This window comes from Macaca thibetana, chromosome 12, assembly GCF_024542745.1.
Source record: "Macaca thibetana thibetana isolate TM-01 chromosome 12, ASM2454274v1, whole genome shotgun sequence".
In the NCBI taxonomy this organism is placed as follows: Eukaryota; Metazoa; Chordata; class Mammalia; order Primates; family Cercopithecidae; genus Macaca; species Macaca thibetana.
The window spans coordinates 71,644,214-71,699,728 of NC_065589.1; the positions used below are offsets into that span (position 1 = coordinate 71,644,214).

At 40.4% G+C, this 55,515-nt stretch overlaps 1 long non-coding RNA gene across 1 annotated transcript; it reads left to right on the plus strand.

Moving 5' to 3' along the window:
- Positions 1-273: 273 nt before the first annotated feature.
- LOC126932503 (uncharacterized) lies at positions 274-31,834 on the plus strand. Its single transcript, XR_007718216.1, has 3 exons — positions 274-4,669; positions 12,911-13,056; positions 28,036-31,834. It is a non-coding gene; the product is annotated as an uncharacterized LOC126932503 (long non-coding RNA).
- The last annotated feature ends 23,681 nt before the right edge of the window (positions 31,835-55,515 follow it).

Consider the following 55,515-nt stretch of genomic DNA (forward strand, 5'->3'; position numbering starts at 1 on the left):
CGCTCCTATCTGTGACCCCTTATCCATTCTATAGCCTATTTCCATGAACTTAGTTTTCTCAAACTTCGCGAAATTTGCTTCTGCTAGCCAACTCTGAGGCTCACTTCTGACTCCCAGCTAAGTCACAACCCTTTTCCCATAAATCCCAACTCGGGGCACAACTCAGAATTGAAGCTATAAGAGAAAAATAAGCCACACAGCAATGTTGACCTCTACCATACTTGGTGAAATTAGCAAATAGCTTGTTTTTTAGGTAGGACATCAGTAGCCCAAATTATTAGAATGGAATGTATTTTTATATGTACTCTTAAAGTTAGTTATTCTTTCAGATTTTGGAAATGTTGGTTCTTCTTCTTATCAGAAGTGTTCCCTAAACAGTTTGTGCAGGCATTCTCCTGATGGTGCCTGTGAGTGCCAATGACATTTTTAAAAGCTTCTTTTCACTTTTTAATTTGATGAATGTAGAACTTAAGCCCTGATCTGAAGATGAGAAAGGCCTTTTCAAATCAAAGTTTCTAAAGAATGCCCCCAAATGATCAAGATGCTCGTCAGGGTATTGAGGCAAAGTGACTTGCGGGATGATGGAGTTGGGGGGGTGGATATTCAAAATGAAGGCAGCAGGGAGGTTGGAGGCCTCCTTATTACCCAGTGGATTTGCCAGCCCTCTCTGCTTTTAGGCAGCAAGGAGAGACTATGAGGTATGTGCTGCAAAGGTTATTTTCAGAGCTGTAAAGATTTAATCATTTCACTGTTTTTAACCAGAGGAACCTTTTATTTCTTCTACTACATTGGAACAAATTTTAAAAGGAAAGCACACAGTCCCTGACTTAGAGTAATGGACTCAAAGCACTTACTCACTCCTTCCCTGCGCATGCTATCATTATTGCTCTTCGACAGGCTGCACGCAGATGAACTCTCATTCGTGCACTCTACAAACACTTGTAAAGTACCTATTTTGTGACTACTACCGTGTGAGGCAGGCAGGAATCTGACATGAAGCCAGTAAATCTCTAGCTTCAAAGACCCTCAGTGTCATGTGCCTCTTCCAAGAGGGCACCTAGCAATATATTTATGTGGTCATATGTTTTTGCAAAATTTGCAGAGGTAAGATACTCTAACCACAATTGATTAAGATTATTATCTCTTTCCACTTTGACATCCCCTTTACTACAGTTCTCCCTTGTGTCTAGTGGCATTGGAGATTCACAGTCATTTTGAGATTCCTCTAAGGTAATTTGGACTAGGAATACATTTAGTTCAGCTTTAGTGGGATACGTTTATGTGTTTGGCAGCCATTTCTGTAAATAGTTAAGCTATGCTGGCCATCCCAGCTTAGGAATGGCTGATAGGAATACTTCTACTCTTCAATATGACAAGTCATCTGATGTTGTGACCTGATGGTGCAAGGCATTGATGATACACTGGTTAATAGGAGTATAGTCAATACAAAGAACAGTTAAGTTTAGTCACTGTCTATCATAATTTGAAATGCTCTGAAATGTTATAACCCATATATGTAAGACACTTGGTAGAGGCTTCCAAAATTTGATAGCATTGTGAAAATTTACATGACTTAGCAGTAATGAATTGGGGAACTGAAATAAGCTTTTCTAGGAAATATTAGAAAACATGTTGATCAACCATGCTAGAGAAAAGCATGAACGACCTTTCTAATCAGTACAGGAAATGATCTTATTATTGTCATATAAAAGAGGAAATCGAAGGCTGGAGCCAGTGGCTCATGCCTGTACTCCCAGGACTTTGGGAGGCTGAGACAGGTGGATCACCTGAGGTCAGGAGTTTGAGACCAGCATGACCAACATGGTGAAACCCCATCTGTATTTAAAATACAAAATTAGCCAGGTGTGGTGGTGCACGCCTGTAATCCCAGCTACTTGGGAGGCTGAGGCAGGAGAATCACTTGAACTCAGGAAGCGGAGATTGCAGTGACCTGAGACCAAGCCATTGCACTCCAGCCTGGGCAACAAGAGTGAAACTCTGTCTAAAAAAAAAAAAAAGAAGAAGAAGAAGAAAAGAAAAAGAAAGAGGTAACCGAAGAGTACAAGTCGAAAAAGCAGGAAAAAAAGATAGAGATGTGTCAGGCAGTTAATAAAGAAAAATATTTCATTTTCAGAGATGTCATAGTGTTTATTAGCTTTTTATACTTGTAATTTGTGATTTCTTCATACCTAATTTTGTATTCTTTTGAAAAATCCTTCCTTCCCCAAACTATGTAAGCTTCAGGCCCACAGACCTGGATTTCCCCCTGGTAAGTGAATGAAGATGCATTAAGGCCCATCTTAGTCTTGCAAGTGCTCACAGTCTAATAGAACAGACAGACAAGGAAACAAGCAGTTCCACATAGTGTGAGAAGTGCTACAATATGACATCATCTAACCAACTGGGGGAAAATTGATCCTAACCTTGCATATATCCATGTGTGAGTTTTTTCTGACACCAAATGTGTGGTGTTGAAACCGCCTTTGCAAAATTATGACTGAGATAGCAAAAGAGATCTAACTTAATTGACTCCATCTTCCTTCTAACCTCTGAGCAGTCCTTGTTCATTCCTGGACGTGGACTGACCTAACTTTGGGAGGAACTTAATTTATAGTTAAAAACAAAGATGATAACATCCCTTTCCCAAAAGAAACCTCCTTCTTTTCTGGGGACTAGACTGCCTTTGTAGGACTAAGAAATTAGCCACAAGATTAGAAATTATGGTTTAGGAGTCATGCATCTGGAGGCTACAAGATTCTGACCCTCTCTAAACTGCTCCTAAGATCAGCGCCTGAGATATTTTGCACATTCTGCACTTGATGGATCAGCTGGCACCACCCAGTTCAATAAACTGGCTCATTTGATCTTGTGCCCCCTCCCCACCAGGAACTGACTCAGCACAAGAAGACAGCTTCAACTCCCTATGATTTCATCTCTGACCTGACCAATCAGCACTCCCAGCTCACTGGCTTCCCCCCATCCACAAGTTGTCCTTAAAAACTCTGATCCCCGAATACCCAAATGCTCAGAAAGATTGATTTGAGTAATAATAAAACTCTGGTCTCCTGCACAGCTGGCTCTGTGTGAATTACACTTTCTCTATTGCAATTCCCCTGTCTTTAGAAATTGGCTCTGTCTAGGCAGTGGCCAAAGCGAAACCATTGGGTGGTTACAGTGTCTTTTCCAACACATTGTTCCAACACCCATTCACCAATTACCTCTCACCAAGTGGGTGTTATTCAATTCCATTCAACTCTGATGCTAACTACCCAGAGTTAGTGCAAACCCCACACGTTAAAGTCATGGTCCCACAAGACTGCCCTCACTTCAGATGCTAGGTAGAAGTCTTGTGTTTCCAGGCTACTCACACTTCTATCCTATTTGGCTGCAAATTTGGGGTTTCCCATGACCCTCCCTCATGTTTGATAATTTGTTAGAACAAATTGCAGAACTCAGGGAAGCACCTTGCTTATGATTACTGTTTTATTATAAAGGATGCAATTCAGGAACAGCCATATGTAAGAGATGCATAGGGCAAGGCTGTGGGTGAATGGAAGTGGAGGACTTCTGAAACTGTCCTTGTACCATCACCCAATGGGTGCTTCCAGCTTGCTGCACAGACAAAACAATTCACTGAGACCATGGTATTGCAGTAAAGAAAGAGCTTAATTAACCCAAGACAGCCAAGCAGAAGGACTGATGTTATCATTCAAATCACTCTCTCCAAGAACTCAGGCTCGGGTGTTTATGGATAGTTTGGCAGGCAGGGGGCTAAGGAATGGGTGCTGCTGATTGGTTGGGGATAAAAGCTAAGAGTGTGGAAAACAGTCCCCATGTGCTGAGTCTGCCTCTGGGTGGGGCTACAGGACCAGTTGAGTCATAAGTCACTAGTCCAGTTGGAATTAATCAGTTGCCTGAATACAAAAGTTTGAAAAACATCTCAAAACACCAATCTTAGGTTCCACAACAGGAATGTTTCCTACAGGAGCATTTGGGGAAGTCACAAGACTTGTGACCTCTGGCCACATGACTCCTGAGCAGTAAGAGATTAAAGAAATTATGCCTACATTTTAGCAGAATTCAGGCCCCTTCCATTACAAAGGCAGTTTCAGTCTCTGAACAAAGAAGGGATCAGTTTCAGGGAGGGACTCTTCTCATTCTTGCTTTAAACTATGAACTATATTCCTCCCACAGTTACCTTGCCCTAGGCTGTGAGACTAGAAGCAAGGTGGAGTGAGCCATGTTAGATTTCTCTCATTGTCATAATCTTTGCAAAGGTGGTTTCAATCACAGAGTTAACAAGAATTACATGCCAGGTTCTGGACAGAAATATAGTTATAATTAAGCATGAGTCAGGCTGCATTTTGGCCTACTTACTTGTAACTGAAAGTCACATAGCACTGGATACTGACCATTTGCATCCCCATTGTTTCTATAGGTGGGATTTTGGATGTTAGAATCATGAGGCTTTTGTTTAAGAGATGGTTAAGATGTTCTTCAGATCCTGAATTCCAGCAGAACAGCTGACATCCACAATCAGTTTGAGGATCCCCGCAGAAGAGCTGAATCAACATGAGAATGCAGTTTCTTCATCTCTCCAGTCCATGACTTCTCCCTTCAATCCCCACACCTCAGCCCACTCCAAACCCCTTACAAACTCCTCAGGGAGGTAAGTTTGAGGTTTCCTTCCATCTCCTTGTTCAGATGCCCTATGATTATTAAACTCTTTCTCTGCTGCAATCCTTGAGGTCAGTGTGTCGACTTGCCATGCTTTGGGTAAGGAACCTGTTACAGTCACACTTCCATGTCCTCTTCGGCGGTGCCACTCTCCCACCATATCAATGTTACCAACCCAGAAGCTCTCGAAATCTCATTGTTGAAGACTTTTTATCAAAGCTTTGTTATGTAGGTGTGATTGATCAAATCATTGGCCATTGGTGATTGAGCTCAATCTCCAACCTTTCTCCCCTCCCCGGAGGTTGGAGGGTAGGGCTAAATGTTCAACCCTCTGATCCCATGTTTGGTCTTTCTGGGGACCAGTCCCCAACCTGAATCTGTCTAAGGTCACCCTGAGTCACTTCGTTAACATAAACTCTAGTATGGTCAAAAGAGGCTCATTATGAATAACAAAAGATACGCCTATCACTCAAGAAATTCCCAGAATTTAGGAGCTCTGTGCCGGGAACCGGAGGCAAATAAAGACCAACTATACTTTATTATACCACAACTCAACACCATTAATTTGATTTATAAAGCTATGAAGTTAGACGATGAGACAAACTTTTCTGAACCATGTACCCAAAGACTACCCCCAAAATTTCCCCTGAAGTTACTTCCCCAAGAAGCTTTGTCAAAATTTCCATTAGAATTTATTTTCGGCCGGGTGTGGTGGCTCATGCCTATAATCCCAGTTCTTTGGGAGGCTGAGGCAGGCAGATCACAAGGGCAGGACTTTGAGACGAGCGTGATCAACATGGTGAAAGCCTGTCTCTACTAAAAATACAAAATTAGCCGGGCGTGGTGGCATGCACCTGTAATCCCAGCTACTAGGGAGGCTGAGGCAGGAGAATCACTTGAACCTGGGAGGCAGAGGTTGCAGTGAGCTGAGATTGCGCCATTGCACTCCAGCCTGGGCAACAGAGCGAGACTCCATCTCAAAAAAAGAAAAAAGAAGAAAAGAGAAGTTATTTTCAGTTCCTTGGCCCAAAGTTCCTTGCAACAATCCTTTCATTTTTGCTTTGCTACAATCAAAACAAGGAACAAATTATGAAGAATATTAAAATAGACTTTCTATAGTGTATGCATAAGTTATGAAATTTGAAGTTGTGTGTGATGAATTACTATTTAGAGTACACTATTCAGCATTAGATATATAATTTATTGACTATAGAGTATGAGGTTGCTATTCCATATTTGTAAAATAGAAGAATTGGAGTCTCTGGATGGTTTTAAAGTTCCTTCCAGTTTTTTGCTTCTTTCATTTTAATAAATACCCAGCATTCATTAAATCATGGGCTTCAGGGCCTTAGATGCTTCATCTCCTTCTTACAGCTTCAAAAGGGAAAACCAAATTCCATTTACATCATTTTAATTAACACCATTTTTGAGAATATAAATCAATTGAATTGTATGGACTTCCTACAGCTATGCCTTTATCATGGTATAACTTATGTTTAAATAGTTCTGAGAAAAGGAAAACAGCTCAAAGAGATCTCAGCTCTGTGAGATTTGCAGGCCCAGAGAGACACAGTGTGGGGCTTGTAGTCATCCCCTACTCATGCCTGGGGGTAATTGTTTAAAGTCATTTTGTTCCTGACTAGCTGCCTCACCTACTGTCTTCATGTTCATGTTTCTGGAATTCCTGATACCAAGGACAGTGTATAGCCAATCAATAGCTTATTTTATTATATTTATCTCTTTTTTTCCTTTTTTTTAAGAGACAGGGTATCACTATGTTGGCCAGGCTGGTCTTGAACTCCTGAGCTAAAGCATCTTCCCACCTTGGCCTCCCAAAGTGCGGGATTACAGGCATAAGCCACCATGCCCATCCTACTTAAGTTATTTGAATAGAAATTCTTTTCCTTTTTGACGAGCAGATTAAAAACAACAACAACAAAAATAATGGAAATTCTTGGTAACCAACTCAGGAAGTGTCTCTTCTTTTCCTTTTAAAATCCTTGGCCAGGCACGGTGGCTCACACCTGTAATCTCAGCACTTTGGGAGGCTGAGGCAGGCAGATCATCAGAGGTCAGGAGTTCAAGACCAGCCTGGCCAACGTGGTAAAACCCTGTCTCTACTAAAAATAAAAAAAAATTAGCTGGGCATGGTGGTGGGCGCCTGTAGTCCCAGCTACTCAGGAGGCTGACCCACTAGAACTGCTTGAACCCAGGAGGCGGGGTTGCAGTGAGCTGAGATTGCACCACTGCACTCTATCTAGCCTGGGCAACAGAGTGAGACTCCGTTTCAAAAAAAAAAAAAAAGTATTTAAGGTGTTTTATTTTCTTTTTGTTTTTTTAATTGGGCAGCCCCAGAACCAGAATAGATCCAGAGAGACCCCCCCTGATTTTTTGTAAGTTTCTCTGAAGATGCAGGTTGGCTACAGCAGATTGTAAAACTGCAGGGTTTAGCAAAGAAATCACTTAAGCTAATTGAGAAGCGATTAAGGAGAAGGTTAACTGAATGAATTAGGAATTTAGTTACTAGAGTAAATTTTTTCTGATTGAAAGGAAATAGTGCCAGACACAGTGGCCCATGCCTGTAATCCCAGCACTTTGGGAGGCTGAGGTGGGAGAATTGCTTGAGGCCAAGAGTTCCAGACCAGCCTGGGCAACACAGTGAGATCTCTGTCTCTGCAAAAACAACTTAAAACATTAGTTGGGCATGGTGGGACATGCCTGTAGTCCTGGCTACTCAGCAGTCTGAGGTGGGAGAATCACTTAAGTCTAGGAGTATGGGGCTGCAGTGAGCTATGATCATACCACTGCACTCCAACCTGGTTGACAGAGCAAGCTTTGTCTCCAAATAAAAGGAAAATAAGTAAACAAGTTTAAAAAAATACATAAATAAATAAGAAAGGAAACAAAGTGGTTAGACAGAGACTTCAGATAGTAGTAGAAGGGAAAAAAGGAGGGTGAGGGGAGAATAATTTTTCCTGAACAGAAAGAAGAAAGAGCAAGGAAAAGAGGTATTAGAGAAAGACTATTGCCTTTAAGGACATAGAAGTCATACTCCACAAGATTCTGAATTAACATACACAGTGGGAGAAACCCTGTAATATCTATTAGGACTTTCGAAGAGTGATTTATTCCTAGCATGTCATAGGCCTGGAAGCTTTAAAACTGAGAGAAAAAGAAGGATTTTTTTGAAAACTAGAAGAGAAAAATCAAGATTTTGTTATGAAGTGTCAACTAAATGACATAGTAACAAAAGTGTGTATCAAGACCTGTTTGACTATTTTAAAAGTTTGTTTGATTTTATATAGTGCCTAAATATGTTGATACATTTGTAATCAGTGTTTCAGTGTCATAAAATGATTAAGAACACAATATTCAAGACAGATAAGACTGGATTCTATTAGAATTAAGACTGGCATCTTAAATTCTCTGAGCCTCAGTTCTTCATTTGTAAAGGTAGAGTAATATTTGATACTAGCCTGCCGAGAGGATTCAATAATGGAAAGAAAGCCTTGACAATGTCTGGTGGGTCGGGATACCCCAGGAAGAACTGATTTCCTCCTGAGTCTTTGGACAAGCAATCAGAATCAAGTAGCTCTCTAGACCACTGATTGTCAGAGCACAGCTCTCCCTTAGTCCCATTGAATGCCATGGGATTGTGGAAAGTCTAGAGGTCACCTAGTCCTTTCTCCCCACCGAGGCAGGAATTCACTCTACAATATTGTTACTTATGCCTAAACATGTCTACTTTGGAGAAATTACTTCTTATTATGGCAGCCTATCTTGTTTTAGAATAACTCTATTAGGAAACTTTACCTTATATTGAACCAACATACACAAATCTGCCTCTCACTTCTATTCCTGGGTCTTTGTTCTGCTACCTGGAGTTCACACAGTCAGTTGTGTCCTTATTTCTTTTTCTTTTTCTTTTTTATTTCTTTTGGGGGGCGGGAGGGGAACGGAGTTTTGCTCTTGTTGCCCAGGCTGTGGTGCAGTGGCGAGATCTCGGCTCACTGCAGCCTCCGCCTCCTGGGTTCAAGTGATTCTCCTGCCTCAGCCTCCCAAGTAGCTGGAGCTGGGATTATAGGCGCCTGCCACCATGCCCAGCTAATTTTTTTAATTTTTAATTTTTATTTTTGTATTTTTAGTAGAGATGGGTTTTCACCATGTTGGCCAAGTTGGTTTTGAACTCCTGACCTCAGGCGATCCACCCACCTCAGCCTCCCAAAGTGCTGGGATTACAGGCATGAGCCACTGCTCCCGACCCGCTTCCTTATTTCAATCAGCAAATGGGCTCCACCTGCACTGCCATGGGCCTTTCCTTTCCCAGGCTCTTTTCTCTCCAGTCCCACTGTTGCGTTTTGTCCAAAATGCAACATGAGGAAAAGCCTCATGGGGAGGCTACCTCTCCTCTGAGCATAGTGATTTGAACAGAGGACCTTTTGCAAGTTTTTGTCTAGGGTCAGGACAGAGGGCATAATTTAAACTGACACAATGACTGTTCACTTTATCGATCATCTGTTACATAATACAATCGAAACAGAGCTTCTCTCTCCTCCGAGAAGGTGCCAGCTGAAGAGCATGTGGACTCCTCTTGCCACTGACCTAGCCCTTCACTATGAAAATCAAATAATGTTAGATTCTTTAGTCAAGTAGAGCCTAATCTGGAGCATGGGAAAATAGAGCAGAAACGGGCCACTTGTTCACCAAAGGACTGAGAAAACACTTGAATGGGGCTCATAGTCTGTCTCTCTTCTCTCTCTCTCTTTTTTTTTTTTCGAAATGGAGTCTCGCTTTGTCACCCAGGCTGGAGTGCAGTGGTACGATCTTGGCTCACTGCAACCTCCACCTCCTGGGTTCAAGCAATTCTCCTGCCTCAGCCTCCTGAGTAGCTGGGACTACAGGCACATGCCACCATGCCTGGCTAATTTTTGTATTTTTAGTAGAGATGGTGTTTCACCACATAGGCCAGGCTGGTCTCGAACTCCTGACCTCGTGATCCACCCACCTTGGCCTCCCAAAGTGCTGGGATTATAGGTGTGAGCCACCGCACCTGGTCTCCTCTCTTCTCTTTTCTTCTCTTCCTTTCTCACTCTTTGTCTCTTCATTTTACTCAGAAGAGATCTTTTGATAGAGAAAAGTGTCAAGAATTAGAGCACATGAATGGCTGGGCACAGTGGCTCACATTTGTAATCCTAGCACTTTGGGAGGCTGAGGCCGGAAGATCACTGGAGCCCAGGAGTTCAAGACCACCCAGGGCAAGATAGAGAGATCTCGTCTCTACAAAAAATAAAATTAAAAAAATTAACTGAGTATGGTGGCATGCTCCTGTAGTCCCAGCCATTTAGGAAGCTAAGGTGGAAGGATCGCTTGAGCCCAGGAGGTCAAGGCTGCAGTGAGCCATGATTGTCCCATTGCACTCCAGCCTGGGTAACCAGAGTGAAAATCTGTTGAAAGCAAAGAAAGTAAGGAAGAGAGGGAGGAAAGAAAGAAAGAAGGAAAGGAAGGCAGGGAGGCAGGCAGGCAGGCAGTCAGGCAGAGAGAGAAAAAGAGAGAGAGAAAGAGCTATCATTGGGAAACAGGCTATTATTATTCTGTTTATAAATGAAAAAAATAGGGAAGGAAATGGTAGATGGCAAGTGGCCAAATGAAACCTCAGACTCAGATTATACGACTCCAGTAGCTACACATTGCCCATCAATATTCTCTTCCCTGTAAAGCAGCTGTACCCAACATTTTGATGCCAGTGACTGGTCTCATGAAAGATAATTTTTCCATGGACAGTGGGGGCGATGGTTTCAGGATGAAATTCTTCCACCTCAGATCATCAGACATTAGATTCTCATAAGGAGTATGCAACCCTCGCACATGTAGTTCACAATAGGGTTTGTGCTCCAGTGCGAATCAAATGCCGCCGTTGATCTGAGGGGGCAGAGCTCAGGTGGTAACACTCGCTCACCCACAGCTCACCTCCTGCCGTGTGGCCCAGTTCCTAACTGGGCCTGCGGGTTGGGGACCCCTGCTGTAAAGGAGAATTTTTTTCTAAGCCCTAGCCTTACAAAGTTACCAAATGATTATGACAAATTGTACATTTCATGGCAAGGGATAGGATATCTACGATATCCAACTTGAGCTTTGCTTTGACAGAATCTTCTACTGGAGTGCAATTTATTTAGGTAACCACCATAAAGTTTGTATAATGACCCTGGTCGAGTATTTTTGTTTGCTGAAAGAAATTGCTCGAGGAACAGTTATCCTGAAATAACATTTCTAAAGTTGTATGTTTCTTTGAGGTCAAGTAAAGCAGATTTTATTTTACCCCAGGCTCAACACATTATGAGGTTCTTAAGACACTCAAATAAGGTGCCTTTGCAAGTTCTCCATTTATTGCCTCGCAGCTCCAAATTCACTCTTCATTGCCTGCTCTGCAAAAATGGAACTGGGCCCTTTAAATATTTTTCCTTCTCCAACTGGTAAATGTTAAGTTTTGTCACTAGGAGTCTTTGGTAAGATATTGCAAGATGAACAGGGTTTCCTTCCTGGTTCCTGTGTGTCTTGTAGCCATCTCCTGCAGTGTAAGTGGCTTCTCTGACAACCGGTAATGGATGTGGCTTCTCCATCCCTGAGCTCCTGCTGTGCACGGGGTGGTCAGCAGTACCAGAAGCCAGCAACTTCCCCTGGCACCCCTCTTATGTGGTTTTGTAGTGGAACATCTCCAGCAAGATACCTCCTCCTTAACAGCTTTCCTTGGCAGGATGAATTTCCAGCAAGTTACACTAACCTGGCACCACACCGACTTCTCCATTCAGGGAGTCACATGCCCATGCCCTCCCTAACAAGGTCTGGCTCTCAAACTAGAGGGGCAGGGAGACTCTTCCTTAGTGATTTTATCTCAGCCCTAGAGGTAGTGGCTGCTACTTTTATCTAATATTCCTATATTGTTTAGAATTTTTTTTTACTTCTTACTAGACTTCTCTAATTATTCCAATCTTCTGTTATGATTACTAGTTCTTTATATTAAACTTCACCCCAGGTGCAATGGCTCACACCTGTAATCCCAGCACTTTAGAAGGCCAAGGCAGGCGGATTACCTGAGGTCAGGAGTTCGAGACCTGCCTGGCCAACCATGACCAACATGGTGAAACCCTGCCTCTACTAAAAACACAAAAATTAGCTAGGCGTGGTGCCAGGCACCTGTAATCCCAGCTACTCAGGAGGCTGAGGCAGGAGAACTGCTTCTTAACCCGGGAGGCAGAGGTTGCAGTGAGCCGAGATCACACCACTGTACTCTAGCCTGGGTGACAGAGTGAGACTCTGTCTCAAAAAAAAAATTAAATAAATAAACTTCACCTGTTTGAATTACTGTGTGGTTTCTGCCCCATGATTGACCTTTGACTTAAATAGTACCTGTATTGTACAATTTAAATGTTGGCCCTCCTCAACTATATAGTTTAGATTATTGAAATACTCTGTTTAGTGAGGACTCTTCCTGCTGCAATTAAGAGTAATCCAGTACATATTAGCTTAAACAAAAAATACTTTATTGGTTAAAAGCACAAAACCTCAGAAAGGACAGGAATGGTGGGTTCAGAGAATCAAACACTATCATATCTATGTCTCTGTCTTTCTTTTCTCTCTCCTTCCTCTGTTATTGCCTCTATTTTTTGCATCTTTTTTTTTTTCTGTGTGTGGCTTCATTGTCTCAGGTCTTCTATAACTGTGCAGCCAGAATTGTGGCCACATTTGTGTCCAGGCTTTATAATTCTGTGCTTGGGAGGAGACCCTCATCCCACTTCAAAAAAAAAAAAAAAAAAAGTATCATTTTCTTTCGTCTCCAGTTAGAAAAGTCTTGAGAAAGACTTGACTTGACCTGAGTCATGTGCTTATCTATAGATTAATCAGTGTGGCCAAAGAGGTAGGAAAAACTGGCCCATCCTGGGCTACATGCTCACCTTTATTCCCAGAGGAGTGGGTACAGTGATTAGCGGCGCCCAAAAGATTCACTTGTGTAGAATGGTGAAACTTCTGATTGTCCAAAATCATGAGGGATGCTGTTCTAGGCAAACAAAGCTATAGTCTTTAAAGATATAGGCTCAAGCTTCGTGTACTGAAAAAGATAAAATTTTTCTGGTAAAAGCAATGGTCATTCATAGCAGTTTGATGGTTAAATAATGGCAGTAGGTCCCCCTTCTTCAACCAATCGATCACGGTAATAATTGTTAGCATATTTCCTCAGTCCAACAGGACTTAAGTGTGGCAGATATTGTTGACCGCCTGTCAGCAGCCAGTTCTTCCCACGTTGTTTATCAACAGAATCCGGATTTGGTGTGCCCTCACCATGGCCACATGCTCAGTGAAGGAGCCCCTCCTCAGCACCAAAGGGTGAGTCTCTGTTAGCAAAGTCTATTGTGGCAATTCCATTTTTATTGCCATTGATTCTTTGTTTTGTTTTTGTGTGTGTGTGTGTGTTTTTTTTTTTTGAGATAGGGTCTTGCTCTGTCATCCAGGCTGGAGTACAGTGACATGACCTCAGCTCACTGCAACCTCTGCCTCCTAAGCTCAAGCCTCCCTCCCACCTCAGCCTCTTAAGTAGCTGGGACTACAGGTGCTCGTCACCACACCTGGCTAATTTTTGTATTTTCAGTAGAGATGGGGTTTCACCATGTTGTCCAGGCTAGTCTCGAACTCCTGACCTGAACTGATCCACTCGCCTCGGCCTCTCAAAGTGCTGGGATTATAGGCATGAGCCACCACGCTCAGCTGCCATTGATTCTTTAGAATGAGCATGTGAGGTAATTCTAGAGAATGAGACTTGAAAGAAATTTTTCTGGGATAAGTAGTAGCTTCTGGAAAGTTTTCCTCCAATTGGGAGGGCAAAGTGCCCTGTTGGGATGTTTCAACATTGCTGTATGAGAAGAAGATCCCTGGAGATGGGCAGCCAGCCTGCAACCATGATGAGATAACCCGGGGACAAAACCTAGCACACTGGGGACAGGAGCAAGAAAACGTGGCGAGAGACAGGATCCCTGATGGCGCTGTCGAGCTTGCTGGGGCTCAGAGCACAATAGCCCAAAGTATGGCACCTTGGCATGCTGAGTACTTTCAACTGAGGGACATTGTAAAGGCCCCAGAAGCAAGGTGTCTCTGACTGTCTCCTGTCCCCCTGTCTCCTGCATAGAAGCCAAATTCCTCTTTCCTAAGGTGAGTCATAGAAACTAGAACCCTTCTCCCTCAAAGCAAGCTATGAAGCCTAGAAAGGTCACTCTCTCCATTTTCCCTTGAAACTCTCATTCCAGAGGGTCCTGCCCCATGCCCGGGAGGAAAGAATACTACACAGAGAGGCCGAGAAGAATCTGAACAGACAGGCTTTGCTGGGTTTCCCCTATCAGTCTGTTACCATTAGATTGTCCAGCCACATTTCTACATTCTGTCTATTCTTCATGGAACCTCAGTGTAAAAACAGACAGTTTCCTCTGCATCTTTGGGTCTTCATTTCTGAAGGTTCCTAACCAAAGTCACATAAATCTTTGGTTAAATAAATTGGCTATGCTTTTTTGTTAACCAGTCTTTTGCTATCACAGTCTCAGCTGTGACCCTCATGGTGGATGAGGAAAAATAGCTCACCTTCCTGCCCCTACAATTTCTTAAATTAACTGATCTGAAAAATCACTCTGTCTCCAGAATTCCTAAGTGGAAAAAAATAAATTCCTTACTGTTTAACCCATTTTTAGCTGGGTTTTCTGTTATAAATGATCAAAAGAGTTAGAATTGAAATCTGGGACTTCATTTATCATCAGATTTACATCAGGAAATAGCATATTTATTTGGAAAATCAGATTTCTTTATCTTAGGAAAAAATGAAGAATGGGAATATTAGGAATTCTAAACTCAGCTAGAGCACCTCTAACTTCAGAATCACCCAGTATTGTTAGGTCAGCTGCCACCCATAATCTGATATTGACATAGATTTAGATCAAATCCAAACAAGGCAGATGTGCATCTCTTTATACATGGATATAGCCTTGAAAATATATTTCTACCTTTTCAAAGCAATGTCACTTGCCAGAGACAGACATAGACATTTGAAATGCATTATAGCCTTCACAGTCCATGTGGGCATCTCTCATTTGGAATGCCATCTGCTGAGCTCTTCCAAAACTGTGCTCGACAGGTAATTCTATCTGTGAGGAATGCATTCAACTGACATGCAGCTATTTGGTTTCCCTCTACGGGAATGAAGATACACACACACACACACACACACACACACACACTCCACATTGATAGTTTCCTTTTATAGTTTTTTCATTTTGGTCCTTAAATATACTCTGATTATTTCATTTTACCTTTTTAAAATGTCTCTTCTTGTTACAATTTCTGACGAGGCCACATAGTAGAGAAAATATGTGCTTTGAGACCTCAGAATCAGCCTAAATTCTTGGTTCTGCCACTTAATGCTTTGCAACTTTGGGCAAGTTCCTTTGCTTCTGAGCCTCAGTTTCTCGTCTATAAAATGTGAATACTAACGTGTCTTCTCACACTGGCATCACTCACTTTTATATAACATTTTAATCTATAAGTTGTCACATTTTAAAAATCACACTGATCTTAAGTCACACAGGGATTTTGGCTGGAAGAGAATGTTATTCCTTGATTCTTAGTGCTAGGGTTCTCGGTGGAAAGCAGTTGGCTCTTCAGTTCTTCTTTATGATCTCACAGAAGAGTAAAGAGGATTCAGGACCTTCTGACTGATCACTATGGAGGACAGAGCTGACAAAGAACCTCTTCCCAATATAAACACATACAAATGCTAGATAAAATATTACTACATCATTTTTTTAAGTGGAAGAAATGAAGAAAGAAAAAGGTAAGAGAAATAAAGCAGTCCATTCTAGAAATGAAGCGAAAACTCACAGCCAAAGTAGTAAGATTCAGGAGTTACCAACAGTTCAGGGGAAGACTAAACCAGGATGTCAGCCCTGTGAGATGGATGCTGAGTGGCAGCCTCCACACAGCCCTGGGACTCTACAAGAATCTCAAGTCCAGGGTCAATAAATACAGTTCTACCCAGAGAATCATAATGAATAACATAACATTAAAGATAAGGGGAAAAAATCTTAAAACAAACAAGGAAAGGCAGATTGTCTACACTGGATCAACAGGCAACAAAATAGAGGTGAGGGACAAAAGCCATGAACATCTTAAAAATACTAGGAAAAAATCACTTCATCCTTCTATATGCCTAATAAGCAAACCTTAAAATATACAAAGCAAAAGCAAATGGGAACATGAGAAAATTTTACAAATCCAGAGTCATAGTAGAAGATTTTAGTGCCTGTATCCAAAACTGATAGATTAAAGGGTCAAAAAATCAGTAAGCTTCTAGAAAATTTGAACCACACAATTATCAATTTCATATATAAATAGTACCCTACCACCAATAATATAATATGCAATATTATGTTCACTTTTTAAGCATGCATGAATTTTTAAAAAAATGAATTACATACTAGGCCATAAAAGAAGAGAAATACCAAACATTGGTGTATTTTCTCTGAACAAAATGTAATATAATTAAAACTGAATGATTAAAAAGATGCTAAATAAAACCTTAATGTTTATAAAAACTAAAAAGTACACTTTTAAATAATTTACTTTTCAAATAAAATATGATAAAAATAAAAACATGTTGAACTAAATGACAGTAAAATGACTACTTATTAAAATTTGGATACAGCTAGGAGAGTTAAAGCCTTAAATGTATGTACATCAGAATTAAAAAATATTAAAAATCGATACGATTAATATTCGGTTAAGGAAGTTAGAAAAAGAGCAACAGAGTACATTCAAAAATGGTAGCAGGAAGAAGAAAGAAAAGCAAAAGTAGAGATTAATAAAATAAAAAATAAACAATAAAGATTAATCTTATGTTTTGAAAGACTAGACAAGTGTCTGGTGACAAACCAAAATATACAGGAGGCACAATTAATCATATTGGGAATGAAAGAGACTCATAATTACAGTTAAAGAAGGAAAATTTAAACCACAGAAATTATTATGTTGAGTAACATTAAATTGCTGATATTCAACCTTTTGACTTTACAAAACTGCAATTTGATGTTAATATGAACAATTATAAGTCCTAACATTTGAAAACATAAAGTGGATAATTTTTCAGATAAATGACAAAAATTTGCTAAAGAGGAAATTTTAAAACTTTAATATACTTATAATCATTAAAGAAATTGAATTATAATAAAAAAAATTTCCCCAAAGAGCATCACTCAGTTTACAACCTAGTGTTAGCAAACCTTCAAGAAATAACAGTTTGTACCTACCTTATTGTCTTCCAAAGAATAGAAAGATAGAGAAAAGAAATTATTGGTTCATTTCAAAGTATCAATCTTAGAGAAATTCTCACACATGTATATAAGGATAGTAAGACAACATCCAAGCATGTTCATAATCACAAAGTTTATAATATCCAAAATCATAAATAACTAAATGTCTTTCAATAAAGAACATATAAGTAAATTAAGGGATATTCATATCATAGTCAAAATAAATAAATCAGAGGTATATGTATTAGCATAGAAAAATCTTTTCTTTTCTTTTTTTTTCTTTTTCTTTTTTTGGAGTCTCGCTCTTGTTGCCCAGGCTGGAGGGCAATGACACCATCTTGGCTCACCGCAACCTCCACCTCCTGGGTTCAAGCGATTCTCCTGCCTCAGCCTCCCAAGTAGCTGGGATTAGAGTTATGTGCCACCATGCCCGGCTAATTTTGTATTTTCACTAGAGACAGGGTTTCTCCATGTTGTCAGGCTGGTCTCAAACTCCTGACCTCAAGTGATCCACTTGCCTTGGCCTCCCAAAGTGCTGGGATTACAGGTGTGAGCCACCATGCCCAGCCTGAAAAATCTTTAACTATTAAAGATCAGTTTAAAAACAAGTGGCAAAAGAAAATGTACAAGGTGATGTCATTTATAAAAATATTTTCATCTTATAAAGGTGGTATTTGTATAAAAATAACTACAAGTTCGTTGTGGATATAGAGATAGTAAAAGTATGAAACATACATGACAGTGACACTGAGGATAGTTGCTATATCTGGGGATGAAGGGAAGTAGATGGGAGGGGCTTGAGGAGGGAATTTCAATATCTGTCACTGTTTATTTGTGAGGGTTAAAGTAAATACTTGTAGTGGGTGGAATGGTGGTCCTCCAAAAGCTATGTCCACCAAAAGCCTGTGAATATGACCCTATTTGGAAAAAGGGTCTTTGCAGATATAATCAAGTTAAGGGTTTTGACATGAGATCATACTGGGTTAGGGCGGGCTCTCAATGCAATGATCAGTGTCCTAGAAGAGAAGAGAGGGAGAAGGCACACTAAGGAATGCCAAGGACTGCCAGCAGCCACCAGAAGCTAGGAGAGAGGCACAGAACAGATAGACTCTCCCTCTGAGCCTCCAGGAAGAACCAACCCCAGTGACATCTTGATTTTGGACTTCTGGCATCAGAACTGTGAGAGAATAAATTTCTGTTATTTTTAAGCCATCCAATTTAGGGTAATTTGCAATATTGTATTTCTTTCCTAGAACTGCTGTAACAAAAGTTATTATATGTCAAACCTGGGAGGTTTATGTGTATTGTTTACTGTATTTCTCTTCATATTTTAAATACCCGAGAAGGACGTTTGCAGGTGTAAACCTGCAGTAAAATGCCCTTTAATGTCTCTCAGCTGCTTTTGCCTCCAGATATACAGGTAGACTTAATAGTGGAAAGTGAAGTCAGTTCTCTGTTCCATTTTCTCCTTTGCCTCACTCTGGCCATTTACCAAAGAGTTGCTAGAGTCTTGGCTTTTGGTGTTCTCTACAGCATGTTTAAAAGTTCTGACATCAAGCCCAGAATCAACATTTTCCAGAATGTATGTAACTGTAGTAGCTCTGTTGCCCAATGAATGGGGCAGGTCAGTATGCCCAGACACCAGGTTGCAGAAGAGAAAGCAGTTTAATCGTACAGCTGCTGAACAAGGAGACGGGAGGAAATCTCAAATCTACCTTCCTGAGGAGTTTGGGGCTAGGGTGTTTAAGGGTTTTAGAGTGGTCCAAAGTGTGGAGATTGTTGATTGGTGGAAGGGTGCAGGGTAGTCTCGGAACAGGGGGATGAAGAAACTGTATTCTCTTGCGGATTCCATTCCTCTATAGGGGCCTTCAAACTGGGTGGTGTCAGCTAGTTCACTGGAATTTGGAATTTGGAAAACATCTTAAGCAAGTCTTAAAAAAGTCTTATGACTCTAATGTCACAGATCTTATCTATGGGGACAGTGGGGATGCAAATGGGCAGTATCTGGAGCTACATAGTTTTTGGTTGCAAGGAAGTGGGTCAAAGTATAGCCTGACTAATGCTTAATTATAACTATATTTCTGCCCAGGATTCTTGTTAACTGTGTGAGGATGGCTTCAATCACAAAGTCTTTTATTGTTTCTTTGTTATTTGTACAAAACAATGAAGTGTCATTTAATGTATTTTGTAGCAGTTAATGGATAAAAAGAGTTAGATGGTGGGCTTCTGGAAATAAGTATTAGTTTTTCAAATGAATAATTATGGAAGTAATCACTTTTTATTAGTCCTTTTTTTACTGTAATTTGCATTTTCCTGGAATATAAATTTGACTTGCAATGGGAACTCCTACTAAACAGAGGTAGTACCTTACTAACATGGGTGTAACCTAAGGAAGGGCAAAAACAGCAAGGCCTTGTGCATGGTAGAACCTGGAGCTTTGTGCAAAGTCAGAAAGCCTTTCTCTCTTTCAGTCAGCTTCCTCTGCTAACTCGCCATGCCAATGACCCAAGATGGCACAGCATGCCTGGTGAGGTACGATTTTTAAAAATTGATTGAGAGGTGTCTGTGTTCTTAGGTGGAGACAATACCTAAGCCAGGAGAAAGGATTTGTTTTTATGAGAGGGCTCTCTTGAATGCTCCTACTTAGTTGTGCAAATGCAAAGTTGGCACCCTATCTCTTGAGGAAAGGACTTCCTAGGACTGAAGAACAGAGACTCTACCAATCTTTCCTTAGAATTGAAGTCCAGTAGTTCATCAGGGTCAACCAAAGTGGTTCTGTCCTCTGGCAGAACAGGATACCACAGCTTCCAAAAGGGATGGCACCCAGAAGGAAGAGTGAGAGTTTAAGCTGGCAGCTTGGACTAAACACAAAATGCCAATAGCTGGATTCTCTGAGGCCCAGCTCTCCTGGCGTTGAGTTGAATATGTGAATGCAAGTCAGAAAAGTTCTGATCTTGGAGGCCACGCATTAGACTCTGGGCTGAGGAAAACAGGCAAATATCCATTAGCCTGCACAAGACTGGCACTGAATGTTGAGGCTGCATGGCAGGGATCAGACTCATACTGCTGTGAGCTCATGAGATTTCCCATTCTTCCTTTTTGAGGTTTGATAGCGCCAATTCTTTTGCACCCAGAAAGACACTCTCTTTTGTCCAAGAAAGTCTTGGACAATTAAGTGGGAGGGCCTCACTGGGCAGATCCTGGAAAATAACATGTGACGACTTGAGTAAAATATTGGAAAACAAAAGATGTAAGACCATATTGTTCCTTAAGGTGGAGAGGTGTGTCTTATAGGTCACGCATGTGCCCTTTCAGTTCAAGAATCTACCACTGAGTGGAAATTCCCAACTGCATAAATCTAATTAGCTTGACCAGGTCAGATGTTCAATTCTGGTCCATGCAGCTGGGACCTCCTGAGCAGGGAGGCCAGTTGGCAGAGGTGAGTAGGCAGGCGTTGACAGAAAGGTTATCCTGCATGCAACACAGAATTTTTTTTGATTGCAGTTAAACCACTAGCTTAGTAAAATATATCTCCAGAGTACAAAATGCTACCTTCACAGATTCAAACAACCATTATCTAATAATATAGGCTAAAAAAGAGACAGTCACTGTTGCTCAGAACAACACAGAAAACTCCAGAAAGACATGAGTTTAAATGTTGTCAGCTGAACTGAATCACTTGGGAAAATTAATCAATCTGAACCTCAACTCTCCCATCTGTAAAGTGACCATAATAATACCTACTTAATAAAAGACTTCTAAATATTATTTATTTTGGGGTTTTTTTTAGAGACAAGGTCTTACTCTGTCATCTAAGCTGGAGTGCAGTGGCACAATCATAGCTCACTGCAGCCTTGAACTCCTGGGCTCAAGCAATCCTCCCACCTCAGCCTCCCAAGTAACTGGGGCTATAGGTGTGCACCATGCTTAGCTAATTTAAAACATTATTTTAGAGATGAGGTCTTTCAGTGTTGCTCAGGCTGGTCTCTAATTCCTAGCCTTAGGTGATCCTCCCACCTCAGACTCCAGAGTAGCTGGGATTACAGGCATGCCTAACAGGTTGTGAATATTAAATATGGTAACATCTACAAAATGCCTTGTCCCTGACCTATAGCCTATGCTCAGGAAAAGGTCAATGTTCTTTTATTGATTGATTGATTGATGGATTGGTTGAGATGGAGTCTTGCTCTGTCACCCAGGCTGGAGTGCAGTGGCACAATCTCAGCTCACTGCAACCTCCGCCTCCTGGGTTCAAGTGATTCTCTTGTCTCAGCCTCCCAAGTAGGTGGGATAACAGGCGTGTGCCACCACACCAGCTAATTTTTTTATTTTTAGTAGGATGGGGTTTCCCCAGGTTGGCCAGGTTGGTCTTGAACTCCTGACCTCAAGTGATCCACCCGCCTCAGCTTCCCAAAGTGCTGGGATTACAGGCGTGAGCCACCGCGCCTGGCCTTCAATGCTATTTTTAACTATACCAACAAGAGTTAGCAGTGTTCTTCCAGTGTCTAATATAGTCCAGGGTATTGTTCTCTGAAATTTTTAAGTGCTTTCAGATTCTTTGGGAAAATGTACTGTACTGGAAAGAAATTTTATTTGTGTTGTGTTTCTGGTTTACTGACTAAGTTGTAGAGGTAAGACCAGGGAGGGCTGTAATATTTTTCTGGCTGTTTGACTGTTCTAAAATGGGGAGTGAATTAGTCACAACTTTTACAGTTGCAAGTGAAAGAAATCCAACTGGCTTAAACCAAAAAAAAAAAAAAAAGGAGATTTACTAACTCATGTAAATGAAAAAGCCCAGGGGTATGGTGACTTCCAGATTATTTGGATTCAAGTACACAAAAGTCAAAGCTAGAAAGCTTTTGGTCCTGCTTTCCCCTGCATGGATGCATTGTTAGACAAGCTCTCCTGCAGTTGTGACAAATATTCCAGAAGCAACTCCAGGCTGTCATTCTATTCACTGAAAAGAGATCATCTCTTTCTTATTAGTTTCAGCAAAAAACTGGAAGAAGTTTCTCATTGGCCCAAGCTGAGTCACACGCCCACCTCTGAACCAATCATGAGGTCAGGAGATATGCTATTCTAATTAGCCAGGGCTGGGTCATGTATTTATCATTAGAACTTGGGGCTGGGGTGAGGGTGAGCTCCACCTCAACTACGTGGAGGGGTGGTAGGAGTCTCAAAGCTTGATTGGGACACTTTTACCAATAGAAAGAGGGTGGGGATGGTATGCCAGAGAGGCATCAAACAAACAAACAGTCCCTGCAGAAGGAACTGCAGCTGTAGGAGAAACGTTAAAACAAAATGACTATTCTCTGATTGTTTTGCTGCTACAAAATGATTTTGTATCTACCTCATGGTGGCCACTGAAATTTATTTTCTAATTCCATTTTAAAAAATTATGTAAATCTGTCTGAGAATGTATTCTAGGATGTCAAAAATGAGGCCAACTACATGAAGATTAACTTATCAGAAGCTGCAAATAAATTGATTATTTTACATAAGAGTAGTTTCATTCTAGCTGGATGATTTTTGTATGCATGACCACTACCCTAACCATCCTATTATAACAAAGGAAATTGCCATCTGTCACTTTGCTTGTATGAAATATTTCTGGAGGTGGCTTGCCAACTTCAGCCAGAATTATAAAACTAATGAGTTTTTAGCTACCATATGCACAGAGTGTAATAATAGCAGGTTCTAGGCAAATGTTGTCTACTTGCTTCTGGAAGTGCTTTCCCTCCATGATAGGAGCAGATGCCCAAGGCTCTATTAAGAATTCTGTTTTCTTCATAAATCTGTACAGTGACATGGAGTCCTCATATTCTCATGAAGTGATTTTTATATGGAAAACATGGCCCTCCTTACCCTGTTTCTCATGGGGTTTTCAGCCTCTGTTTTGTGGAGACTGGCCCTTATTATGTCAGGATTGAGTACCAGATGCCTTTTAGGAAATTTGGCCAGTTTGAAATTTTCAATAGATCTTCTGCTCTTTTGATGCTTTACTGATTTCTGTGAAGGCAAACAAGATTTTAATTTCCTAATACTACTTGCTATTTATATTAAAATGTCTGTTTGTACCTACCCCAGTGCTTTATGCTGTAACAGTCAGAATAGGTTAGATTATGTGGTTGTAACAAAGGCCGCTGAATGTCAGTGGTTTACAATAAAGCCTTATTTCTCATTCTCACTACATGTTTCACCATTTTCCACAGATTAACATGCAATTTGTTTCCTTGGGGTTCTAGTACACGGGACTCACCAAGGAAAATCCGTTAATACTCACAGGAGAATATTAGGGGGGTGGTGAGAGAGTATTATATCAATTTGTAATTTAGGATGCTTAAAATAAACAAACCTAATACCAGAAAATCCAGCTCTGTCTACTGAGAGTTCTTAGAAGCAATTACAGCCCGTAAGAATAAGCACACCTAGACGTTGGTTTCTAAATTCCATTCAGCAACGATGAAAGAAATCAGGGGTCATTGGAAAAATGGCTGATTCTCAGTTTAGGTCAGGGAAAGATTGTTTCAGAAAATAAGGACACATTAAGGAACTGAAAATGATGTGTGTATGCACTCAACAATTGATGGACATTTGGATTGTTTTCACTTTTTTGCTATTATAAGTAATAATGTATGAACATTCATTTGTAAATAATAATGTATAAACATTAGGGGTTTTTTTTGTGGACATACATTTTCAGTTCTCTTGTATGTATAGAGTGGAAAATCTGGGTCGCAGTAACTCTGTGTTTAAGTTTTTAAGGAATTGCAAGACTGTTTTCCAAAGCAGTCATGCCATTGTACCTTCCTACCAGCAGTGTACAAAAGTTCCAACTTCTCCATATCCTTGCTGACACTTGCCTTTTTCCTTTATTTTCCCCTTATAGTCATCCTGGTGGGTGGCTGTCTCATTGTGGTTTTGAGTCCCTAATGACTAATGATGTTAGGCATCTTTAATATGCTTATTGGCCATTTGTATATCTTATTTGGGGAAATGTTTGTGCAGATCCTTTGCCTGTTTTTAAATTGGGTTTTCTTTACACTGTTGAATTGTAAGAGTTATTATATATTCTGCATACAAGACCCTTATTAGACATATGATTTGCAAGTATTTTCTCCCAATTTGTGGGTTGCTTCTCACTTTCTCACTGATGTCCTTTGAAGCAGAAAAGTTTTTAATTGTGATGATATCCAATGTATTTTTTCTCATTACCTGTGCTTTTAGGGTCATATTTAGTGCCTGCCTTTAGATATTTGATTCATTTTGAGTTAATTTTTATATATGATGTGAGGTAGGGGTCTATAATAAATTCATTCCTTTGTATACAAATATCCAATTGTTCCAGAAACTTTTTAAAAAGACTATTCTTTCCTCATTAAATTGTCATGAAACCCTTGTTGAAAAATCAATTAACTGTAAATGTGAGGATTTATTTCTGAATTATCAATTATATTTCATCGATATACACATATGTCTATCACTAAGCCAGTATCACTGTCTTGATTGCCATAGCTTTGTAGTGAGTTTTGAAATTGAGAAATGTGACTTTTCCACAGTTTTGTTCTTTAAGATTTTTCCGGATCTTCTGGGTCTCTTGCATTTCCATATAAATTTTAGGATGAGTTTGTCAAATTTTGCAAAAATTTAAAAAGTAGCTGGGATTTTTATAGGGATTTTGTTGAATCTGTAGATCAAGTTGGGGAATATTGCCATCTTAATGCTATTAAGACTTTAGATGCATCAACATGGAATATCTGTCCATTTATTTAGTAGTTTACTATAATAGAAGGATAAGGTTTAAGAATTAGGACCATACAAAGCAATCTAAAGTTTCAATGCAATCCCTATCAAAATACCAGTGGCATTTTTCTTGGGGAAAAAACAAATTCTAAAATTTAAAGACCCAGAATAATCAAAGCAATCCTGAGCAAAAAGAACAAAATGTTAGGCATCACATTACCTGACTTAAATTATACTACAAAGCTATAGTAACCCAAACAGCACAGGGCTGACATAAAAACATCAACCAATGGAACAGAATACAGAACCCAGAAATAAGTCTACACATGTATAGCCAATTGATTTTTTACATCAGTGCCAAGATCATATATTGAGGAAAAGACAGTCTGTTCAAAAAATGGTGCTAGAAAAACTAGATAGCCATATGTGGAAGAATGAAACCAAGCCCCTATCTCTCACATATACAAAAATCAAAACAAAATGGAGTAAAGACTTAAATCTAAGACCTCCAACTATAAAACTACTAGAAAAAAATGAGGAAATGCTCCATAGCATTGGTCTGGGCAAAAATAGACAGATAGGATCACATCAAACTAAAAAGCTTTTGGACAGCAAAGAAAAAAAGTCAACAAAGTGAAGAGACGACACAGAATGGGAAAAGATATAACTACCCATCTAACAAGTGATGAATAACCAGAATATATAAGGAGCTCAAACAACTCAATAGCAAAAAAAAAAAAAAAAAAAAAATTGATTTAAAAATGTGCACTGCCAGGAGTGGTGGCTCAGGCCTATAATCCCAGCACTTTGGGAGGCTAAGGCAAGTGGATCACCTGAGGGCAGAAGTTCGAGACCACCCTGGCCAACATGGCAAAACCCTGTCTCTACTAAAAATACAAAAATTAGCTGGGTGTGGTGGTGGGTGCCTATAATCCCAGCTACTCAGGAGGCTGAGGCAGGAGAATCGCTTGAACTCAGGAGGTGGAGGTTGCAGCGAGCTGAGATCATGCCACTACACTCCAGTCTGGGCAACAGAGTGAGAGTCCTTCCAAAAAAACAAAATGTGCAAAATATCTGAATAGACATTTATCAAAAGAAGACATAAAATGGCCAACAGGTATGTGAAAGAAAAACGATCAACATCACTAATCATCAGATAAATGCAAATTAAAACTACAATGAGATATCATCTCACTCCAATTAAAATGGCTTTTAGCAAAAAGACAAAAAATAATGGATGCTGGTGAGGATGAAGAGAAAGAGGAATCCTTGTACACTGTTGGTGGAAATGTAAATTAGTACAATCACTATGGCAAACAGTATGGAGGTTCCTCTAAAAACTAAAAATAGAACTACCATATGATCCAGCAATCCCACTTCTGGGTATATATCCAAAAGAAAGGAAATCAGAATATCAAAGAGATATCTTAGGCCGGGCACAGTGGCTCATGCCTGTAATTTCAGCACTTTGGGAGGCCGAGGCAGGCGGATCATTTGAGGTCAGGAGTTCGAAACGAGCCTGGCCAACATGGTAAAACCTTGTCTCTACTAAAAATACAAAAATTAGCCGGGCATGGTGGTGCATGCCTGTGATCCCAGCTACTCAGGAGGCTGAGGCAAGAGAATCACTTGAACCTGGGAAGCAGAAGTTGCAGTGAGCCAAGATTGCACCACTGTACTCCAGCCTGGGTGACAGAGCGAGACTCCATCTCAAAAATAAATAAATAAATAGACTATAGTTAATAATTTCTATTGTATATCTCAAAATAACTAGAAGAGTAGAATTGGAATGTTTCTAACACAAAGAAATGATAAATGCTTGAGGTGATGGATATCCACTTATCTTCATTTGATCATTACACATTATATGGTTGTATCAAAATTTCACATGTCCCCCATAAATATGTAAACTATTATGTAGCCATAAAAATTAAAAAGAGCACTTTGGGAGGCAGAGGCCAGTGGATCACTTGAGCCCAGGAGTTCAAGACTAGCCTGAGCAACATGGCAAAACCCTATCTCTACAAAATACAAAAAAAATTAGACAGGCATGGTGATGTACGCCTTTGGTCCCAGCTACTGGGCAGGCTGAGATGGGAGGATGGCTTGAGCCTGGAGATGTTAAGGCTGCAGAGAGCTGTGATCGTGCCACTGCACTCCAGCCTAGGCAACAGGGCAAGAACCTGTCTCAAAAATAAAGAAAGAAAGAAAAAAGAATTAGGAAATGGCAGGTTTTGCTTAATTACAAATTTGCCCTGAAATCCCAAAGACTTAACACCACAAAGGTTTCTTTCTAATTTGTGATGCATGCCCAGTGCAAGTGGACTGGGGCTGTGTTCCCACATAGCCATTCACGGACCCAGGCTAAGGGAGTCTACAGCATTTTATAGCTGACTTTTAGTTTGCCTTGAGAAAAGAAGGGAGAACTGAAGGATCATGCATCAGGATTTAAAAGCTTCACTCAAAAGGGACATATGTATTTTTTGTCAGCAGCTAATTGGCCAGAACCAGTCACATAATCCTGACTGACTATAAGAGGCCTGGGAAATGTTGAGGAACGCATGGGTATTTGGTGAGCAGTAAATGTGTCCTCCAAAAAATTCATATGCTGACGCCTTAACCCCCATGTGACTGTATTTGGATATGGTGACTTTAAGGAGGTAATAATGGTTAAATAAGGCCCAATAAGGGTAGGGCCCTAACCTGACAGGACTAGTGCTCATATAAAAAGAGACAGAGACCCCAAAAATGTTTTTTCGCATGTGTACAGAGGAAAGGCCATGTGAGGACACAGTGAGAAGGAGGCTGTCTCCAAATCAGGAGGAAAGATCCTAACAAAAACCAACCTTACTGGCACTTTGATCTTGGTTTCCAGCCCCTAGAACTGTGAGAAAATAAATGTCTGTTATTTAAGTTACTCAGTCTGAGGTATCTCGTTAAGGCAGCCCGCGTTGAGTAATACGCGTCAGCCACAAAGAGGAAGGGAAGACTAGAAAAATAGATTGGACCATATTGTAGAATGCTTTAAATTAATCTATGTTTAATTTTTAGGCAATGGAAAGCTTTGGATTTTTAAAAAAAGCTTATAAAGCAATGCATCATCTTCTTCCCTCCAAGGCGTTCATGAAGTTTAGGTGAGGCGCAAGGCGGCGCCACAATAGGCACTCCTTTAAATGTTTGATTCATAAAGGATTATTGAAGTCATATGCCAAGCATCTAGCTCTGACCTCAAATCTAGTTCTTTTTCATTTTTTTGTTCCTTATGCTGTCCTTTCAGGGTAGTTCCCCAGAGGAAAAGTGGGACACTGTTACCAAAAGGAAAGCAAATGGACACTGTCTAAATAATGATAACAGATATTCATTACACTTCCTGGTAAAAGAAAATAAAGGGTAAGTATGACAAAACCAGAAATGTGCTCTCTGATCCCAGAAATGCGGAATGCTGTATGGCACTCAAGTCCATTACTTATTCCTAGAAATTATTAACATATAAGCCCCAATGTTTCTCTGTGGAAATTTGTTTCTTAAATTTTTTGTAGAGTCGGGCACTCACCATCTTGCCCAAGCTGATCTCAAACTCCTGGGCTCAAGCGATCCTCCCACCTTGGCTTCCGAAAGTGCTGGGATTACAGACATGAGCCTGGCCTCTCTGTGAACATTTTAAAAATATATAATTTTATTTAAATGCGTGAGTAGGATGAGGAGATTTTGTTTGTTTGTTTAGGGTAGGGTTTTTGGGAGATGAGGGGGCAATGAAGGAGGCTTGGTTTCTCCTTCTCCCACATCGCTACCTATATTACAAAACACCTTCCCAACTTAATGACTCAAAACCAAACAAAACACTATCTTCATAGTTGTATGGGTGAGGGGAAGCTTGGCTGGCTAGTTGAGCCGTTCTAAGTCTGCAGTCATCTAAAGGCTTGCTTGAGGATCAAGGATCTACTTCCAAGGTGCCACACTGACATAATTGACAAGTTGGTGCTGGTTGTTGGTGGGAGGTGATAGTCCTCCCCATGTGAGTCTCTCCATGAGGCTGCCTGAGTGTCCCCACATGATGGCTTACCCTCAGAGCAAGCTACCAAAGACGGCAAGGCAGAAACCATAACATCCTTTATGACTTTGTCTGGAAATCATACACTGTCACTTCTGCCGTGTTACGTTGGTCACACAGACAGCTCTCATTCATTGTGGGAGCTGACTACAAAAAGGCATGAATATCAAGAGGCAAATCACCAGGGCTCATCTTGAAGGCTGGCTGCCATGCTACTCTCTTCATATTGATGATGTAGTACATATCTTTTGGAGGCTGAAGAATGGTCCCCAAAAGATAGCAGGTCCTAATTCCCAGAACCTGTAAATGTTATCTTATATGGAAATGTTACCTTGTTTTTTTTTGAGACGGAGTCTCGCCCTGTCGCCCGGGCTGGAGTGCAGTGGCGCGATCTCGGCTCACTGCAAGCTCCGCCTGCCGGGTTTACGCCATTCTCCTGCCTCAGCCTCCCGAGAAGCTGGGACTACAGGCGCCCGCCACCACGCCCGGCTAGTTTTTTTTGTATTTTTAGTAGAGACAAGGTTTCACCGTGTTCGCCAGGATGGTCTCCATCTCCTGACCTCGTGATCCGCCCGCCTCGGCCTCCCAAAGTGCTGGGATTACAGGCCTGAGCTACCGCGCCTGGCTGGAAATGTTATCTTAAATGGAAAAAGGGTCTTTGCAGATTCAACTAAATTAAGGATGTTGACATGGAAATATTATTCTGAGTTGTCCAGGTATGCCCTAAATGCAATCAGAGTCTTTCAAAAAGAGTACAATGGACAGAATGTTTGTGTCCTCCCAAAATTCCTATGTTGAAATCCTAGCTCCCAAAGTGATAATGTTGGGAGGTAGAGACTTTGGGAAGTAATTAGGTCATGAGGTTACAGCACTCATGAATTAAATTAGTGCCCTTAAAAAAAAGACCCCAGAGGCCGGGTGTGGTGGCTCACACCCATAATCCCAGCACTTAGGGAAGGCAAGGTGGGCAGATCACTTGAGGTCAGGAGTTTGAGACCAGCCTGGTCAACACGGCAAAACCGTATTTCTACAAAAATATAGAAATTAACCAGGTGTGGTGGCACATGCTTGTAATTCCAGCTACTCAGGAGGCTGAGGCACGAGAATTGCTTGAACCCAGGAGATGGAGGTTGCCGGAAGCCAAGATGGCACCACTGTACTCCAGCCTGGGCGATAAAACAAGACCCTGTCTCAAAAAAAAAAAAAAAAAAAAAAAAAAGGAGGTGGGGAGGGACCCCAGAAAACTCTCTTGACTCTTTCTGCCATGTGAAAATACAACAAGACGTTGGCAATCTGCAACCCAAAAGAGGGCCCTCACCAGAATGTGACCATGCTATCACCCTAATGCTGGACTCCCAGCCTCCAGAAGTATGAGAAATACATTTCTATTGCTTATAAGCCACCCAGCCTATGGTATTTTGTCATAGCAGCCTGAACTAAGACAGAGAGAGACAGAGGGAGACTTGATTCACACAGAAGAGAAGGCAGTGTGACCATGGAGGCAGAGATTGGAGCAATGCAGCCACAGGCCAAAGAATGCCAGCAGCCTCCATAATTTGAAAGAGGCAAGGAATGAACTCTCCTGGAGACTACAGAGGGAGTGCAGCCCTGCCAACACCTTGCTTTTGGCCTAGTGAAGCTGATTTCAAACTTCTGGTCTCCAGAACTGAAAGAAAATAATTTTATGGGTTTTTTTTATTGTTTTGTTTTAAAATTGGAGACTGTTTATTTTTCTTTTGGTATGATTAGGAGGAAGGCCTTTAGAGTCCAATCTTCCTGGATTTGAATCTATCATTGTGATCTTGGGCATATTCTTGCACCTTATTTATCTTCAAAATGGGGCTAGAAAACAGTACCTACCTCAAAGGTAAAGCTTTGAAAAACTGTGTTTTTTTTGGTAAAATACACAAAATATAAAATTTACCATGTGTTATGATTTGAATGTTTGAATTCCCTCTAAAATTTATGTTGAAACTTAATTTTTAATGCAAGGGTATTAAGAGGTAGGGCCTTTAGGAGATGATTAGGTAACAAGGACTCCTCTGTCATGAATGGGATTAAGGCTCTTACAAAAGAACTTCACACAGTATTTGCCCCTTTTTTGCCCTTCTGCCTCTCCACATGAGGACACTAACATGAGGGTTAGTCCCCTCCAGAGGATGCAGCAACAAGGTGCCATCTTGGAAGCAGAGAGCAGCCCTCACCAGACATGAAACCTGCTGACACCTTGGTCTTGGACTTCCCAGCCCCGAGAACTGCAAGAAATACATTTCCATTGTTTATAAATTACCCAGTCTCAGGTATTTTGTTATAGCAGCATAAATGAACTAAGACACCACCTTTTTAAGTGTATAGTACAGTAGTGTTAAGTACATTTTCATTGTTGTACTACCAGTCTCTTCCAGAACTCTTTTCATCTGGCAAAACTGAAACTTTATACCCATTAAACGACATTCCATTCCCCTCTGTCTTTAGCCCATGGGCAATCACCATTCTACTTTCCATCTCTATGAATTTGACTACTCTGTTTTTGTTTTTGTTGTTGTTGTTGTTTGTTTGTTTTGAGATGGAGTCTTGCTCTGTCACCAGGCTGGAGTGCAGTGGCACAATCTCAACTCACTGCAACCTCTGCCTCCCGGGTTTAAATGATCCTCCTGCCTCAGCCTCCCAAGTAGCTGGAACTACAGACATGTGCCACCACACCCGGCTAATTTTTTTGTATTTTTAGTAGAGACAGGGTTTCACTATGTTGGCCAGGATGGTCTTGATCTCCTGACATTGTGATCTGCCTGCCTCTGCCTCCCAAAGTGCCGGGATTACAGGTGTGAACCACCGTGCCTGGCCTTACTCTATTGTTTTAATACACCAGGTTTGTACCGATACAAACGTGGTGTATTAAACTTGGTATTTCAATACACCAAGTATGTAGTAATTTGTTATAGCAGCCATAGGAAACTAATACGGTATTCTTCCCCAACTTTCTCCATGTTCATACAACTTTAAATATTTATAGATGTACACAATTTTACTCACACATATATATGCAGGAATTTTTGTTATTGCTCTATAAAAATAAGACCATATTACATGTACTCTTCTTTGTTCTCTCTTTTCACTCAACATGTTTATTGAATTTGTGTTCAGAATAATCATTTCACTCTTTGACTTTGGGCTAACATGTTTCAAAGTACCTTTATAGGCTTTCATTAGATGTTAATGTCTGAAGCATGTTCAGAGTACTTTCTCTGCCATCTGACAGTGCTGTCCTCTCAATTATCCAAGCCCTCATGATCAGCTTTAGGAGTGTGCTCCTCCCTCCTGCTGTCTGCTTTTCATACCCTTCTCCATTCATCAGGGCCTCCACCAGACGGGGGGCAAGGAAATGGAAAAGAGGTGAAATACGACTCCAAAACTGACAAAGAGATCAATGGAACAGGAGGGTCCAGAAACCAGTTCTTAAAATGGTCATTTTTCCTTATGTTAGGGATGCTGGAAGAAACTTCAGTAATAATACTTACCAGGTTATCTGTGGATTTGAGAGGGAGAATGGTATCTACTGTCTACTCTTGATTTGTAAGTTGGTTTGTCCCATGTTTATATAATCATGGCAAAAAGCAATCCCTTCATAAATGTTGGAAGAATTCATTCAATCAACAAACACTTATTAAGTATCTATAATGTGGCAGGAATTATGCCAGGCTCTGAATGAATGAACAACTCAGGTTTTTGTTTCTTTCCCTAACAAGTGGGACTCCTGTTCTGTAGCACTGTTGTTGGAAGGTAGGAGGTAACAGTGAAAAAGTAGGGAGGATAAATGCATCAGTTCGGTATCAGTTTCCTAGGGCTGCCATAAAAACATACTACACACTGAGTGGCTTAAAATAACAGAAATGTGTTGCCTTATACTTCTGTGGGTTAGTAGTCTGAAATCAAGGCAGGGCCGCATTCCCTCTGAATCCTATAAGAAAATTCTTCCTTGGCTGTTCCAGCTTCTGGTGGTTTGCTGGCCGTCTTTGGCATTTCTTGTCTTGCAACTGCATAACTCCAATCTCTGTCTTTGCTGTCACATGACGTTTTCCCTGTGTATCTTTGTCTTTACATGGCTGTCTTTTAAGAACATCAGTTATATTGTATTGGGGGCCCATAGTACTCCAGTATGAGCTCATCTTAACTGATTACATCTGTAATGACCCTACTTCTAAATAAGGTCCTATTCTGAGGTACTAGGGGTTAGGACTTCAACATGTGTTTTAGGGGGTGAGGAGGGACACAATTCAACCCATAACAGTTTCTACTTGTCAAACAGACAAGTCAAATAAGACCTTGGAATTCTGGAGTTCGTTAATCTAGGAAGTTGTTGTTCTCTGGTTTTGTTTTGTTTTTTAAGGCAGCATAGTGGTTAGTGTGCAACTCTGGAGCCAGAATTAGTTTGAATAATATCTCTACCTCTTACTAACAGGTATGACCTTGGGCAAGTTAACTAATTCCTGGTGCCTCAGTTTGCTGTCTGTAAAATGGAGATAATAACAGAACTTATGGAATTGTTACAAGGATTAAATGAATCAATGCCAGGAAAGTCCTTAGAACAAGGCCTGGCACAAAGAGAATCTTGATATGTGTTAGCTAATTTTATTAAAAATGAGTAACCATGAGTTGATTATTCTTGTAATCAATTCCCACTAAAAGGGGGTGTTGGTGAGCATATTGTTAAAGGGAATAAAGTGTTCCAGTGTGTGCATGTACCCGCTGGGGCCTCCTTCTAAGATGAACCGGACTTCCAAGGAGTGGACAGCTGCTCACTGCACATGCTACTAAAGTGCCTTTCTTAGCCTGTGACAGACTATAAAGTCAAGAGACTTCCAAAGCCCCCAGAGAAATATTTCTTCTTTTGGACAACCAACCTCTGAAAAACAATTGATTGAAATGTTTTCACGGAAAATATATCACTATTAGGGAAGCCTATATATATAATTTAAATTTCCTTTGGTTCCTTTTGGATTTCAACTTAAAATGACCTGTAGGCTCTATCGGAGTAAGAGCAATACATCACCGTGCCTGTCTTAGACATTCTTAGAGCAGATTTGCTCTGCCTGGTGTGACCTTCCTCCAGTCACAGCAGAGCCTGAATGTAGACTTGATTCCCTCAGATCCCTGAGGAAAAAAGAAAATTCTCATCACAACTGACAAGATTTGGAGAAGAGCACTGTGTTCTGTATTTGTGTTGGAAACTAAACACAATAAGCCATCCTCGTTTCCTATGAAAATGAATGTTAGCATCTTTATGTAGGTGGAGTGGAAGGTGAGGTGGAGGGGATACTGAAAGAGTTGAGAGAGAGAGTGGGTGCAGTGGCTCACGCCTGTAATCCCAGCATTTTGGGAGGCTGAGGTGGGCAGATCACTTGAGCCCAGGCGTTTGAGACTAGCCTGGGCAACACAGCAAGTGGCCGCCTCTACAAAAAATACAAAAATTAGCCAGGCATGGTGTTGCCAACCTGTAGTCCCAGCTACTCGGGAGACTAAGGTGGGAGAATTGCTTGAACCCAGGAGTTAGAGGTTACAATGGGCCATGATCATATAACTGCACACCAGCCTGGGAGACAGAGCAAAGCCCTGTCTCAAAAAAAAAAAAAAAAAAAAAGTTGAAAGAGAACCTGATTGCAGACGGAGTCAGGCTTCAATTGCTGAATCAAGACCCATTGTCTTGACTCACTTAAACATCACAGAATTCTTCAGCTGGAAGACCTTGAGGGGTTACTAATTCAGGAGTTGAAACAAAGTGTAGAAAGTAATTTGTTAGAAATAATAAAAGTGCAGTTTATGACTGTTGATTAGTTACTAAATTCCGGGGGATTCTAAGTTCTTGTCATACAGTGGTCCTCAAAGTATGGTTCTTCCAAGACCAGCAACTTCGCATCACCTGGGAAACCTGGGAACTTAATAGAAATGCAAAATTTTCAGCCTCACTGAAGACTTAACTGAATCAGAAATTGTAGGGTGGGGCCTGGCAACCAATGATTAACAAGCCCTCAAGGCAATTCTGATGCCCACTCCAGTTTGAGAACCACTGTTAAAATCGTATCAATTTAATGCACCTGGCATTCAGGTGTGCTTTATCAAGGGAGTATGAATGGGTGAAGTTGTATACAACTAGCGCCTGGGGACTGGGGCACAGAGAGCCATGCATGTGCACATGTTATTCTCTGAAGTCCCATTAGGATAAAGATAGACAATTCGTGACCTTATCTAGACCCCATTGTACAGATTAAGAAGCTGAGGTGTAGAAGGGTTATGTGACTTACCCAAGCCACATGGATACTAAGAGGCAGAGAAGACACTAGGTCCCACCTTGCCCAGAGACCACCAGCTCAGAATTTTCTTCTGTCTTTTTTCTTGAGACAGGGTCTCACTCTGTTGCCCAGGCTGGAGTGCACTGGCTTGATAAAGCTCACTGCAGCCTTGAGCTCCTGGGCTCAAGCAATCTTCCTTCCTCAGCTTCCTGAGTAGCTGAAACTATAGGCATGTGCCACCATGCCTGGCTAATTTTTTTTTCGTTAAAAATTTTCTAAAACTATTCACCAGAGTCTGAAAGAAGATGATGGCTGCTAGAGGTGGGCTCCAAACTCCTCAAGAAAGATATGGCTGGAGTTTGAGACCAGCCTGGGCAACAAAACAAGACCCTCTCTAAAAAAAATTTTTTTTTTAATTACTGGGCATGGTGGCATGTGCCTGTAGTCCCAGCTACTTGGGAGGCTGAGGTGGGAGGGTCATTTGAGCCCAGGATTTTGAGGCTGCAGTGAGCCATGATCATGCCAGTGCATTCTAGTGTGGGTGACAGAACTAGACCTTGTCTCTAAAAAACTACAAGCCTCAAACTCCAGGGCTCAAGTGATCCTCCCACCTCAGCCTCCCAACTAACTGGGCCTACCGGTGCATGCCATCATGTCCAGCTAATGTTTTTTACATGTTTTTGTAGAAAGTAATTTTATTATATTGCCCTCCTGCCTCAGCCTCCTAAAGTGTTGGGAATATAGGAATGAGGCGCCAGGCCCAACCTAAAATAAATTTTTTTTTTTTTTAAAGATACAGGCCTGGTGTGGTGACTCATCACTGTAATCCTGGCACTTTGGCAGGTCGAGGTGAGAGGACTGCTTGAGCTCAGGAATTCAAAATCCACCTGGACAATATGGTAAAATACTATCTCCACAAAAAAAAATACATAAATTAGCTGGGCACAGTGGTGCATGCCTGTAGTCCCAGCTACCTAGCAGGCTGAGGTTGGGAGGATCACCTGAGCCCAGGAGGTCGAGGCTGCAGTGAGCCATGATCGTCATGCCGCTGTACTCTAGCCTGGGCAAAAGACCCTGTCTCAAAAAAAAAAAAAAAAAAAAAAAGAAAAGGAAAAAAAAAAGAAAAAGAAAGATATGGCCTGATATAGAGCCCTGTAGTCATCTAGTGGAGCCAGACTTGGAATTCACCCATTAGCAAAACCTTTTGGAGATAAAAATATTTTTTCTAAAAAAAATTTTTTTTAGAAAAGGCTTTATAACTTTTCATTTTGGTAAGAAGGACAATTTTACAAAGAAATGTCTACTCTGGCCATAATTTCATAAAAGAGATGACTTTTTTTACAGCAAAGATATAGATCAGATATGAAATTAGGATAAAAGACAAGTTTTTTTATGTTAAATACATTTTGCTTTTTTTTTTAAAACAAAACAAAAAAACCCAAAATGCTTTTTGCTGTTTTCCTCTTATTTCTTCATGAGCACAGAGCACTAAAACTAAAACGCTGTGTACAATCATAGGAAGCTCAAATGTCCTGCTAAAGACCCCTGATTAACAGGGGCTCTGACTGCCTGCCTTAGCCCAAATGCAAGCTCTCATCACCAAGCAGGCATTTAATAAATGTCCTTTGATAATAAAAATTATGAGGACAGAATGGGTTTATAATTTTTTTTTACAGTTAAGAAATTACATACTAGAGGTAGAGAGGACTTAAATTGCTTTTCCAAAGTCACACAACCAGTTTTAAAAGGAGCTGGTGCTGGAACTGAAGTCTTCTATCTACTGGTTCCAAATCCTTTTCCCTTAGACTACACTGACATTGATAAAGGAAGTCTAAAATGATGTCTTTTATTTCCTTAGGGGGAACACGTTTATTTACTCAGGCAAAAGTATAATGAAATCAAACGTCAGGGACCTATTACCAGATATAAAGATATCAACTGAAGAGATGTTGAGAAAATTGGGGGTGTCAGGTTAAAGTGACAAAAAGCAGCATAACAGGGAGTGAAGCTTCGGGGCAGGGAGGGGAGGTGAGGGAGGGAGCCGCGAGGGGTGAGCCAGGAATGTTTCTCTATGATAAAACAACTGCTGGAGTGGCCAGGCTGAGCTTATGTAGATGCTAATTGATTTCTTTGGAGGTCCAGAAAGGCTTGTTAGACAAGGTTAAAATGAGAGGAGGACGGGCATGGTGGCTCATGCCCATAATCCCAGCACTTTGGAGGGTAGGTGGATCACCTGAGGTCAGGAGTTCGAGACCAGCCTGGCCAAAATGGTGAAACCCTGTCTCTACAAAAAATACAATTAGCTGAGCGTGGTGGCATATGCCTGTAACTCCAGCTACTCGGATGGCTCACTTGGATGAACCCCGGAGGCAGCGGTTGCAGTGAGCCGAGATTGCGCCACTGCACTCCAGCCTGGGCGACAGAGTGAGACTCTGTCTCGAAAAAAACAAGAGGCCAGGCGCAGTGGCTCACGCCTGTAATCCCAGCACTTTGGGAGGCCGAGGCAGGTGGATCACGAGGTCAGGAGTTCGAGACCAGTCTGACCAACATGGTGAAACCCCATCTCTACTAAAAATACAAAAATTAGCCTGGCGTGGTGGGGTGCACCTATAATCCCAGCTATTCAGGGAGCTGAGGCAGGAGAATTGCTTGAACCCGGGAGGCGGAGGTTGCTGTGAGCCGAGATGGCGCCACTGCACTCCAACCTGCGCGACAGAGCAAGACTACATCTCAAAAAAAAAAAAAAAAGAAAAAAAAAAGAAAAAGAGAGGAAATGCAAACAGAGCATCAGCATCCATTTAACTCAGATATCACTAGATACATTTATGACTGAGGGTAGTCAGTGCAAAATAGCATTGAACAATTAAACTTTCATGTGCACCTCAATGAAGTATCTTTGTATATTATATTTCCTGTGTATTAAATAAGTATAGGGTAAGCCACGCATCTTAGGTGAGTTCAACTACACAAGAAAAGAAAGAGGAAGTGAACTTTCCATGACAAACGGTTTGATATAATTCGTGGTGAAAACCAAAAGGCTTCCTACAGTCCAAACAGGTTATAGAAAGGGAGCCAGTAAAAGTAAGTAATAAAACAATGCTTGTTTAAATTTTTGTCGCATGAAAGGCTCTACAGCAATGTAAACTGTGTTACAGGCACTAACAATCTTGTAGGATTCGAGGTCTCTGAATTGTTGAGCATCTGTCTTCAGAGCGCTTTTTAGTTTCTAAGAATGTAACATGGGGCAGGAAGCAGAGAAATCAACCAGAAGTAAGCTTTTCATTTGCCCAAAGGATGTCACTGCAAAGATCACAGGAGATAATGTAGACGTATCTGAAGAACTGCCTTCTGGGCTAGCTGCTTATGACTGCTGTCTCTGCCACATCCAGCTGCATATACCTGCTGGCTGAAGTTACTCTCTCAGCCTCCCGGATATATTCAGTTTCAAATGCACCTTCCTTTCTCCCTCCTGGTAAGTCAGAGAAGCCTAGATCCTGTTAGCAGTTCCTAAATTTCCTCTCAACATTTCATGGCATTCTCTCAATGAATTAACCTTGCCCTAATTTAATTAGCTGGCAAATTCTCCCTTGTAAATTGTCCTGGTTTAGTTTTGTCTCTGGATGATTCAGATATAAGGATGTTGCAATACAATGCAAAAAAGTCAGAGTCCGAAGTGTCCGTGAACATTAAGACTGGGTGTTTGTTTGTTTGTTTTGTTTGACTTTGTTTTTGCACAGAGCATTGTTTTTGTTTACTGTGGTTCTTAGCCCATTGGATGTATTAATTGGATATACTAATCAGAGATTTTTCTGATTATGTCTGAAATTGAAATTCTTTTATTTCCCAAATACTTGCCTAGATGTGGTCTTGGTGGGGAGCAGCCCCAGCCAGGGCTGTTACTCTTAAAGGGAAGATACTGATCATGGCTGGGTGTGGTGGTATGTGCCTGTAGTCTCAGCTACTCAGGAGGATTGCTTGAGCCCAGGAGTTCATTCTCTCTTATAGCCACATTCTAGCCTGAGGAACATAGTGAAACCCTTGTCTCTTATGAAAAAAACAAAACAAAACAAAAAAACAAAAAAGAGAGACCGTGAAGGTGTGAGTGGCATTATAACCTTATTTCTCTTTCAGAGGGGCTGCTGTAATACACACCTTGGTTACCACATTCCAGTCCAGTTCTATTCATCTAAAAATAATCAGTTGCTTCACTGATCATGGTATTATAATGACATTCAAATTCATAACAGTAATACAACTTTTTAACATAAGGAAAATGTAAATAAACATAAATGAAGATATGACACTGTATTTTGATTTACCTAATTAGCTAGTAGGAGGTACAAAACAGGCATTCTCATACACTGCCTGTGCCTACAAGCTTCTAGAAATTTTAAGAATGTGTATCAGTGTTGTCATTAGTTTGCTAGGGCTGCTATAACAAAGTTCCATGGATTGTGTGGCTGAAATGACAAAAATTTATTTTCTCACAATTCTGGAGGCTAGAAGTCCAAAACCAAGGTGTAGGCAAGGTTAGTTTCTTTCGAGATCTCTCTCCTTGGCTTGTAGCTTGTAGATGACCGTCTTCTCTCTGTCTTTATATGGTCTTCACTTTGTACATATCTGTGTCCAAATTTCCTCTTCTTATAAGGACTCCAGTCATACTGGATTAGGGCCCACCTAATGACCTCACTGTAACTCATTATAATTACCTCCTTAAAGATCATATCTTCAAATACAGTCCCATTGTGAGGTATGGGAATTAGGACTTCAACAAATAGACTTACAAAAGGACCCATTACTGAGTCAGCTTTTAGTAAACCATACTAAATAAATGAATATAATTTCTTAAGTTATAGGAGTATATATTACTTTCTTAAAACCTGCTTTTCTTGCCCAATATATATTTGAACATTTTTGTGTATATTTAAACACAACATACATTTTCATCACTATCTAGGATTCTATCATGTAGACACCTAATAATTTATTTAGCAGTACTAACTTAAATTTAATTTTTTGAATAAGAAAAACATTCATAGGGTTCAAAATCAAAACAATATAAAAAGGTAAATACTTCCATCCTGCCCCTGTTCCATATAAGTAACCCCTTTTATTAGTTTCATGTGTATTCTTCCAGTGTTTCCTTATGCAAATAAAAGCAAATGCAAATACATGCTCTTATTTCCCCTACTTTCTTATACAAAGGGAACACACTATTTGCACTGTGCTGCACCTTACTTTTTCTAAAAAGCAACATATTTCTGAAGCTTCTCCATTATCAGTACATAAAGAGCTTCCTCATTCTCTCTTATAGCCACAATGTACAATTGTGAAGCTGAACCATGGTTTACTTAACCAGTGTCTTCTATACAAGGTTGTCTCTAATTTTTCTTCTGTTACAACCAGAGGGGCAAAGAATAAACTCATACATGTTATTTCCTACAAGTGCAGGTGTATTGCTAAGATAAATCCCTAGGAGTGGGACTGTTGAGTCAAAGTGCATTTATTATTTTGATAGACACTGCTAAAATGCTCTGCACTGGGCTTGCATCATTTTGCCATCCCACCTGCAGGGAACAGTAACTAATTTTTCACAGCTTCCCCAAGAGAATGAGTTGTAAACTTTGGGATAGGTGTCAATATCAAATGCGTCATTTTTGAATGTTTAAGTTGTTTCTACTTTTGCTACACTTAGCAGCACTAGGATTAATATCCTTAGAGCTACACCTTTGCTCATTTTAATTGTAGCCTTAAAATAAATTTCTTAAAGTTGATTATGTTGTTCTGGGAGTACATGCCTTTTTAGGGCTTTGATCTGTACTATTTTGGGGATTCTTGAAGTCTCAGGGTTTTTAAAGCACGGAGAGGAGAACTCTCCACTCATAATGTAATTAATGCTCTAAGTTTATATAGCTAATAAACAAAACTCAGAAAATCAGTTTCCTTGAGCATTTAAACATTGATTCTAAACATAATTAATTAAAATTCCTTCAACAATGTAAAATTTAATTACAAATTTAATTTGAAGGATTATTTAGAATCCTTCAAATGCCTTAAACAACAGTGAGAATAAAACTTATACTTACAATTTAAAAATAGCAACACCATGAATTCAATTTCTTTTATAAAAAGTCTATTCTTATTCTTATACCCTCCTAAAGTTGCAATAATACTAATATCTATACTTTGCCAGGATTACATTAATTTTACTAAAGCCAAAAGTAAAAAAATAAGAAAAAAGAAGACTAAATCAGACTAATTTACGTTAGAGAGCCCGTGTTGTTAATTTAGTTGAGATATGCTTGTATCTTTGAAAGTGATTCAAGCCCTGGCCAGGCACAATGGCTTATGCCTGTAATCCCAGCACTTGGGGAGGCCGAGGTGGGCAGATCACTTGAGATCAGGAGTTTGAGACCAGCCTGGCCAACATGGCGAAACTCCATCGCTACTAAAAATACAAAAAATTAGCTGGCCGTGGTGGCGGACGCCTGTAATCCCAGCTACTTAGGAGGCTGAGATCTGAGAAGAGAATCACTTGGACCTGGGAGGCAGAGGTTGCAGTGAGCTGAGATCATGCCACTGCACTCCAGCCTGGGTGATAAAAAGAAAGTGATTCAATCCTGTATCAAGGACTAGTCTAGACCCCCCTCCCTTTCAAAAATAGATTTTATTTTTAGAGCTGTTTTAGCATCACAGCAAAATCAAACAGAAAGTACAAAGAGTTCCTATATCCCCCCATCCTCAAACATGCCCAGCCTCCCCTACTGTCAACATCCCACATCACAGTGGTACATTTGTTACAATAGATGAGCCAACATTGACGTATCATGATCACCCAAAGTCCATAGTTTGCATTAGGATTCACTCTTGGTGTTGTACATTCTATGGGTTTGAACACATTTATGGTGACATATATCCACTGTTATAGAATCGTACAGAGTGGTTTTACTGCCCTAAAAATTCTCTGTGATCTGCTTACTCATCCCTCCTTCCCGCTAATACACTTACTGATCTTTTTAGTGTCTCCCTAGTTTTGACTTTTCCAGAATGTCGTATAGTTGGAATCACACAGTGTGTAGCCTTTTCAATTTGTCTTCTTTCACTTAGTGATATGTATTTTCGTTTCCTCCATGTCTTTTCATGGCTTGATAACTCATTTATTTTTAGTTCTGAAGAATATTCCCTTGTAGGATATCCCACTATTTATCCATTCATCTACTGAAGGACATCTTGATTGCTTCCAAATTTGGGCAATTATGAATAAAGTTTCTATAAACATCCATGTGCAGGTTTTTTGTAGACATAGATTTCAATTCATTTGGATAAATACCAAGGAGCATGACTGCTAGACTGTGTGGTAAGAGTATGTTTAATTTTATAAGAAACTGCCAAACTGTTTCAAAGTGGTTGTACCATTTTGCATTCCCACCAGCAATGAATGAACATTCCTGTTGCTCCACATCCTTGTCAGCACTTGGTGTTGTCAGTGTTTTGAATTCTGGCCATTCTAATAGGTGTGTAGTGGTATCTCATTGTTGTTTTAGTTTGCAATTCCCTGATGACATATAATGTTGAACATCTTTTAATATGCTTATTTGCCATCTGTAGATCTTCTTTGGTGAGATACGTCCCTTTTTATAGTAAGGTTTTCCTCATGTCAATGGGACTTTCGTGTCCAGTCCACACTTTTACATAGATTTTAGTTTCTAGCAAGCTGATCTCTTTTCCTAAAATAATGCATTCTTTTTTATTTGCTTGGTCAGCATTACATAAACCAGTATCATGTCCCCATTAAATATCGACCTGGTCTTCTAGCACTGTTGGAACCTGTATATGCCCTACTAGGCCCTAGAAGTGATAGACCCCTTAAAGGTTTCATCTCCATGAAGACAAGGGGTAGAGATTTTATTGCCCAGCCTCCCTCTTTAGAACATTTGTCTAATCCATCACCTTTCTACCTCTCCTCTCTCATCCATCCTAATGTTGGTAGGGTTCTTACTGTTTTTTGTTATAATTTGGCTATCTCACCATTTCACAACTTTCTCTTTTCTTAATCAAATAGAGAAAAATGCATTCCATATTTTATTAAATGTAAGATGCTATTGATTGTCAGCTGCTTCATTATGTTATGTGCCTCTAGGAAAGAACAAAAACTAATTAAACTATGACACAATGTCTTACTGATAATCTTACATAGTTGAGGAATCAGTTAAAATAGCCTCTCATTACTCTGAAATTTCTTTCTATGAGGGATTTGGCCATTTGTCCCATCTTCAGTTGTATTTCTCGACATGTAATAATAATCTTTTTGCATGTATCTCAGTAACAAAATATAACATGGTTTCATTTACTGCAGGTAGCTTTTCTTTCTCGGGTCCCATAAAGCACTTAGTTGTTGCATTGGAAAAACAATATGGGAGATATGCTGACATTCTTCTAAAGATGAAGATTTGCTTCACTAATAGCAAATGTACCTTCCACTGCTCTGTTTCGTTGCCTTTCTGTGTATACAATATTTTGTTTCAATACCAAAGTTACAGAGGAAACCTTTATTTTTAGACGTTTCAAATAGTGGTTTAAGTCAATCTGTAAAATAACAAACAATGAAACAGATTACTCAATTGAAGTGAAGAGAATGGACAGCTGTTACCAAGTGTGAACATGCCGCTCTCCACCCAACAGCAATTAAAAGGCCATCTACTGTAGAACCACTTCAATTTCAGAGATGTTAAAATACAAAAAACAGCTGTCTTGGCCTGGTGCTGTGGCTCACGCCTGTAATCCCAACACTTTGGGAGGCCAAGGTGGGAGGATCGCTTGAGCCCAGGAGTTGGAGACCAGCCTGGGCAACATGGCAAAACCTCATTTGTACATAAAAAATACAAAAATTAGCTGGGTGTAGTGGCATGAGCCTATAGTCCCAGCTACTCAGAAGGCTGAAGTGGGAGGATCGCTTGAGCCTGGGTAGTCAAGGCTGCAGTAAGCTGAGACTGTGCCACTGCACTCCAGCCCTGATAACAGAGCAAGACTCTGTTGGGGGGAAAAAAAAAGCTGTCTTAGAATCAATAAGTATGTATCTTATAATTTCTATAATTTAACTGTCATATATTTAATAGATGATAGATGGAACACCTATGAATGTCAACATTCTACTATTTTTAGAGACAGGGTCTTGCTCTGTCTCCCAGGCTGGTGTGTGTGCAGTCACATGATCATGGCCCACTGTAACCTCTAACTCCTGGGCTCAAGCAATCCTCTCACCTCAGCCTCCCAAAGTGCTGCGATTATAGGCATGAGCCACCACACCTGCCTATTAAAAATGCATTTAAAAAATATAGCATATTCCATTCCATTCACCCTTATTTAACATCATAATTTCCTTTTGTTTTTTATTTACTTAAAATCTTTTTTTTTTTTTTTTTTTGGTGGAGTCTCACGGTATCGCCCAGGTTGGGGTGCTGTGGCACACTCTGACTGCAACCTCCAAATCCTGGGTTCAAGTGATTCTCCTGCCTCAGCCTCCTGAGTAGCTGGGATTACCTGCCACCATGCCCAGCTACTTTTTGTATTTTAGTAGAAACGGGGTTTCACCATGTTGGTCAGGCTGGTCTCAAACTCCTGACCTCAACTGATCTACCCACCTCAACCTCCCAAAGTGTTGGGATTACAGGCGTGAACCACCGTGCCCAGTCCATAATTTCCTTTTTATATAAAATACATAGATTTTTCCTCTTTGGAGTGGCTTACAGATATGTAAATCATTTCAATTAGCCATAACTACCTTTTTTTGTTATTTTTTTTGGATGCTCAAATGACACAAAATGACACAAGTTGACCAGGCCTGCCTTTAAGCAGGCTCTTTTGTCCTTTCAACATGACTCTGACATTTTAAAAACATCTTCGCTTCCTGAAAACATTAAGATATTCTAAGTCTATCTTTATTTTTCTCCCTATCGTAGGACATGGCATTAGCTACTTTTGATGGCTACTAGAATTTAAGACCAAATCTGGGCACGCACTGGGGTTCCAACTTAGATTGTTCCATTTTAGTTTCAGTGTAGCCAGGACTATAGCACTGCAAAGTGCCAATTTAATGGCAGAGCTGGAAAAGGCATTTCTCTTGAAAATCTTGAGTTCATTTCTCCATGTGTAATGGAGAAATATTCTAGTCTAACTCTAAATCCCTTTAAATTCTGATCTAATCACAAGTTTTAAATTTGTTTTCTATACAAAATGCTTACTTAAATGTTTAACCTTTCACTTATCCATAATTTTATCATCTTTTCTTTTTTTTTCTGAGACAGAGTCTCGCTCTGTTACCCAGACTGGAGTGCAGTGGTGTGATCTCAGCTCACTGCAACCTCTGCCTCCCAGGTTCAAGTGATTCTCCTGCCTCAGCCTCCCAAGTAGTTGGGACTACACGCATGCGCCACCACCCCCCGCGAATTTTTGTATTTTTTTAGTAGAGATAGGGTTTTGCCACGTTGGCCAGGCTGGTCTTAAAATCCTGACCTCAGGTGATCCACCAGCTTCGGCCTCCCAAAGTGCTGAGATTACAGGCATGAGCCACTGCACATGGCCCATCTTTTCTTTTATAATTCTTTTTTTTTTTTTTTTTTTTTGAGACGGAGTCTCGCTCTGTCGCCCAGGCTGGAGTGCAGTGGCGCGATCTCGGCTCACTGCAAGCTCCGCCTCCCGGGTTCACACCATTCTCCTGCCTCAGCCTCCCGAGTAGCTGGGACTACAGGCGCCCACAACTGCGCCCGGCTAATTTTTTGTATTTTTAGTAGAGACGGGGTTTCACCGTGGTCTCGATCTCCTGACTTTGTGATCCGCCCGCCTCGGCCTCCCAAAGTGCTGGGATTACAGGCGTGAGCCACCGCGCCCGGCCTCTTTTATAATTCTTATATGTCTCATGGATCACCAACCTGTAGTAATTTTATTGACACTGTAAAATTTCCTCCGATATATTTTGTATCAATTAATACTCTCAATGCTCATGCTCCTAGCAGCATTATTTACAGTAGCCAAAATGTGGAAGCCACCCAAGTGCCTGTCAATGAATGAATGGATAAACAAAATGTGGTTCATACATGTAATGAAATATTATCCAGCCTTGAAAAGGAAGGAAATTTTGACATATGCTACAAAGTGGATGAATCTGAAGGACATGATACATTACATAAGCCAGTCACAAAAAGACAAATACAATGTTATTCCATTTATATAGAGTGCCTAGAGTAGTCAAATTCATACAGACAAAAAGTAGATGGTGGTTGCTAGGGGCGGGGGATAAAGGGTATGGAGAGCTGTTGTTTCATGAGTATAGAGTTTTAGTTTTACAAGATGAATTCTGAAGACTGGTCACACAAAATGTGAATATACTTAACACTACTGAACTATACATTCTGTATACCATAAAAATGGCTAAGATGGTAAATTTTATATTGTGGGTTTTTTTTTAAACCACAATTAAACATTTAAAAAAAATTACGCTCTCACCAAGAGGGCATGGGGATACTTATTTCTCCTAAAATTACATTTGCAGTAGAAAAAACAACTAGCTTTATTTTTTAAATTTTAAAGAAATTAATTGGAAGAATTAACAATACTTAACAATATATTAATATAGTGTATGTTCCCCCACCACCGAGAGAGAATCCATTGTTTACATCAAATTTCCAAAAACATATCTGACCCTAAAAGATGCTAAAAACCATTCTTCTACAGAAATGGAAATTTTCAAAAAGAACTTTGGAAATTAGATCAATATTTTGTCCAATAAAACTATGAGAATGATATTTATATGTGCCAGAATTAAGATTTGAAAATAACTTAAAATATTGTTAAGTAGTCCAGATCTAACAATTTAACAGATAAATAGAAAGTTCTATTTTTTTGTTTTGTTTTGTTTCGAGATGGAGTCTTGCTCTGTCACCGAGGCTGGAGTTCAGTGTTGCAATCTTGGCTCACTACAACCTCTGCCTCCCCGGCTCAAGCCATTCTCCTGCCTCAGCCTCCCGAGTAGCTGGGACTACAGGCGCACGCCACCACGCACAGCTAATTTTTGTATTTTTAGTAGAGACAGGGTTTCACCATATTGGCCAGGCTGGTCTTGAACTCTTGACCTTGTGATCTGCCCACCTCAGCCTCCCAAAGTGCTGGGATTACAGGCATGAGCCACTGCACCTGGCAGGGAAATTCTTACACCCAAAAATTATTTGTTGTTTGTCTGAAATTCAAATTTAACTGGGTATCCTGTATTTCATCTGCCAACTGTACGTTTTAGGTATAGGAAGAACTCAATAAACGTTAACAAAATCTAGTAACAGTTCCCAACTCCAGTTTCTCCATGAGCCCCTCTTCCCTGTGCAAGGCAAATTGCCTAGATAGATAGATAGATAATATATATGATTGATGATAGATAGATAGATAGATAGATAGATAGACAGATAGATAGATGCTAGCTGATAAAGTGGTCTTAGGCTAAGTTCATAGTCATAGTGGTATCTAGACCCAGCGAGCTGAGGTTCTCACTGCCCTCTCCAGTTTGTCACATCGAGCTGTAGTAAAGACCTGCAGAGACCGTGCATGAAGAGATGGAACTTCATGGTGATGGAACAGCTCCCTGTAAAGAACAGAAAACTTTAAGTGAAAGAATCACTGAGATTTCTTCAGAGTTGTACCAGAGCATTAGATGGGAACCAAGGTGGAACAGTTCCTTAGAAGCAGCTTTCAGCACACTATGAGGGAAATTCTCAGTGGTTAGAGCAGTCTAAAGAGCCAGTAAATGAAAACCTAAACAGTAGTGACCTTCTTGCCAATTGAGGCTGGATGATCACCTATCAAATGTGTCATGAATGGGATTTCCTAGTTGAGTGGCTGGATATATGGTCCAGCTGTCCTCAAAAAGGCTCTGAAGTGAGGTCAGGCAAGGTTCATGTTGATAGTGTGGCTCTTACTGAATGGCAGCTCTCTAGCCAGTAATTTCAAAGATGCTTGATAATGATTGATGACAAAATATTAAGTGTAAATCTGTAAATAATGAGATGGCATTTCAACAGTAATTAATTAACAAGCATTGATAAAATGAATTTAAAATTAATCTCAAGCATACTCTATGAATGTAAAAACTTTTGTAATGAACTTAGGGTAAAGAAGACAGATAATATAAAAATGGGATTTGAGGCTGGGCATGGTGGCTCACGCCTGTAATCCCAGCATTTTGGGAGGTTGAGGTGGGTGGATCACGAGGTCAGGAGATCGAGACCATCCTGGCTAAAAGGATGAAACCCATGGTGAAACCCCGTCTCTACTAAAAATACAAAAAATTAGCCGGGCATGTTGGCATGGACCTGTAGTCCCAGCTACTCGGGAGGCTGAGACAGGAGAATGGTTTGAATCCGGGAGGCGGAGGTTGCAGTGAGCCAAGATCATGCCACCGTACTCCAGCCTGGGCTACAGAGAGAGACTCTGTCTCAGAAAAAAAAAAAAAAAAAAAAAAGAAGGGATTTGAGCCAAGTGCCTAATTTGACTTGTCAGGAGCAATTTTTAAATGATTTAGATTAATAAAAATAATATAAACTAAAATCTGGTTGATCCTAATATATTTATGATGCTAATTAAGACTCAGAAGGACCTAATATGAATCTCCCTAATAATTTGTAAAACTACAGATGGGGTCTCACTATATTGCTCAGTGTAGTGCTATTCACAAGTACTATCATGGCACACTGTAACCTCGAACTCCTGGGCTTGATCCTCCTGCCTCTGCCTCATGAGCAAATGGGATTACAGGCATGCAGCACCATCCCCAGATTCCAAATAATCTTGATTTTGATCCAGTTTTATTTAGCTTGCCTGAATTTTAAATTCCTAAGCTTAGGCCTACCTTAATGGATCCCAATACATTGCAGCAGGACTGTAAAAGCTGGGCTGTGCAAGTCATTCTAACAGTTCAGAGAAAGGAACCATGGCTTCCAGAGAGTCATATGATAAAGATAATTCCAAACCACTGTTGTTGCACAGACCAAAATTTTAAACTCCTTTAAGTAACAATATCACGCAACTGAAATTTAATACAGGATGGTGGGGGGTAGCAAAAATAAGCACTTGAAGGATGAAGCAAAACACACTTTAAATAATGTAATATAACTGTGGAATGCTGACAAATGGTATCTTGATGGGAGGGGAAAGTAGAAACCCCACAATTTCTATTTCTACTATATTTTCCAAAGACACAATTTGCTTATGTTTGTATGTAAACAGGGCTTTATTTTCTAATAGTATTGGTTCTGATTTAATCAGGGGAAAAAACTCTTGCTTGGCCTCACCTTCCAGTCTCTCACATTTATGCTAGTGGTTTCCTGTTTTCTGGAAAAGGGAATTCTTGAGTCATTGGACATTATTGTAAGCCGTGTCAAAGGTGTGCCTTCTGCTCAGCAGTTACTAATGATCTATTGTGGGATAGCTTCTTTTTTTCCCTTACACTTGCTCTGTTGAAAATATCAACAAAATCTGAGTTTATTTGCTCACCAGTATTGTGCATGCTGGAGACACGAAAAGATCCAACCTCATATTCCTTGATTTCTACCTTGCAGAAACTTTTCAGTAAATGAGGCTCTGAAATTTTCAGATTCTAATTTGAATTTATAATATGATCCTCCTCCATAATTGAAAAGTTTTTCCCCAGCAAAAGGGCCCACTGGATTTACTACTTTGACTGTGCCCCATCCCAAACACACACTTACAGGAGGATCCACTGGCTGAGGGATCCCTCAAACTTCAGACTGATTCTGGGCTTTAGGACTCAAGGCTCAGAGGCTCAGACAGACTCCGCACTTTGTGGTTTGTTTGTTTCTGATTTCTTCCTTTCTTTTTTTTAACCAAGTCTCACTCTGTCACCCAGGACAGAGTACAGTGATGTGATCATGGCTCACTGCAGCCTCCATCTCCCAGGCTTTGGTGATCCTCTTTCCTCAGCTTCCCCAAAAGTGCTGGGATTATGAGTGCATGCCACCATACCCAGTTAGTTTTTAAATTATTTGTGGAGATAGGGTCTCCATATGTTTCCCAGGCTGGTCTGTAATTCCTGGGCTTAAGCAATCCTTTCACCTTGGCCTTGCAAAGTACTGGGATTATAGATGTGAGCCACTGCACTTGATGCTTTCGGCGAGTTTTGAGTTCAGAATGACCTTGGCATGATTTTATGGGCTAGCCTAGAAAACTGATCTGGCAGATACTCATGCACATTCCTAATATAACACTACTTTTAAAATAAATTAGTTCCAAGCCACAAACAACTTAGTTACAGATGGCTGTTTGGAAAACAATTCTTTCACTTTTTTGAAAAACAAATTTTGGGTACATGATTCTTTCATTAGAAACTTATTGGATGGACAGGACTTGATCTTTACTTTTAATAATTCATGTTATATATTACCAAAAATGTGATTCTGGTGATGTCAAAGTCATGCTTTGTTCATTTGAATCTATTAAATAAAGTACTTATATGGGAAATAAACTTACTTTAAAATTGATCAATAGGTAAATAGGAAAAGTCTTAAATAGTCATGAGTAAAGAACTAAAACAAGCAAACATTTGCTTTTCTAGGTTGGAAGATAAATTTATCAGAGTCAGATTTTCCTCACCATGCAGAGTTTAAAGGCCGTTTATAATTATTCCTCATCTCCATCCTTTAGTCTGTCAGACCTCTCTTCTAACACTTGGATGCTTGTCTAACTTGCCACTCTCATCACTGCCAACCCAACCACCAGCTCTGTCTAGTCCCAGCTGCTCTTACAACCTGCTAATTGAATAGTTTCAATGGCCCTTTTATACATCTATCCAAATCCACTCCAATCCTCTACTTTGTCACATTCATTCCTGGATTTTTTTCCTTGCAGTTTTGAATGTGCTAATATTTCTATTGAAAATTATTCTACTTATCCATAAGATGCAAATATTTTACATTATTTTTCCAATTGAGATATTGTGGCCATATTGAACCACTGATATTTCTTAAATGATGCCTCTGAGCAGAAAAGCTTCATGCTCTAATTAATTAGCTGACACATTTATAGAATATTAAATGTGCTTACACACATATATCACACATTAAATATGTACATCAAATACATTTATAATGTATTTCCAGCTGGCCAGCCCACGTTTCTTTGCCTTTATCATTTTTTTCTCTGTTCTTGTTTACCTCTGGTAACTATAGAACATAGATGAATACTTCAGTAAATGCTTGGATTTAAACTATGATTAAGAGGAGAAAGACCATCTCCCCTATGCAAGTTGTTCGTGTAAACATTTATTGACCGTCTACTGTAGGCCAGAAACCAGGGTAGGTACTGAGGATACAAAAATGGACACATCATATCTATCCACAAGAAACTTTGTCTGGTGCAGTTGTTTCATAAGTTAGTGTTCTTGTAAGAATCATGTAAGGGTACTAGCCAAAAATGCAGATTCTGGAACCCCTAATTACCCCACATTTTAATTTTAGAAGTTTGGAGTAGAGCCCAAGTATATGCATTTTAGCAAGTCCTCCAAGTGATTCTTTGTTTTGTTGTTGTTGTTGTTGTTTGTTTGTTTGTTTTTGTTTTTGAGACAGAGTCTCACTCTGTCTCCCTGACTGGAGTACAGTGGTGTGATCTTGGTTCCCTACAACTTCTGCCTCCCGGGTTCAAGCCATTCTCTTGCCTCAGCCTCCTGAGTAGCTGGGATTACAAACCTGCACCACCACGCCCAGCTAATTTTTGTACTTTTAGTAGATACAGGGTTTCACCATGTTGGCCAGGCTGGTCTCGAACTCCTGACCTCAAGTGATCTGCCCATCTCAGCCTCTCATAGTGTTGGGATTGCAGGGATGAGTCACCATGTCCGGCCTGATGCTCCAAGTGATTCTGATGCAGGTAGTCCATTGATAACACTTTCAAAACATCACATTGAATACTACTGAATGTTTTATATTTGTGCCTATAGTTCTGTACTGTTATCTTACTTTTTGGGGGGTACTTTTGTTTTTTTGTAAAAAGCTATTTAAAAGAATATGTTATTTAACCAGTTTCCTTTTCCTCAAATGCTTTTTTCTCTTTCATTTTTAAATAAGAAATCTTTTCATATTCAGAGATTATCAGTCAAGTATAAGAAAATTTAATGTATGAGTGCTTTTCTAAAAACCTAGAAGTTTATCATATATTTTCCTTATTTTTTTCACCTCCATTAGACCATAACACAAAACATAACACTGTTACAATAATATTATTACTTTACAAAAGTTTAGATTTCAAAGTTTACTACTGAGTATTTTTTTCTTCGTACTTTCCCCACACTTAGGGTTCTCCTGCTTCCAGGAGGAAAGAAACATTTAGTTTCTCTAGTCCAACTAAAGGCCCAAATGATGACTTATGTGAGATGTAACTTCTAGCTATATGCCCATTACTTTGAAACAGACTATGAAAGTAAGTTTAAGTAAAGCAAAACATGAAATAATCTTACTAAGTTTTTAGAGCTATATTCTTATAGGCATAGTTTGTTACTTTTTTAACTAATGCTTAAGTTTGATGGAATAGTCCTCCCAATCTGTCTTCAACTTTCTTTGCTAACTCACTGTGAAGTCTCTCGTAGAACCAGGCTGACAGTGGCCTCCAGACTGCTGCCTTCAGACACCATACCATTTTTTTTAATTTCCCCTGCAAACTGCTTAGTTTTTAGAGTCCATTGAAGGGATGCCCAAGCTCACCTTACAGAGAGGAAATCCATCCTTCTGCACTGACTTCTCTGTAACCTCTGTCCATGTAGCTGGGAAGGGGTTGCGAGAGCAGACATAGAAAAAACATACAGATACATGGCAACCCAAGTAACCATTTAAATTTTTTTTTTTTTTTTTTTTTTTGAGACAGAATCTCACTCTGTCGCCCAGGCTGGAGTGCAATGCCATGATCTCGGCTCACTGCAAGCTTCGCCTCCTGGCTTCAGACCATTCTCCTGCCTCAGCCTCCTGAGTAGCTGGGATTACAGGTACCCGCCACCACGTCTGGCTAATTTTTTTGTATTTTTAGTAGAGACGGGGTTTCACCATGTTAGCCAGGATGGTCTCGATCTCCTGACCTCGTGATCTGCCTGCCTTGGCCTCCCAAAGTGCTAGGATTACAGGCGTGAGCCACTGTGCCCAGCCAATCATTTTAATTTTTTGAGAACATTTTTTAAAATCCCCATGGGTTTGATGTTTTCTAATTACCAGGAGATAATTATCCATATTACATTTAAATAAAATGAAAAGGTCACACCACTTCTGGCTACAAGGCCTGGCATGGTGGCTCATGCCTGTAATCCCAGCACTTTGGGAGGCCGAGGCGGGCGGATCACCTGAGGTCAGGAGTTTGAGACCAGCCTGGCCAACATGGTGAAACCTCGTCTCTATTAAAAATATCAAAATTTGCTGGACATGGTGGTGGGCACCTATAGCCCCAGCTACTTGGGAGGCTGAGGCAGGAAAATCACTTGAACCCGGGAGGTAGAGGTTTCAGTGAGCCAAGATCACACCACTGCACTCCAGCCTGGTAGGCAGAGTGAGACTCTCATCTCAAAAAAAAAAAACAGCTAATGCCCCTCCCTCCCTCCTTCCTTCCTTCCTCCCTTCCTCCCTCCCTCCCTCCCTCCCTCCCTCCCTCCCTCCCTTCCTTTTTCTTTCTTTTTTTGGATACAGAGTCTCACTCTGTTGCCCAAGCTGGAGTGCATTAGTGCAATCTCAGCTCACTGCAGCCTCCACCTTCTGGGTTCAAGTGAATCTCCCACCTCAGCCTCCCAAGTAGCTGGGACTACAGGCACACACCAATATGGCAAGACTGGGTTTTGCCATGTTGGCCAGGCTGGTCTTGAACTCTGGACCTCAGGTGATCTGCCCTCCTCAACCTCCCAAAATGTTGGTATTACAGGCGTGAGCCACTGCTTCCGGCCTACAATGCCTTTTAGCTCATTGGGATCTCAACAGAAAATCTTATAAATGTAATCATTTTAGGTGTTTATCCATATGCTCCACCAAAATGAGATGTAAGAAGACAATATTTTACAAAATGAACAGTGTTGATTATTTACGAACAATATACTTAATTTCAGGAACAAAAGACAATGACATATTTCATTATTTCCCAATAGAAAATAATATATATTCAAATATAGAGCTTATTCATGGTGGATTATGTTTTATACAAGTACTGTATTCTTCTTAGTGTCTGACATCTTGTTATGAAAAGGGTGTTTTCAGTTGTGAAGAGTGTTTCATATCTTTAAGGGTTTAGGGCTTGAAGGATTTCACTAGTTGAATCTTTACTGACAGCAAGTATATGAAAATGCGTATCAGAGAAATTTTGCTGCTGACTTCAACTTGCCAGCCACAGACATTCTGTGTTTTGAACTGATTGAGGAAAGGACTGTGTTAGAAAAGGAGCAGTGAATGAGCAGAGTAGTGATTCGTGTAGTGATTGCCAAGAACCTTGCGTTTCAATCCTCCCTCTTTTTTCTAATATAACCAAATGAATTTTTATCTTAATGAAAAATAATTGCAATGGCTTTTACCTTTTTTTTTTTTTGAGACGGAGTCTCGCTCTGTCACTGAGGCTGGAGTGCAGTGGCGCGATCTCTGCTCACTGCAAGGTCTGCCTTCTGGGTTCGCGCCATTCTCTTGCCTCAGTCTCCTGAGTAGCTGGGACTACAGGTGCCCACCACCACGCCCGGCTAATTTTTTTTTTTTATGTTTAGTAGAGATGGGGTTTCACTGCGTTAGCCAGGAGAGTCTCGATCCCCTGACCTCGTGATCCGCCCGCCTCGGCCTCCCAAAGTACCGGGATTACAGGCGTGAGCCACCGCACCCGGCCCACAGTGGCTTTTACTTTTAATTTTTATTCAAATTTTGTTTCACTGAACTTTTTCTCAACCCCAGAACTTTACTTTGTTTCATAATAAATGGTGGAGAACTTAAAGATACATAATAAATGATCAACCTTGCTCATGTATGGGAAGAAACATCACAGGATTTCATAAGATTTCTTTACATTCCTCTCTTCTTCAGTCAGTTTATTTCTGCAGGTATGGAAGATGAATTACAGGCCCCATTGAAGACTGCTTATAGTTGTTTGGGTTGTACAGTCCACAAATGGCACAATTATATGTAGCAGCCCTGACTGTTGAGGCTCATTTTTCTACACTTCCTAAGTGTTGTGTTCACAGTTTAATGTGAATAAGGATTAAAGAAATACATTTCGTCAATGGTGAGCCCCAACTATGCCCCCCATGTACTGGTGTGTAAGCCATTTGCTTTTAGCCTAAAAGGGAAAAACGATCTAGACATGCTAAGACAAGGGCAATCGCATTATTAAAACAAAAACGGCAGGGCACAGAGGCTCACAC